This window comes from Trachemys scripta, chromosome 9 (genome assembly GCF_013100865.1).
Source record: "Trachemys scripta elegans isolate TJP31775 chromosome 9, CAS_Tse_1.0, whole genome shotgun sequence".
In the NCBI taxonomy this organism is placed as follows: domain Eukaryota; kingdom Metazoa; phylum Chordata; order Testudines; family Emydidae; genus Trachemys; species Trachemys scripta.
The window spans coordinates 16,860,419-16,921,566 of record NC_048306.1 but is presented as its reverse complement, the minus strand read 5'-3'; the positions used below and the strand labels follow the sequence as shown (position 1 = coordinate 16,921,566).

Sequence of the window (61,148 nt, the reverse complement as noted above, 5' to 3'; positions counted from 1 at the left end):
GGGGGGGGGGGGGGGTGCGAGCACTTCCGGGCTCTAGGCTCCGGGGCATTTCCTTGTTTGTCCGGTTGTCCCGACCGCATGTCGGTCGGGACGCGGGACAAACAAGGAAATATCGGGACGGTCCCGATAAAATCGGGACGTCTGGTCACCCTAAAGCCACTGAATCACCCATGTCCACATGTTTGTTTGACCCCCCTGAAAAAGTATAATAGATTGGTGAGGCATGATTTCCCTTTACAAAAGCTGTGTTGACTCTTCCCCAACAAATTGTGTTCATCCATGTGTCTGATAATTCTGTCCTTTAGTATTGTTTCAACCAATTTGTCAGGTACTGAAGTTAGGCTTACTGGTCTGTAATTGCCGGGATCACCTCAGGAGCCTTTTTAAAAAAACAATAAACCTTCAGATATATTGTTTAACGTTTATATTGTAATAGTGCTTTGAGGCCAATCAGGTCAGGACTCCATTGTGCTAAGAGCTGTACAATATATGGTTAATGGGATCATTGTGCATGGAGGACATACCGCATCAAATATGAATATCTTAGATAACTTTTTTAAAAAGCCTTTTTTAAGCAATTATTTGAAATGACACATGCCTTTTCAAATATACTTTTTCTAATGTTAAGACATCAAAAAGGCCAGTACTTAAACTTTTTTTTGCAGGTAAGCCCTTTTTTTCAGGAGCAAAAGACATATTTTTAAAAAGATTAAATTAATTTGGAAAAAACCTGCCAGATAAGAATTCTTGTATCTTTTTTAAATAACAGATTGAAAGTCCATACAAGTTCCTAAATCTGCAATATTTACTCAGGCAAAAATCTCATTGAAGTTAGTAGAAGTTTTGTGTATATAAGGATTGTCCAGTATTTTTGTGAATATCTGCAAACTGTGTGAAGCATGAAAATGAGCAGTTGCGAGCACAATGTCTTAAACTATTTGCCCTGAATTACAGACTTTTTTTCCTTACATGGCTGAATGTGTCCCATGGAGGGGGAATCTATGAAATTTAATCTTTTTTTTTTTTTTTTTTTTTTTATGGGTATGGTGGAGGCAAGTTAAGCCTTTATCTCAGACCTTGCACTGTTCTCTTGCGGGGGAGGGAAGGAGATCAGCGTCCAGCTGCCAAAAATGTAAACAGTTAGGAATTTTATATTTAGGAATCAGGCTGACAGTTTTGTAAGCCATGGCCTTTCCTAAGGGTAAACAAACCTCCCACCCCCAGGATGAATTGAGGAATTATTTGTGAGGTGATACATGAGAAGTGATAAGGCTAATCCTAGGTTTTTATTTGGTCATATCTGCCCTTCATTGGCTATTTCTTCATGGATTTCTGGCTCTGATTAGGGTGAGATGGTGCATTTTCTTTCAGTGCTTATTTTCTTTTTTGTTTGGCATTTGGAATTTTTTTTGTCAAAGAATTCTGATACTGTTTTTGAAGTCTGCACACTTTTTTCAATTTGGCAACTCTCTTGCTTCAGTAGCTCACTGTATTGATATTAATAAATGTTTAAAATTTGAATTTCAGAAAAATGATCCTCCATTTCAACTCAAACTTCCACCCAAGGCATCTAGACCTGAAAAAGAAATTGATCCAGAATATGAAGAAAAGATGGTAAGTGTAGTTTCATAGCATAACAGATGGCTAACTTTGTGTTTGACTGAGCTTAGTAGAGACAATGGGAGGAAACAAGAAATTGCAGACAGGATGTCAATGGGAGGGAAGGAAAATGGAATCAGGATAACAATATTAATTAAATACAATTCTTGCTCTCGAAGTACATCTCTATGTGCACGGGAATTTTCAAAGCTGGGAGATAGTGAATCATGAAACTGACTTGTTTGCCGAGGATTGAGGTATACATTTTGAAAGCCTAAGTGGGTGCGGTTTAACTTTCCACAAATCCATCCAAGATATTGCCCTCTCTGTACACTTTGGTTACTCCTATGTACGTGGACATGTATGCATCCTTAAGGATTTTTGAAAGAAAGCTGGGATACATGAGATGGCAGCTAGAGTGTGTTGTGACCTAGGGTGACACATGGGCACCGATTACCCACACTGATGTGAACATCCAGAATCTAACAAGGGCACATGGAGGATGGACAAGACAAATGAAATGCTTGGCACGTTTTTAAACTAGGCCCAGAATCTAAAATGCACATGACAAAGGGGAGTTAGGTTTGGGAGAGAGAGAGAAAAGATATTAGCAGCATATATAATATATATTTATTTCTTTTTGATTTTGCGTGGCCTGAGTCCATGCAAGAATTTTGTACTGCTTTCAGAATGCAAAGCAAATAACTTCATAGCTCTGCATTCTTTATACGCAGATTGAGAGTTTTCACTTCTTAAATGGGAGAAAAACAAGAAGCTGGTGTTTGCACACTACGTCTCCGAAAACACCACATAATTCTAAATCTGCGCAGCCTCCACAACATAACACGGCAAACTATGATCCATCAGGTCAGGTTTCGGGAACAGAGAATGCTCTACAGGAAAGGGAGAAACCCATAGCAGAACACACAAGGCCCACTCTTGAATGTCACTCACCGGGTCAGATTTTGGTGGATGCCAGTGACCAATGGCCTGCTACATTTTCATTAATGCTCTTCTAGAGAGTGGTGGAATCTGACGGAAATGCCAGACGAGATAGGAACAGGGACAGAGGTCCATTGCCAGAGAGGCTTGAGGAAATGATTGCTTGGCTGAGTGAATGCTTCATTTTAAGTGCTAAGCACAGGTCAATGGTTAGAAAGAAAATCAAAGTGCTATGGTAATACAAATAACTGATCCCCAAAAGTACCACCTGTGTTTTGCAAGGATATGTGGTCCGGATCCAGGCTTCCCTAAATAGTACCCTTCTGCTGCTTGGAAGCAGAGAGGGAATATGCATCAAATAGCCTGTATTTTCAGCAGTCAGGCAATAAAGCAATAGAACTGTGATATTATTTTCCAGGGTTCACCCCTTAATATCCTCCTAACCCAGGGGTCTCAAACACGCAGCCTGCAGGGTTATTTTCTGCGGCCCGCGAGCCCCTCACAGCCCCCCCGCCCTCCCCCAGTGTTTACCTAGAGCGGCTCTGGCTGGACCTGCACCGGGGGCAGGGCATGCTCCCTGCTTGCTTGCCCAGCCCTGCGCCGCTCCGGGAAGAGGCTGGAATGTGGGGAAGGGGGGGGCAGAGGGGCTGTGTGTTGCTGTTGCTTTTCAGGCAGCGCCCCCAGCAGCTCCCATTGGCCGGGAACGGGGAATCGCGACCAATGGGAGCTGCTGGGGCCAGTGCCTGAAGCAACAGTAACACACAGCCCCTCCGCCCCACCTTACCCATGTTCCAGCCTCTTCTCGGAGCAGCGCAGGGCAAGGCAGGCAGGCAGGGAGCCTGCCCTGCCCCCGGTACGTGCCGGGCCAGATCTTGCCCCCCGAACTCCTCCTGCAGCCGAACCCCCTGCCCTGAGCCCCTTGCCGCACCCTGTACCCTGACCCCCTTCCCTGAACCCCCTGCCTCACCCTGCACCCCTCCTGCATCCCAACCCACTGCCCTGAGCCCCATGCAACACCCCTCCTGCACCCTGACCCCCTGCTGTACCCTGCACCCCTCCTGCATCCCAACCCACTGCCCTGGGTCCCTGCCGCACCCTGACCCGCTGCTGTACCCCTCACCCCTCCTGCACCTCCCTGCCCTAAGCCCCTGCCACACCTCTCCTGCAACCCCTGGGGGCAGGGAGGGAGGGGGAGAGTTGGGGTGGGTATTTCGGGGAAGGGGTTGGAATGGGGGCGGGGCAGGGGCGGGGCCTCATGGAAGGGGTGGAGTGGGGGCAGGACCGAGGGCGGCGGGGGGAAGGTGTCAATAATGTGGCCCTCGGGCCAACGTACTAGTCCTCATGTGGCCCTCATGGTCATTTGAGTTTGAGACCCCTGCTCTAACCTGTAAAATTGTTGCCTATAAATCAGGTGTGGCTGACTATAAATCCGGTGTGGCTGGCTTTGTTCCCAGTCAGCATCGTCATCTGTCAGTTTGATTTAGACCTCCTGACCCTGGACTGCTTTATTTCCCTCTCCTCTGTTGGAGGTGTTATCTGAGTTCATTGGAGGTTCATCTGGCCCCTCAGACAAGGGTACTCCAATGGAGGTGATAGTATGGTGCAGCTTACTTCCCTCTGCCTGTCTGACCAGCTCTTCTGGTTAGTGTTAGGCTGAACATACATAGCCATGGCCCTATCTCTCTTCCTGACCTCCCCTCCCTTGGGGCACCATGTTACAGCTCCCCCAAAGACAATAGGGAGGAAGCCGTCTCAGATCCCTGAACCCAGGCAGGCATTCTGATTGGCTATTATGTAGGCTGCATGAACTGGGGCGGAGTATCCTTGTGCCCTCTTCCCCTGTGTAGGAGGCAGGCAGAATCTAGCCCTTAGTAATATATTGTCTTATCTCTACTTAGGCAACGTTTTCAGGCATGTTAGAAGTTTATAACTGTGTTTACTCACAGGACAGGCAAGGGCAGCAGTAATACAAGTTTATCTACATCATTCCCACAGAGAGTCCCAACCCTGTTCTGGAGAGACCACCTCTAGAGGTTGAGATGGTAATATAATCTCTGTTCAGTTTTTAGCTTGCTCCGGGTGCCAAGTAAGCAGTTTCCCAGCCCAGTTGGGCTATTTCTAACTGACAGTTTCAGATTATTTTTGCAGCTGTGGGTTGTGGTATTTTGGGCTATTTCGCTGCCCTGCTGCTGCTGGCCACGCCCACTGTCAGTGTCTCACTTGCACTATGTCTCACTTGCACTGTCTCACTTGCAGCATGCACAGAAAATACTGCTGCTGTTGCCCCTTAGTCCCTTAGCACCACTGCCCTGCTCCTCTCCGCTGTCATCTGCTCTGCAGTTGTGTTGTGCTGCCCTGTTCTCTGAGACTGTCAACAAAGAGGCCAAAAGTTGTTATAGTTATAACAGGCAGCTGATCCCTTTTGTTACCAGCTCATTTTTCCAAAGCCACCAAGGGTACGTCCGCACAGCCCACAGTAGCAAGCCTCCCAGCCTGGATCCATTGGGTTAGTAGGGCTCTTCCTACTGGTCTAAAAACAGCTGAGATGGGGGTGAATCACTTTGACTGCACGTTGAAGTTGTGGCTTGGGCTGGAGCTCGTGTCCCTGAAGCCTAGGCAGGGTTTTGGTCTTGAAGCCTGAGCTTCACCACAAGCCACGACTTCAAAGCACTAACTGCATGGCTATTTTTAAGAGCGCTCTTGTGAGCCCTACCAACGCAAGTCTGTTGACCCATGCTGGGAGGCTTGTTGCCCCAGGCTGTGTAGGCATATCCCAAATGTCCATGCTAATATCACTGCTGACCTGGGCTGGATTTGAACCAGCAAATAGTCTGTATCACGTTTTTCATCCTCTGAGTTGTCCAGCCTCCCACAAATGTGATGTTTCAATGAATTGGGGAGAGGAGAATGGAAGCATACATTTGGGGTCAGTACATTTATATGCCTTTTGTGTGTCATGTACTGTTTATAAAACACATCTCTTTAGAAAGAAATCATAAAGTGAGTAAGAGAAACTGTCAGAACAAACATCTAAAAACCTTAATTTGATTTTTTTTATTTGTTGGGAACAAATACTTGTGGTTAGTTATAAAGTGGCGTTATTGTTATTTGCACATTGTTCATGCAGTGCAGAATAATATTGTATGTGTATCTTTTTTCTTTAAAAGAGGTTATATAAAAGTAAGCCATATGTATATGAAAACTACTAAAATTGTATAGGCCAGCAATAATAAAGACCTTTATACAAAAACAATTTAGTAGCTATAAATTCAAGGGGGAATAATAACTGACTATAATGGTATCTATACTGAGTTTTTTAGAAAGACTTGTTCTTACGTGATTGTTAAACTGTGCTTGCCATCAAGGTTTGAAGAGTTTGTGTGAAACTTATATTGCCCTCATGTGGCAAAAAGGATGTATCAGCATCTTTTCAGCTTAATCTTTGAATCTTGCTATCTTGCCACGGATAGACTACTGTTGTTTGCATCTAACAGTTACCCAGCTCTTCTTTAGAGGAATCTTCTGTAGTTTATGTATTGCTTAAGAAAGTTATGATACTAATTTATGTTTTTACTTTAGTGTTTGAAACAAACACATATTGAGAGGTTAACTTAAAACAATTTCTTTGTGAAATCCTTTATGTAATATTGCACAAGGTTTTGTAAACACTGTTTAAGAACTGACAGGAAAATAATATGGTGTTTTTAAAGAAGACAGCAACTAACTGTTATAGCTGTTATTTATAGTCTATTAAAGACAGTGTAGCAGGTATGACTCATGGACTTAAGAAACATTTAGAGCCTGAGCCTGCTCCAGTGGAAGTCCAACAGAAAAATTCATTCACTTCAGTGGGAGCAGGACTGTGTATTAGTTGCTTTAGTTTTTGAAACAGCAACATATTACTAGTCAATGTAAACACTTTTCAGGTGGAATCTTGTCCACAATAACTTAAATGGGGAGTGTTGCCGTTGACTTTAGTGGGGCCAGGATTTCATCCCTCACTGTAAATTAATTTTTTTTTTGTCAATCTCCTGTATGTAACGTTTGTATGGAGTTCTCCTGCAAAGTTCACCTGCTCAGATTGCAGGATCAGTACTGCAGTATGTAAGTTGCTTGTTTGAACATAAATGAAATTATTGTTGGTGGGGAAAAGATGCACATTTCTTCTTTTTTGTTTTGTAACTTAGAAAACAGATCGGGCAAAAAGATTTGAATTTCTCCTGAAGCAGACGGAACTTTTTGCACATTTTATTCAGCCTGCAGCACAGAAATCGCCAACATCACCACTGAAAGTCAAATTGGGACGACCACGGATAAAGAAAGATGAAAAACAGAGTTTACTTTCAGCTGGGGAGTATGTTTTCGTATCTCTATTCTTATCTCAAAGTTCAAACCTTTTATTTTTTTCAACCAAAATTATGTATTTTTATTATCTATCTTTAAATTGCAGTTGAAAAATTGTGCCTTAAGTATGCCAGAACTCCTTGAAAAAGTAATGCTGTAGTATTAAACAGGAGAAAGTGTGTGTTTGTGTGTGTGTATGAGAGAGAAACTTTCCTCCTAATTTGGGGGGTTTTTTTATATGAGGCACTTAAATGCTATTTTTTGTATTTTTTTTTTTAAATTGGAATAATTTTTAGTAATCATCCAAGCAAATATTCTTGGAATTGAACATTCAACTGAAAATTTTCTCCTATCCTTCTGAATGGTATATACTGATCAAGTGGCAGATTGTGTGGCCATTGTCAGTGTGTACCTTTATGCCCCTCTGCCTCACTCCCCGCACAGCCACCTGCAGAATTTTTGCTTCCTCCTTACACAGTACAAGCATGGCTGAGGAGGAAAGGGCTGGATGTTAGCTAAATAATTCAGAGCTGGAATGACTATCTGGGAATAATTACTTAACGGTGAACTGGTTCTGTGGAAGAGCAGGTGATAGAATATAGATTAGCTGGATCAATGGTGATTTCTATTATAATTTACTGTTTTTTCTCAAAAATGTAGTCAGGGTATATTCCATTAGCTCTGTTGATGAAAAGATTTAGAATCCAAACTCATGTGCAAACTTTCTCCCTTCTTCAGTTATCGTCACAGACGCACTGAGCAAGAGGAAGATGAAGAGCTGCTGTCTGAGAGTCGAAAAACATCTAATGTGTGTGTTCGATTCGAGGAGTCGCCTTCATGTGAGTATCCATGTTGGAAGTTTTCTGTTTGTTTTGATTGGTTTAAGTAAGATCTCATAAGTAGATCACAATAAAATTAAAAATTTTCTAGTTAGAGGAATCTTACATTTGCAGATGTGAAAGGAGGAACGCTAAGAGATTACCAGGTTAGAGGGTTGAACTGGATGATCTCCTTGTATGAGAATGGTGTTAATGGAATTCTGGCAGATGAAATGGTAAGCAGCAAGCTTTTGGAATTTATGTAGAGTAATCATTCTATTTTGATTTTTTTTTTGTGTGTACATGTGTGACCTGCATTAGTCCAAGGACTTTCTTCATGGATTTAAATTGCATGCTCTGTGCACTATTTTACTCTAACAGGAAGAAATACATGGAATTATAAACTTACTGAAGCAGGATATCACTTTGTAGCCTTTTGACTAGTTATTGCATACATAGTTATAAGCTGGTGCCTATATTTGAGCATAACACATGCATAGTTGACACTGGTTCTTATTCTATATACAGTTAATTATCAGAGGGGTAGCCGTGTTAGTCTGGATCTGTAAAAAGCAACAGAGGGTCCTGTGGCACCTTTAAGACTAACAGATGTATTGGAGCATAAGCTTTCGTGGGTGAATACCCACTTCATCAGATGCTCCAATACATCTGTTAGTCTTAAAGGTGCCACAGGACTCTCTGTTGCTATATACATTTAATATGTCTTAAATGAAAATGGGAATTATTCTCTCATGATGCTTTCCAGAAAGAAAATGCCATACAAAATTTGTTAGCTAACTTAGGATGCTGCTGTTACTGCTAAATAAATAAATATTTTTTTCTTTGCATTTGGCATTTCTGATGCTGTATTTCAATATTGAAAAATTGTTATGCTTGATATATTTTATGTTGTGGAATGGAATTAACTTTTTTATACTAGATCTTTAAAAAAACAAGTCCTCATTGAAGTTGTTGACTGCAAAAGTCTATGTATAATATAGGGCAGGGGCGGGCAAACTTCTTGGCCTGAGGGCCACATCGGGTTTCGGAAATTGTATGGAGAGCCAGGGAGGGGAGGGGTCATGGCCCGGCCCCCACCTCCTATCTGCCCCTCTCCTCCCCCCGCGGACTTCTGCCCTATCCAACCCTCCCCGTTCCCTGATTGGGGGGGGCCCCCCCCCCCCCCCCCCCCCCCGAGACCCCTGCCCCATCCACCCCCCCCCCCTCCCTGACTGCCCGCCTGGGACCCCTACCTCCATTCAATCCCCTATTTCCCCCCTCCCCCCCCGACTGCCTGACCCCTATCCACATCCCTGCCCCCTGACTACCACCCCGAACTCCCCTGCCCTCTATCCACTCCCGCCCCCTTACCGTGCCCCCTTACCGTGCTGTGTGGAGCACCAGTGGCTGGATCCAGGCCACACTGCCGCCACTGCGCAGCACAGAGCACTGGGTCAGGCCCCAGCTCTGCAACTGCACTGCCCCCGGAGCTCACAGCCTCGCTGCCCAGAGCATTGCGCTGGTGGTGGAGTGAGTGAGCTGAGGCTGCAGGGGAGAGGGGACAGCAGGGGAGTGGCTGGGGGCTAGTCTCCTGGGCCAGGAGCTCAGGGGCCGGGCAGGACGGTCCCGCGGGCCATAGTTTGGCCACCCCGATATAGGGCCAAATCTAGCTCATTTTAATCACATGAATTTCCCTATTAGCTGAGTTTCTCCTGTGATTAGGGCAAACAGGATCTGGGCCGTAATATGCTTGTTTTGGTTATTGCTTCATTTTGGATATTGATTACAGAGGCAAACATTTTTCCTGGATAGGTCCTCTTGGAGTTTGCCATCTGTCCCAGTGATCTTCTTTCCCATTAACACGTGCATAAGTTACTAAAGTTAGTGTTACACATGTGCATAGAAGAAAGAACAGATTTCTCTGGTGCTGATCTGACTCCCATTAAAGTCCATGAGTCTTTCCATTGACTTAAATGACAATTGGATTGGGCTGTAGGAGAGGATATGTTATGTTCTAGCTTCAGCAAATGAGGTCCCTTTTTGCTCTTTCCACCCTTTCTGTGTAAATAAAAAAAATCATAATAGATGCAGTTTCATTAATGGTGAAATAACAGTTTTGTGTAATTCAAACAAGAGATGCATAATATTATAGGGACTTGAATTTTTTATTAAACTTTGCTCTGAGCTATCCTGTAATTTAACATTGAAGTCCCTATAATTCATTTATATACAGTGGAACTCTCTTATAATAAAACTATTTTTTTCTTTGCACAAAATGGCTGTATTCAGAATTGTAATTTGGATATTATTATACATTGAAGCAACATGAGTTTTTAATTCATCTCCATTGTAGACTTGCATGTTATGCATTTCACTATAAGCAGTTTCAGCAGCAGCAGCATTAAATAGCTGGAAAATAGTTTTGATGTCCTTAATGTTATGATGGCACTTCATTTCAATTTTTTTCTTTACTAACGTAGGGTCTTGGTAAAACTTTGCAAACAATAGCATTGCTAGGCTATCTGAAGCATTACCGAAACATTCCTGGACCACACATGGTCCTGGTTCCAAAATCAACTTTACACAATTGGATGAACGAATTTAAACGCTGGGTTCCATCTTTACGTGCGGTTTGTCTTATTGGAGACAAGGATGCCAGAGTAAGTGAACAACTGAACGTTATTGTGCTTTGCATGTCAGAAACTGGTGTTCCAGGAAATACAATTGTTTGAAGTAGTTTCCTTGGCTGCAGGAAAAAATACGGTAGCTTTTAACCGTCTTACTATGGGGAGGTATTTAGACACTATGCCAATAGGTGCTATAGGAAATGCTAAAGTAGAATAACAGGGATTTAACTTTGTTCATCAATTTCTTTAATGTACCCCACTTGCCAAACTCCTTCCTCGGTTGGTTTCATCTTTCTCTGGTGACTACTGCACTTTTGTATTCCCTTTATCCCTTCTACTGATTATATTCTTTACTTCTCAGCCTTGTTGTCACCTTCCCTTTGTTTCCTTTCTTTAGTGGTTGCTCTCCCCACCTTTTCTGAGCTTCCATTATTCCTTGAACCTAATTGTAATGGGATGATATTAAGAGGAAAACTTTGGCTAATAAAGATGGAAAGATGTCTTATTTCTGTTTGACTGGTACTCAACACATGTTGATGGGCACAATAGAGATACTTGATTATAGAATCTCTGAAGGGAACTGGTGGAAGAGCCATTATTTGTGTAATTTAAAACCTATACTGGCCAGAGTGAAGTGGGTGAATTATAACAGCAGCAGCTCTGCTATAGTTGAGGTTGAGAGCTTGCTTACCGTTTAAAAGACAAATAAGTGCTCTAAAAGCCACATGCTGACTTAGATGGTCTTGAAATTCACTGCGCTTCATGCGGCGTGGCTTAATGCTCCACATTTGGGACATTTGAGCCAGGGGTTCCCAAGATAGAATCATTCTAAAAACTACCATTTTATAAAATTGTCTGGTTCTTCTAATGTGCACACAGACAAATACCCAGGGTTCAAGCTATGGCTCTTGTCTTCCCGATGTGGATCTCAGCTACTTGGGATTTATTTTAGCTACTGCATGGCAGCCACTCCACTCTGCCTCTGGGCATGGGGGGTGATTATGCTGAAGAAATTATTCAAGATAAGTTTAAAACTACAGGTCAGCATGTTAATAGCTCAAGCCAAGGGGAATGAAATGCCCATGTTCAGCAAGACTCGGGGTCTGTTAACACCTAAAGGGTTTCCAGGCAGTCTGTCCCCACAGTGTCTACTGGTATGTCTGCACTTCAACGTAAGCCTGTGCTAGAGCCCTGGTTCAAGCCTAACTTCCCTTGTGTCTACATTTCAATTGCACTGACCCAGAATCCCAGAACCTGAAAGGATAGAGGTCTGAGCTCAAGTTAAGCAGGGACCCAGGGTCTGAGCCCCTGTTGCTTTGCATATAGGCACAGTCCTGCTTGGTTCAGGTCCTGAGAGTCATCTGGAAGTGTCTCACAATTCCATATGACCACTTTTAGTCCTTTCTATCCCAACAACTTCAGTCCACTCTGTTGAAAATGGAAGTGCCCCCTCCTCTCGCCCCCTTTGAAAACTGCAGCTGCTCAGGTCAGCCTATTTTCTTTTGAGCTCTGATCTGCGAGCACATTCCGAGAGCCTCCTGGGTTTGTAATGGAGAGCGAATCATGACATTATAAAAAAAGATAATATTGTGGGTTTTTTTGGTCACTCTTGATTTTTTTGAACTCCCTCTGCCCATCCCCAGGATGTGTGCATGTGACAGTTGGTATTGCCCACTTGCCCACATGTACTGGATAAATGCAATATTTTAAAGTGCTCTAAAATCTACATGCAGACTCTGATTTTACTTGAGAAGTATTTTCAAAGAAACTAACAGTTAACCAGAGTGAAAATGAAAGACTGGGAAGTAATTGGGATAATGTAAATATTCTGAGCAAGACCCAAGAAAAACAAGTTGCTTGCAGTGTTTTAGCTGTACTGGTCCCAGGGTATGAGAGACACAAGGTGGGTGAGGTAATAGCTTTTAATGGATCAGCTTCTGCTGGTGGAAAAGCTCTGCATCTCGAAAGCTTCTTTTCCACCAACAGAAGTGGGTCTATTAAAGCGAATACTTTTCTGTGAGAGACAAGGTGGGTGAGGTAAGTCCTGGGTCACTTGTTCCAGATACATAGCCCCCTAACTTGAGCTGTTCATAATACTTCCATAGTCTTGTAAGTTTTTTGGCTCAGAGCCTAAGGAATATGGGTAGTTGCAGCTGTGGAGGTGCTGTTGGAGTGGTGCAGGGGATGTGGGGTTTGGCAGCCTGCAGAGTGGAGGCTTTATGTCATTGCTGACACTTGCTCCTTAGGGGTGTGCTCTGGCACAGCTACTGAGGATCCAGGACATCGCCAGATAACGACCCTTCACAACCATTGTGCTTATGACAGAGCTTTGATAAAGAATTGGATTTCTAAAAAAGGAGATTTTGTGTGTGTGGTTTTTAAGGTCCCTCGGTGAATAGAGGATTGTCCTCAAAAAAGGACCCTTGATCTCTGGAAGCTCAGAAGCAGTGACAAAGCAGATCCATAAGGGGGGAACTTAAGCATTTTCTCCTATAGTGACATACTTAAGGGGAAGAGAAGTGGAGCCACCTGGTCCCTCCCCCACAATTCCTCCGGGGTGCTCTACGGCTCCCCTTTCCTCTACTGCATCCCAACTGGCAAATTAACCCAGAAATGATAATCTTCCCTATGCTGCTTCCAGCAGTGGGGAAGGGGCATCAATCTCATCCTTCCCCTAATGCCATTGCCTCTAGAGGAAAAGGGCAGGCCAGAGCTGTGCAGAAAAGAGAGGAGTTTAGATCTGGGTATGGGGTATCTCCCAACCCTTCCCACATTCATACCACCTGTTTCTGTCCCCCCTTCAAAACATGGCCCACAGTGCTTAGACTGGAATGGGGAGCTGAGAATAAGCATGTTGAGTGCATGGCATGGGATCAGTACTGAGATAGAATGGGGAGCTGAGAACAGGCATGCTTGAACATGCTCCCGGCATGCACTGCTAAGACCAGCGTCAGGACTTGGGAGCTCAGACTAGGCAAACTCGGTGCATGGCACAGACCCACGAGCGCTGAAACGGGGGAAAACAGGGATGAGAATACCCACTCTCATGAATTGGAGCAATTCATACCTCTGACACTATTGTTGTCGGTTGTATTCACTTCTATTTGAAGTTCTTATTCAGCTGAGAATGTTTCAGTGAATGAAAGGACTGTTTCATATCTCTCTCAGCCTCCTGTGCTGCAGATGCATGTGGACAGCCCCTTCCCCATACATTAGGCCCAGATGTGGGGTAGGGACTCTGCATCTCCACTTTTTGGCTCTTTCCTACCTCCAGCTGCTGCAGGCACTCTTCACAGCCCCACCACCATGCCACCTCCCCATCAAGCCTCCAAGCTTACCAGGGACCTAGAATGGTGAGCAGGAGGGCAGAGCATTTGTGTGTTTAGGGGTGGGGTCTTGGAATAGGGGAGCTCAGAACAGCATGAGGTGTGGTGTTGGTCAGAGCAATGAATATGATGTAGGACTTGGGGCAGCATCAGAATAGTGCTTGGAGAATCTGAGGAGTTAAGGGGGGATGTGGAGAATTGTAGTAGAGTGTGTGTGTGGGGGGGGGAGTGTTGTAGCAGCACAGGGTAGAGAGGTGGGAAGGAGAGGGTCTGAGCTCATCCTGTGTGTGTGGGGGGGAACTGCATCTGTGCCCTCCTGAATCTATCCCTCCTTTCAAAAAAAAAAAAAAAAAGTCTCCATGGATTCATGCTAATGTCCCTGCACTGTACCTGCATCCTTCCCTAGCTCTTCAACCGGCAGATCCCATGTGAACAGCTGACTCTGAGGGGAAGAGGGCTGCGGAGGAAGAACTGAGCTATGCTGGAGAGGCAAAAAGATGAGATGGTGCAGGGGCAGTAAAGGAGCTATCATGCAGCCAGTGCATTCTGTGGCAGGGTTAATGGTGGCTAAGGAGCCAGACTGGGGTGGGATGGAGGGAGAATTATGGGTGGGCGGAGGCTGCTGCAAAATTAAATGTTCCAAAGTTTCACTAATGCAGTGTTAAGGTTGCCCAGTGGTGCCTGGTGCCCTTCCAGAATACGGAGTGTGACTCAACTTAAATTCTCTGAAAGCCTAGAAATACAAAGATAACGTACATGCCACCCCTGCAGTGCAACTTCTTTGGCAGTGCCCAACATGTCACTAACACACATGCTAGCACTCCTACCTTTACAAATGTCACGGAAAACCTTGGGAGTAGAGCACATGAGCACTGCAGGGCAAAGTTTGCTATGCTTGACATTAGACAGGAGCTGCCTACACTCAAATACTGAGTCTACTCCACACAAACTACCCCATGCTTGTACAATATTACCACCATTTTGCTCTTGGCCTGCAGATTGCTTTTGAGACAGTATCTATATTTTGCATTGCTTTCACCTAATTCTCCTAAATCCTGGAGACCACTGTATGCTACCAGACTGCTGGCAGTCCCCATGACAAGAAGACCCTATGTACCTCTGCAGATACAACCTCCAAAATTCAGTGGGGCATGCTTGGTGTCTCAAGGTACACATGTGCCTCTTGTCATGAACCAGTCACAGCTTTGCATACTAGCTCCAACCAATCGCTCCACCACTAAATGCAGCTGCACCTAACAGTGAATGCAGGTGGAGTGTGTGCAGACAGTGCTGTAATTCAGATCTCTAGAACATAATACAAACATAGCACATTTTTAGTCCTTCCTCATGTCTTTGTATTATAGCTTTTAAGGATACAGGGGACCATTAGATCTTCTAGTCTGACCTTATTAACACAGGCCATAGAATTTCATCCAGCTCTTTCTGTATTGAGTCCAATAACTTGTTTGACTAAAGCAGATCTTCCAGAAAGGCATCCAGTCTTGATCCGAAGACTGCAAGAGAGAGAGAATCCCCATTTGCCTTGGCAATTTGTTAATCTTTGCACCACCATAATGGGACCATGACTATTGCCAGCCCCAAAGTGTGTGTATCGGGGCAGGGGGTATAGTTAAAACTGCAGGTAGCTAAGGTTGCATTGCAGGGTGGCATGTATCTTAACTGTGGGTCCTGGTTTACATTTGTGTTGCCTTACCTCTTTTTATTTCCTGGTTTTCAGGGGTTTAAGTTTAGCTTCCACATTCTAGAAATGCACAAGGCATCACTGGGCAACCTTAGCTCTACATTAACCCAATAGTTGGGCATTTGATATACAGCGTTGTAGAAAACACTCCTTCACATGCCACTGAAGGGATGGACTAGATGACCTAGTAGGCTTTTCCCCTCTTCTATAATATCAAAGCACACTGAATAGTTGCATGTGTCTCATTTAACTATTTCACTGCTGATCACTTAACAGGAAATAATTTCTTTTAAAAATACATAGTTCTGCTTAAGAATAAACATCCACTGAGGTGAATGGGGACAATTTATGCCCTTCATCTTAACTCCAGCTGTTGATCAGTTTATGCCCTGAAACACAAAGATTGAAAGCCTTTGTTGTTTAACTTGAATTAGTGTAACTCCAGGTATTTTTTCATATGTGCTTAATCTTTTATTTTTTTAAATCTTGTTAATCTTTTGTTTCAATAATATTGGCAGACATAAGTGACAGCTCCAAATAAGTTACGCATGTTGTTGTTACTTAATATCTATTAATTAATAGATACTTATTTTACATTAGGCTGCTTTTATCCGTGATGTTATGATGCCTGGAGAGTGGGATGTTTGCGTTACCTCATATGAAATGGTAATTAAGGAGAAATCTGTTTTCAAAAAGTTTAACTGGAGATACTTGGTGATAGATGAAGCCCACAGAATAAAGAATGAAAAATCTAAGGTAAACTTCAATTTCAATTTTTTTCCTAACCTTTGCTTGAGCATTTTGTAGCAAAATATTTTCAGATTTTAAATGTTAGATTATATTTTAGTCATATTCAAATACTTCCTGAAGGTCATTTTTTGAAAATAATAGCTTGATCTTTTGGGGCTTGAATTTCAGAGGTACTGAGCACATGGTGCTCTCAATGACTTCAGTTGAAGTGATGGGTGCTCAGGATTTTTGAAAATCTGGCCCTTTGTGTTTAAGCCACAGATAACAAATGCTGTTCGTTATTTTTCCTAGCTCTCTGAGATTGTACGTGAGTTCAAGACAACAAATCGGTTGCTGCTGACAGGAACTCCTTTACAGAACAACCTTCATGAACTGTGGGCATTACTCAACTTTCTTTTACCTGATGTCTTCAATTCTGCAGATGTAAGCTGGTGCCTGATATATTTTTCCTAGCGTAATTCTGATGATATATTCTGCAGAGAGGATGGATTACCCAGTGGTTAGAGTGGCCTTGGACTTGAGATATGCAGATTCAATCCTTCGTTTCATCATAGGCTTCCTATGTAACCATATGCAAATCTTAGTCATTTTGTGCATCAGTTCCCTAATTCCCAGTGATGTTAAGAAGATAAATACGTTGAAGATTATGAGGTGCTCGGACACTATGGTAATGGGTGCCATATAAATATTTTTAAAAATCATGGATACCATGTGTCTCTTCTACCTATCATTTCAATTCTGGGTAGCACCAGTTGAAATTCTTCCACACAGAAAGTTTTCATATGGTAAAATACAGTTCCCTCCTTATCCTTAGAGGGAACACACTGAATTTTTCATGCCAGCTTAGTAATGTTGAAATCCACATTTTGGTAGTTCACTTTCAAACTGAGGGCTTAATTCTGCAAATGCTCAGCTGTTGGCTAGACTGGGATTTAAAGGCGTGATGTTGGCTAACACATATGAATCAGCACATTTTTAAAACTGCCTTGTCTACACTAGACTTGTAAGACGTTTCAGTTAGCATGTGTTAGCTAACACGTTTAAATCATAGTCTAGACAAGGCTTTAGGGCCTGTTTTCCTAGGATTTTGCTTTTTGAGTAACACTTACACCTGTGCAAAGTGGGTGTAAAATGCTGCTAAATTAAAGTGGATAAACTTAAACTGATTTTAATCTTTGCTTATATCACTGTTGCTTACAAACGTGAGTTAAACCAAGTTGTGACATATAATTTGCACAGTAAACTTTGTTTTTTCACTTAGAATTATCACTCTTTTTCCTTTCACCATCCCTTCCCTTCGCTTTTTTTCCTGTCACTCTACTCGTCTTCCTGTTGCGTTGGTTCAGTTACTCCCATTCTTCTTGCTTCATGTCTCTATCTGATCTCACTTTTTATGGTCCCATTTCCTTCTCTCCCCCTGCTTTTCATTATGCATCCTGACTTGACACACTGTGATAGGCACTCAGATGTTACAGTGGTAGGCCTGGAATAAATTCCTAGATGGAACAGAGTAGGCATTTCTATTAAAAAAAGGTTCTATGTGTTACCAGTGGAGTTATTCAATTGGCTTGAAAGTTTATGGATGCTGTTAAACTTGCCGAGAACAATGGCCTGTGTCTTCTCTCACTAGTGTAACTCCATTGACTTCATTTTTATATCACAGTGAGAGAATGTCAACAATAATGTAATGAGATTTAACACCCTTGTAGGGGAAAAATGCCAAAGGGAACCCCCTCTTCCTCCCCCTCCCCCAGTAGCGCTGAACTTCTAAAAGGGGAACTGCACAAAAATGAGGAAGCTGGTTAAATGAAAATTTAAAAGACCGTCACATGGGCAAAATGCCTGCAAACTGCAAGGAGACTATTTAAAGAACACCATAATAGAGGCTCAAATTAAACATATACCCCAAATAAAAGAAAAAAAAACAAAACAGTAAGAGGACTAAAAAAAATGCCACCATAGCTAAACAGCAGAGTAAAACAGGTGATGAGAGGTAAAAAAGCATTTTTAAAAATTGGAAGTCAAATCCCAATGAGGAAAATAGAAAGGAGCATAAACTCTGGCAAACCAAGTAATGCACATTGGAAAACCTTGTTCCTGACTATATGTACAAAATGATGAGGTCTAAATTAGCTGTTACCACTCAAGACAGATATTGGAGTCTTTGTGGGTATTTCCCTGAAAACATCTGTTCCATGTCCAGCAGCAGTCAAAAAAGCTAACCAAATGTTAGGAACCATTACGAAAGGGATAGATAATAAACAGAAAATATAATACCACTATATAAATCCATAGTATGTCCATACCTTGAATACCACATGCAGTGCTGGTGGACTTATCTTATAAAAGTTATTAAAATTGGAACAAGTGCAGAGAAGGGCAACATAAATTATTAGGGGCATGGAACAGCTTCCATGTGAGGAGATATTTGCTTAGAAAGAGATTTGTGGGGGGCGGGTATGGTAGAGGTCTATAAAACATGAATGACATGAAGAAAGTGAATAGGAAGTGTGTTTGGCCCTTCACGTTACACAAGAACCAAGTGTCACCCAATGAAATTAATATTAGGTTTAAAGTGAACATAAGGAAGTACTTCTTCATTTAACACATAGTCAATCTGTGGAACTTATGGCCATTGGTTATTGTGAAAGCCAAAAACCTAACTGGGTTCAAAAAAGAATTGGATAAGTTCATGGACGATAGGTCCATCAATGGCTATTAGCTAAGCAGGTCAGGGACGCAACCCCAGACTCTGGGTGTCCCAAAAGCTACAACTGCTAGGCGCTAGGACTAGACGACAGGGGATGGATCGCTGAAATTGTCCTTGTTCTGCTGAGAGAGGAGACTGGTCTATATGGACTATTGGTCTGACCGAGTATGGGTGTTTGTATGTTAACGTGTGTGTCTGTTATTGAAAGTAAAGATGAAACTGTACATACTAACAATGATTTGTTTTTTCTACAGGACTTTGACTCATGGTTTGATACTAAAAATTGTCTTGGTGATCAAAAGCTTGTAGAAAGACTTCATGCAGTAAGTAGTAGCAGTGATGGTAATATATTATTGCTATAAAATAACTTTAAAACAAAAATCTAATTCTTGTCTATTATTTCTCCTCAAATTACTATAAAATGTATTGTGGCAAATGTATATAAATGTTTGTATTCTCATTAATTTTAGAATTAGCATATATTGTTTTTACAGTAGTATCTGCCATAATATATATATAATATCTATCAGCATTTCTGTTACTTTTTCCAAATATTTCTTTTATAACATTACTGTCTGCAATAGAAACATCAAAACTTATTAATCCATAAATAAATTAAGAATTGCAAGGAGTTTTGAAACTATTAATTATATTGAATTATATTTTTAACATTTTCTTTAGTGTATTAATAGAGGATGTTAAAAAGAGGAAAAGTTCACAACACGTATTTATTTTTGAAATTCTGTAGTAAGAAATCTTGCTGTTCGGCTCTATTACAGTTATAATGGTACGGCATTTTTATTTTATTGGATCTGAGTAACTAGATGTTTAAAAACCCATGTCTCAGATCATTGAAGGTAGGGTCATCCGCTCAAAGGCTTTGTGCTTCTTCATTGGTTCAGGGCCTTGGTGCCCCATCCTCTTCTCACCCCTCCGATGTTGGAGCTGAGTTACCAAAGACTCACCCTGGTTGCAGTTGGACCAAAAGTCTGTAGGGGAGGATCTGGAGGAGGGGGAAATAATATAACCCGAGGGCTCTCTTGGGAGCCAAAATGAGGAGGACCGTATTCATCTTCCCTCACCTCTGTCCTTGTCCGCATCCCACCCACTCTTCTCCCTGACCTGTCCAGTTCCCGCTCTGTCTCTAAATGTAGACCTTGAACCCAGAAAGAGGCATCTGCAGTGTTTATCTGTGTGGACGATCTAAACTGATATGTTAGGAAGCATAAGTTCCAGTGCAACGCCTGGGCTGTCGTAACTTGTGTATTTATGATTTAGAGTAGTGTATTTTTGGATGTGCCTATCTAGTTGAAAAGAGCAGCCCCTTATTACATTTTATGCACTCCTTAGATACATAATTCCTAATAAAATAGAGCCTCACCCGTCAGCCCTTGAAGGGAGCCAGCAGAATAAATTAGTCACATCAGCATGTCTGTGAATGTTGGAGCGATCACTGTGGGGTAACATTGACTGCATGGGCCAGTCTACTCTTGGCCCTCTTCCTCTCACTACCTAAGCCATGAGAAAAGGCTACTTCAATTGCTGCTCTTTTCTCCTGCCTGTGGCTACATGGATGAATGTGGGGCCAGATTGCCTCTGTGGCTATGGGAGTAAAGAGGAACTATCTAACAACTTGATCCAAAGAGGCCTATAGAAATGACTTTGATGATGCCCTCTCTTCTGCTTAACAGCATTTCTTAAGACCGTTATCACCTGTGCCGTCTATACCTTTTGTGGTGATTAAGTTATCTCTGAAGAGATAGGAGGGGTGGTTCCCACTTTGCTGTTCTGTGGAGAGATAGGGCAGCCATCTGCTCCACATCAGCTGACCTAAATGTCATAGGGAGCATGTAGGTGGCCTCTTTCTGAAGAGGTACCCTTGGGAAACTCTACAGCAGCCTTTCTGAAGTCCTTCCCACTCTCTGCATGAACTTAGCTGGCTGTTGGAACCAGTGGACAGCTTAATTTTTTCACTCAGACGATGGCTGCAGCAGAGCTGGTCTGATGGGGTCACTATGGGAGCAATATGAGTTGCTCAGAATTTGAGCTGAGCAAATGCTGCAGGATCAAGCCAACTAATCTCACATTTGAAGCAGTCTTGTTTTTATAAATAGTTTACACAGACATCTTATTTTGTAGGTTTTGAAGCCTTTTTTGTTACGTCGTATAAAAGCTGAAGTAGAAAAGAGCTTGCCTCCGAAAAAGGAAGTAAAGATTTACCTTGGGCTCAGTAAAATGCAGAGAGAATGGTGAGTTATTTACATTAATGTAAAATTGCTCTAAATTATAACTAATAATCGAGTACTTTATATTAGACTCAATATATTTGTCTTCTATTTTTGTACCCGTCTCTACGATAGGTATGATCAGCATATAAAGGGACTTGGTTAATTAGAAAAGCACATTTCCACCTGAAATATTTGTATCTGCTAGTTAAAAAAAACACAATACTACTGAAACTAAAAGGAACTAGAGAAAAATTGGATTTTTCTCTATTTTGTCAAGTTTTTTTTTTTTTTTAAGAACTTGTGCATTTAATAAAATGTGTTTTAGTCAGTTTCAGTCTTTTGTTGATGCACAGTGGGACTATCTGAATTATGTGCTAACATGCTGACTTGATTCTCCTTCCCTGTTTTTAGGGGGCAGCTTACATGAATGTTTTTCCCCAGTACCTGCCAAAAGTGTATTTATAGTAACAGGAGTAGAACTAAATCTAAAATAGAAGCATGATGCAATTGTGCAGAGGTGTGAAATGGAAAAAGGATTTTGATAATTTTTGTTGTTTGGTTTGTTTTGTTTTTTAAAAAAGAAGTTTTTCATACATCTCTTTTTATGTAGCTTTCAAACATAGTGATGGGAAAACAGGAATTTCTCAAGATCAGACCCAGTGGTCCATGTAATCCCAAAGCTGACAGACAGTGGCCTTAACTGCATGCTTCAGAAGAAATGCAAGAAACCCAATGGCTAATAATTATGGAATAACCTGTTTGTAAGGGAAACTTTTTTTAGTCAGATGTTGACTTGCATACTGGAGCATAAGAATTTGTCTCTTCTAATTTTTGTCAAATCCTGCATAATGTAACGGTGGATGTTTTAATTATCCAGCTTAAAAAACAAACAAACAAAGCACAGTAACCTCAGGACATTTTAGAGACTTACTTTTGTTTTAAATGTGCACAAACTAGATGCTGTAAATGCCTTATTTATTGTCTGTAAAACTTCAGGTATACAAGGATCCTGATGAAAGATATTGACATTCTAAATTCCGCTGGGAAAATGGATAAGATGCGGCTGTTGAATATTTTGATGCAGTTGCGAAAGTGCTGTAACCATCCATACCTATTTGATGGTGCTGAACCTGGACCTCCTTATACTACTGACATGCATCTTGTCAATAACAGTGGTAAAATGGTAGCTCTGGATAAACTGCTAGCAAAACTCAAAGAACAGGGTGAGTGGAAGCTATAGGACAATAGCTATATGAAGAGTATTAATAACAAATAAAATGGCCCAGTTTAAAAATCGTTCCCACCTATAAAGTCTTACTTGTTACAAACTAAAAGGTTTTTGTGGAGTTTCTAAGTGGCAGGCAAGGTGTAGAGGGAGAACTTCATAATGACGAAGAGGGGTAAGGTGGGAGGGAAAAAAAAATGAAGAGTTAAGAAAAAAATAAAAAATAAGGTGGAATAGGAAGCCATTAAGAGGGAAGTTTGGGAGATGAGAAGGGGATATGTCAGGAGAGACCAGACCTCCTGACCACCTGTCAGGTTAATGTTTTAATATGGCTTGTAGGCCAATAGGCTTCCATGGGAGTTGAGGACAAGAACTGGAAAGCCAGGTCCTGTTCAGAGTGCTGGTGTTTGTGGTTGCATGGACTGGCTGGCGCCATAGTAGGTTTGAATAAACGTCTGTATATTAGATTGTTTGTTCAAGCTCCAAACATTTTGTGTCTCTTCCGCCACTGCTTTTACATATATTGACAATGGAATTTTGTGTGCTGTTGTACTGAATGTTTTTGTCACGTGACATTTTTGTGATTAAAAAACATCACTTAACTGATGGAATGTCAGTACAATATGTGGGGTAGAGAATGTAGAATTTAATGGATTTTAAGTTTGGAAGAAGCCCTATTTAAAAAAACCAAACAAACTAAAATTCCCCATAATGCATGCACTGGGGGGGGGGGGGGAACTAGTGATCTCCATCTTTTGAAAAATGGTTCTTGTAGGGGGGGAATCTAGTGTTACTGTCTTTAAGAATGTTCTTTTATTTCTTCAGTTGATATCAGAATACTGTTGTATAAATAGTAAAAATGACCCTTATTGGAAAAAATTGCAGAATAGGTGTTTAAAATTAATTACTGAAAAATAAACTTACAAAAGAAAATAGAACCGTTTGAATAAACTGATGATCAGTTAGGGAGGAATATTATGTAAATGTGGTACTGTATTTCACATTAATTCTCTCTGTGCACTTAACCTATTCCTGTTTGGTTCTGTGATAAGATTTATATTAAAATTACTTTGTTTCCTGTACCAACCTGTCAGGCTCCAGAGTTCTCATTTTTAGTCAGATGACCCGCTTACTGGATATTTTGGAGGATTATTGCATGTGGCGTGGTTATGAGTACTGCCGACTAGATGGACAGACGCCTCATGAAGAAAGAGAGGTGAGAGATGTGTTAGCAAGGATGGCTTCATTATTTAAGCCAGTTATTTAGAGTTGGACAAACTCTGCCATTGGATACCTGCATGCAATTTGAAAGTAAAGTCTCTAGATTTGCCTAAGGACAAACGTACGGTCTGCTACAGTACTACTAACTCTTCTTTGGAAAATCTGAGGCAATATTAATATACCCTGAATATGTTTAACTTTTAGAAATGTAGAAAAGTGGGCTGAAATTGAATAAGTAACCTGAGGTACTTAACAGTAATTGGTTGGGAATGTAGGTCCAAATCCTATAATTTTACAGTGTGCAGTAGGCTATTATGACTGTGCAGAGCCCTGCTGACTTCTGGGGCTCCATCTGTGTGTAGTGGTGTGCTTGTATTGTAAATTGCAAGGTCAGGGCCACAGTGTAGGACTTGTGGGGGCTTTACTTTTTTATGATGAAACATTTCATTATAGTGACTGAGAAATTATTTGGTTTGCCTATGCAAACCTGGCCTTTTAAAGTTGTTGGTATGGTATATGGACACCAAATAAAGTCACTAATAAAATCATTTATTTGAGGATTCTGCTATCTTAATGAGTTTCTATTTTCTTTTAGGAAGCAATAGACACCTTTAATGCTCCCAACAGTAGCAAATTCATTTTTATGCTCAGTACCAGGGCAGGAGGTCTTGGGATTAATCTGGCAACTGCTGATGTGGTTATTCTCTATGATTCAGACTGGAATCCACAAGTGGATCTGCAGGCTATGGTGAGTATCCATATAAAATAATACATATGATAGAACTCAAAGGCTTATGAAGGAATATAGTGGCAGTACTTTTCCAGCGTTACAGCTTTGTTAAAGTAGTAGTGTGGATTAAAGGGAGTGGGGAAAGAAAAGCAGGTTTCGGGTTGAGTTATGCCATTTTCAAGTACCTATTAACAAAAGGGAGGGGGGAACCCTTAAATCCTCGTTCTGATTCGAAAGTGCAGTTTTGGAAAAAATCTTCTCCTGTAAAAATGGCTATTGGCAAAGAGTTTTCCACTTTAGTATTTATAGATAATTCCAAAAAGTGTGCAGTTTGATGAAAAAGTTGTAACCTGAATTATGGAAGAAATGGCAAATTTCTTGCCCCCCCCCCCCCCCCCCAAATATCCATCTAAGAAAAAATACTGAAATTGTGTCTCATAAATTATTACGTTCCTCACCATAGTCCAGCAGTATTGTTTTGTCACACAAACATTGACAATAGTCATTCCAGTAAATGCAGAATTCAATGACTGTAAAAATGCATTGCAATAAACGATGAAAGGCACATACAGTTTTAGGGGCAGATTGGCTTCGAGACACATCAGAAGAGGCGTAGCCAGAATTCTGACTTGGGATCTAGGAAAATCACATGCTGGACCAACATCTCCACCACCTTTTTACAGGGTGCAATGAAGCATTTACCTCTGTTCTAGGACAGCACGTCCTGTTTTTGCCCTTCCTGGGAGCCTAGTATTATAGATGCACTAGGCTAGGGTAGTTCCTCTATTGCCCAATTGGATTGTGCCCAGCTCCTGTATAGGGACACAGAGATCATAATCTTACCATTGGGGTAAAAAGATCAGCTCTGATCTAAAAAAAGTTATCCTCTTTTGTGTGCTACGTTACAGCCAAGGCCTCTAGTTTGTTTCACATGGAAGTTAAAGATCATATAGTGCTACCTATATGTTTTGTTTTGGTGGCCTTAGTGAAAATATCTTTTCACCATGTTGTTGTGAAGCATGTTGACTACTACACTGTGCGGCAGATGTAGGCTAAATTTCTGTGGTGCAATGTGTCCATGGTTTGTGAGGTATTTTGAGATTATTCAGAAAGAAGGCTGCTATATTAGTATTATGCAGGAGAGCATAAGAGCTGGAGATGGAGGCATTAAAAGGAATCAAATGTAAAATATTACAGTACAACATAGACTAACATAATAATTCTATCTTAGGTATTTCTAAGTTCTCTAATCACTCTACTATTTAACCACAAGTAGAAAAACCATGTCTAAATCTTTCTGGCATTGGAGTTGGGATTTGCCGTTTTTCTATTGTATGATACTCTAATTTATTATTTATTACAATCCTTTTCTGCATTTGGGACCTGACCCTAAAAAAATATTGAACAGCTCCAAGTATCAGGGATTTAGTGTAACACAGTCCAGAATTCTTGTACCAATGATTTATGGACCACTAGAAAGCAGATTTGTTTTGTTTTTTAAATCGAACAGAAGAACAAATTCCTTCATATTCGTTTTCTTGTCATATTTGTTTGTAACTTGTATAAATTTTCTATACGAGTCACCACAATATTTGCTAGATTAGATACAATACAATACTCAGTTACACTGATGTAAATCCAGAGTAATTCTGATTTTCAGTTCATTTGCTCTAGATTTATACTGGTGTATCTGAGATCAGTCAATCTTTGTATGTTGGGATTTGTATAAATATTACACTAATAGTGATTTAAAAAAAAATCAGTTCTGTAGACGTAATACTTACTCAATAGTAAATAGGAAACCAAGAAAATAATCTAGAATAATTTGAAGTTAGACAGTTTCTTTTGATGCTTGTGCTAAGGTATTTCAGCCAAATTGCTGCTATGTTGCTATTACCTAAAAGGTTTTTTTTAATTTAATTTTATTTAGGATCGTGCACACCGTATTGGTCAAAAGAAGCCAGTTCGTGTATTCCGACTTATCACTGACAATACTGTTGAAGACAGGATTGTAGAAAGAGCTGAGATAAAACTGAGACTGGACTCCATAGTTATACAGCAAGGTATCAAATACTGTATACACATTTGAGGGCAGAATTTGGTTCATTCACTTTGCACAGGATTAAATAACCATACAAAGTGCAAAGCACTGAAGAATTAGACCCGATGTCTGTAATAGTGGATATTAATTGAACCTAAAATAGCAAGCTTCCGTTTAAAGGCCTGATTCTTTACTTCTTACTCAGATGGAGCTTTCTTTGACATTAATGGGAGTTTTGCCTGAGTAAAGAGTGCAGGACAGAGCACCTACTCCTAAGAAACTGAATTAGTAAAAGCAAAGTAGCTATTGAATGGTGCTTCTCTGAATACGCATGCTATAAGAAAAGGATGTGTTCCATGACAGTTACAGTTCAGTAGGTACTGCATTTATTTACATTTCTGTAATATATTGAACTGTAAAATTGCACTGCAATTTCAGTTTAAGCTCAGTGTCAGACTCCCCTGTCCTTCCTGTGTTGCTAAATGGGAAGCTGGTCCTCACTAGATGGAAAGGGTGTTTTCAGGTTGGGCTTGGCATGGGAAAGATTGACCATTTTGATTTAAAGCCTTCAATATATTTCTAATGCTAGGAAGGCTCATAGATCAGCAGTCTAACAAACTAGCAAAAGATGAAATGCTGCAGATGATCCGGCATGGAGCCACACATGTTTTTGCTTCCAAGGACAGTGAACTGACAGAGGAAGATATTACCACTATTTTAGAAAGAGGTGAAAAGAAGGTGAGAGCATAGTTTCATTTGGAACATAATTGTAAAAGAAAAGAGTTAAGAATCATCAAATCCGTTTAAATTGTAAATCTTGTTTTGTTGCTCGTCTATCAAAAAAAAAAAAATCAGACAGAATTTGTATTTATTGTACTAGCAGCTATCTGCCATTTCTCTATGTAATAGGAAACATCTTTGAAGGGAAAAAGCTGTAGATCTGTTTAGTTGTGCTCTCATTTCCTGCTTCTCAGTAAGTTACCTGAATATGTTACAATCTAATTTTTCATAAGAGGTTTTTTTTTAAGGTCTCCCAAAAGCAGCAGTTATTTTTTTTTTCAAGTCTAAAAAAATTAATAAAATGTTAGTTTTAGCACTGTTTCATTAAATAAGCTTTTAGAAGTGTGTATTGTTAAACTGTTGGTCAGAAATCCTATGACAGTTTTTTTTAATAGATGTAAGATCTTTTTGAAGCAATAGGTAGCTTAGTGGGCTAATGAACTACCTTTTCAGCTCAGAAGAGTTGTACATAAATTTTGTTGAAATTATTTGGTACCAGCATAATCTATAGGAGATGTTGGGCCACATTATAACAGCATACTAAACTTTAGCTTAATACGATGTCTCAGTGCACGAGACCAAAGGACTGGAATAAAAGGTGTGCTTCAGATCCTAATGAAGGAGATATGGGTACTACTAGTCATGAAAGATGGGTACTAATACGCATGAAAGTAAAAAAGAAGGGAGAAAACTTAAGTGAGCGATGCTGATTTATTTTTAGAAACTTAATACAGAATTTAAAACATCTCAGATGTGTTGATAAAGGTAACTTTTTTATGATCTCTGTACCTGATTTTAGACAGCTGAAATGAATGAACGTTTGCAAAAAATGGGAGAGAGCTCTTTAAGGAACTTCACTATGGATACAGAGATGAGTTTATACAACTTTGAAGGTGAAGATTATAGAGAAAAACAAAAGGTAACTTTATTTTCTCATACATGTAACAATGTGTTTACTTTAACTTGTCTTATGATTGTAATTCATCAGATTTTCACAAGCATAAAAACATTTAATTAGGAATGCCATAGCTGTAAATAAGAGGCTAGGAATTCACTTGACAATTTTTACTTTGCTCTTCTAAAATTTCGCTTTATCTGTGGTACTATTTAAAAAGAAAAATTGATCAGGTTCATCTATCAAAAAACTTATTCTTTACAAACATCCATTTCAAAAGACGAAAGCTGCTGTTGTCCAAATCTTGTAGTTCTGACTGAGGCAAAACTTCCATTATGCCTCATTCTTCTTGGAAGTCTTTGGAGTTACACTGATTTTATTCCTGTGTAACTGAGATAAAAATTACACCCATTGTCTTCAAAAGAACACTGGCCAGATTCTCCTTGGCATTAGGGTGGTTTTGCACCACTCCAGTAGTTTATAGGTTTCCTACAACTGCTTAGCTGGCCACGGCCAGCATAAGGGTGTTGTCCAGTAGTGTGTGGAGCCACCGTAGCAGCTCTGATGCCACTTCCCTTCTTGTGGCTGGTGCAGGGGACATGACCAAAGTTTTCCCTGCACCTCCACAATTCCCGTCTGTTAACAGCCTCTTAAGCATCCATTGCAGGTTGGGTATGAGACTAAGGTGGCTTTGCGCCACCTTTGTGCCCCTTACCGAATTTTGTCGAGTGCTCCTTAGCAGGAACCAAAAATAAGGGCCCTTGACTTTTTTAAATTACACTCCAAAGCAAATATCTTTTTATAGCGAGGCACCACGGGAGGAACGTCATATATTTATTCTCACCTTTAAGTTTCCTTGCTTACCAATCCAGACAGTGGGGGTAGGGGAAACCATTTTGGAAATCTTTTCAGCCTTATATTTTCCTCCTGCTAGTATCTTCTATTCTGTGTTGGAATGAGCCAGCTTAACCAGCACTAATAGTGGTATTGATCTTGTAGAACCTGTTTGTATGATTTACGTGTTAATTCAGCATTGTCAAATACTTTTGTTTATACCAACACTGGTGATTACTGAAGAGCTTGGCCATGATACATATGTGGAGATATACACTAACAAATTCTTGAATGCAGCCTGAGGCTCTGATGCTGCAAAAAATATTGGTACAGATAGAACCTTGCCTTCTCACAGAGCTTCATTGATGTTGGTGGAGCTTTGTAAAACTGCAGGAGTCTATCCATGCAGATGTCATTGAAGGTTCAGAGCCTTAAATGGTAATTAATATTTCAGAGCTCTTTGAAGCCGTGTTCATAACTTTTTGAAAATATGGTAGAAAAATGCACCTTGCTAATTAAGGTTCTGTCATGCTCTCAGTTGCATGTGCAGTGGGAATAAATAACATTTTCTTCTGGAAAGTCCCTTAAAAAGCACAGGGAGGGAGCAAAGCTAGCACAACATTGTCACCTCTCTTCTGTGTTAGGTGGTGTATCAGACAATAGTGGATGGAGTTGAGCTGTAGCCTTAGTACATGGCGCTATCCCCTGGATATCTGTGGTGTTTCTGGCAGATTTCCATTCAGTAACTAATATTGCTTAGAATATAGCATGTGCATGAGTAATGCTGCCAGAGGTAAGAGTAGGCCTGGAAGTAGGGCATATGTACAACCCTCCAATTAGATTTTCTAGCATGTCTTGGCAGAGGTAGTGGTGGAATGAAGGGCCATATCCCTTGTCTTCTCCACATGGCTACTTACCTATTCAACCCCCACCTCCATACCCCTTTGAGATCCTCTTTGTATGTTTGTTTAAAATGCTTTAATCAGAATTTGCCTCTTAGTGATGTACCTTGTAGTAGCATGAATTCTGTTGAAACATAAGCTTTAACTAGTGCTCACAATAGAAATACTATTTGTCTATTGGTGGACACTGTCTTAATTAGTTCAACCCAAACTGACTACTATAATTGATTTTTTGTGATTTCAGGAAGATATTTGGAGTTATTTAAACTGTTCTGTTTTGTTTGTGTGTAGATGAGTATGATGGAATGGATAGAGCCTCCAAAACGAGAGCGCAAAGCAAACTATGCAGTGGATGCATATTTTAGAGAAGCCCTGCGTGTTAGTGAACCGAAAGTTCCCAAGGTAAAAGTATATAGATTTTTAATCTGTACCACTCTTTTCAACTTGTAGTAAAATCAATATGTGTTATACAGTGTAAAATGTTGCTACTGTCTGGACTATGGGAACTGAAAGTAATAGAAAATTACGTAATGGTCATATATATGTATTTTTAAAGGCTCCACGACCCCCCAAACAGCCAAATATTCAAGATTTCCAGTTTTTTCCACCACGATTGTTTGAGCTTCTGGAAAAAGAAATTCTTTATTATCGCAAGACTATAGGCTATAAGGTAATAATGACTTTTCTTTATTTCAAATGAATGAAATATATTAGCATCAGTGTATCCAGATTTGTTGTAATAGTGAGAATTGCTAAATTCTTAAGGCAAATGAAAGTACTAAAGTCATGTTAATAGGTAATTTAGAGGCTTTCTAGCAATCTTGACTTGTGTTGTGTTGCTGTAGATTTGTGTTGACTTGCTGTAGATTTGATTACTCATCATTTTCTTGGACCTCCTGTGATGTGGAGTTAACAAGATCCAGGAAATGTAACCAAGAGAACAGTCTCCTGTTTTACAAAATAACAATCCTACTTCATTAATACTAAGAAAAGACTAAAACAGACACCAACAACGTTTGGTTCCCCTTATTGAGCCCTAGCAACTGGATTCATGCCTAATGCAGGCCTTAGGACTTGCATCTCCCCTATTCAGCTGCTGAATTCTCGTCTCTCTTGCACTTGCACTAACTAGTTTTATACTGATGTGACTCCATTGACTCCAGTGGAGTTACTCTTTTATTCACACAGGTATAACTTAGTGCAGAAATCAGGCCAATTGTGACAAAATGAGAGTCACAGGAAAGAGATTTGTCCAGGAAAAGATATAGTTGGAACATGAAATTACAAAGTGATCTAAAAATATAATGCAGGAGAAGTCGGAAGATGGGATTATATGGCAACAAATATGATGTTGAAATGACAAGGGCAAAATGATGTAGTATTACCAAAATTTGGTTTTAATAAAAAATAAAAAAAAAAAAAATGCTGGAAATGTTTGACGGGAGGGGGGTAGCTACTTAGGAGCAAAACGTATGGAGGAAAATGTAGGACTACTGTTAAATAAGGAGTGATCACAATTAGAGGAGGAAAAGGTAATTTCCCAATGCATGTGCTTAACACTTTCAGCAAAAAGAATGAAAAAAGCAAGAGGCTTAGTGATATAAGTATGAACTAGAATATCAACTAGAGGCAGGTAAAAGAACATGTAGGTAACTTAAATATATTTAAATCAGTAGGACTAGATTAAATTCGTCTGAGTTCTAAAGGAAGGAAGTGATACCACAGCCATTGCCAATCATTTTTGAGAACTCATGGAGAACAGGTGAAAGGCAAATGTAGTAGCAGTTCTTAAAGAAAAATGACGCTCCAGGAAAATACAAAGACTTAAAGGAGTTGTGTATATTAACCTTAACACCTTTAATGTAGTAAAATTTGCTCTAACATTCCACTTACGAGGTAAAGAGGGCCTGTAATATTGTATCTCCCCGGTGTGTATGATTTAGAAAAGGGGATACAATGGGATTCTCCTCTACAGTTAAATACAATTAAAAATATATTAGGTGGCATAGATTGTAAAGTCTTTTGGGGCAGCGACCATGTCATCTCATCATTGTTGTGAAGTACCTACCACAGTTATGAACAGGGTAAAATAAATAGCAATAATTAAAGTGTTTTTATTTACTATTGACAGAGGGCAGTTTGCAGAGTTCTAAGCTAAAATGAGCCTAGAAATTTTAGCAAATTAGAAACTTCCTAACCATGTGCTAATTATATAGTCAGCTTCAGTTGCATTGTAGGTAAAAATCAGTGTATCTTTTCACTTTACTAAGCCTGATTGATGTCTCTCAAGATTAGCGGACCTCACAGTTTGAGAGACACTAAGCACCTTGAGCACAATGGTATAACTATAGTGTTGGTTGCTTGAATGGGAGGGAAACGCATTGTCAGCTTTCTCTATTTAATAACAGACCTTACTGGAACAGGTCAGTGAACAGAGGTATAGTCCTTTATCCTGTCTTCAGATTTAGCAGCCTATGTTGGACTCTTCAGAGTAAGGTGGGAAAACTCCCAGCATGCACTGCAATTTGCCACTTGTGCAATACTGTAATATGCCACAGCAAGAAATGTCTTGCTGACTTCAGCTGGTTATTACCTTACCATATGCCCAGAAGTATGAGGATGATAGTTTGTAATTTTGTCATAGCTTGTGCAACTGCTGTTTCTTAGTTATATGTAAGTGCAACTGCATTTTGACTCTTACAATGCTATAGTTGAATAATATCCTATAGAAGTGACTTTTACATATTTATGTACTTTGTGTAATTAAAGAAGAAAAATGGCCTTTTGTCCATTCAACTTGATTGTCTTTAATTTCATAGTTCTACTTTGAATTATAAGAGAGGGCAGGAAGGAGTGGCCCATTTGCTTAGTATGTCATTCTTAATTTAAGATATCTTTATCCTATCTCCTCTTAAGTTTTCTTTCAATTTCTTATTCCTTTGTTCTTTTGATCTAATGAACTCTGATGTGGGAATTCAGTGGGCAGAATTATTAATTTCCTTACAGGCTTTTCTGTGATGCTCAGCACTACAGTGTTTGAATGTTTCATGGATATTCAAGAATTTACCTCCACGATACCTTGCCTAGCATCACATGGGAACTCTGTGGTAAAAGCAGGGATAGAATCCAGTTCTCCAAAGAAGCATTTAATTGCCTTAGCTCATGAGACTGTCCTTTCTCTCCCTGTGATTTTTCTCTGTGCCGCTCCATACCATCCATCTTCTACAACCAAACTTTTCGCAGCCCAGAGCTGCAATTGTAGGGAAAGACCTGCTTAGCCATGAGCTGGAGCATGCCCAGTGTAAATGGAATCTTTGGGGAATTCAGCTACTAAAATCTACAAATGAGCATGTGCAAGTTGCAGTTTTTCAAAGGCTTATCATTTTGGCCAGGTTTTCATGGGGACAGCAGAAAAGCACGTCCTTGACACAAAGCCCACCTGCTGCCAAACTTCAAGTCCCTGGTCCAGCATATGTGGACACTAGAGCTTTTCAAAGACAAGGTCACCAGAATTTCACACAGCTAAAATGTGTATTTTTTAAAATAGCCTTGTTCTGAAAAACTGCTGAATTGTTTTGGTTGAAGTTTTCCCAAAAAAACGTAGCCCGAGGCAGCCCCCTGGCATGGAGGGTTTGAACATGAATGGTTAAGTTCGGCAAAGTTATAAGCAATAGAAAATAGGGTCTTATAATCGGAAGTGTTGGGCAGCCTTAATGTGAGGCAGTACTTGGCTTAGCTGACCACTGAATCGTCATTGAGGGTGCCCTTTTGGTGATATGCCACAGCCTTCTGCCTAGATGTTTGATCAGAGAAAAGAAGGTGTGACCAGGACATCCTTGCACCCAGCTGATCCCTTGTTGCTATAACAGCCTGTAGGGGTAATTAGCAGCTTTCAGGGGTCTGACCATCTGGTCAGCCACAGAATTGAAGGAGCACAAAAATGGCATAAAGCCACCTTTTGCCTCCCCCTTTCTGGACTTGTGCCAAGTGAGCCTTGGCTGGAATTGAGACTTGGGTTCTAAGTCTGTTCTCTTTCAATCAGATCCATATATGGTATTTTAATAATGAGTCTCCTAACTGTTGCTTTACTTCAGATTACATCATATTCAAAGAGATTTTGTCAACCGGATTGATCTCTGATCATAAATGTCCTGGATCTAGGTTTCTAAGGAAATAGTGTGGTACCTTGTGTCCTTGGTTATTAGTAGTGGGCCAAATTCTAACCTGTTAAGCTCAAGCTTGTTCTTTGAAACTCCTGTGTGCTATAGCATGGAACTTGTTCCAATATGTCTAACTTGGGGGTCTTAAGTGAGAAGGGCTTGCTTTATACATGGCTGAGGAAAATACGAAAGCTTCCTGGCTTTTTGAAATATTAATAATCTATTAAGGAGAAAAATAGCAAGTTGATAAATACAGGTGACTTGTTAAGCTTGAATTTTGGTAATGCATCATTGTAGGCAACTAACTTTGCAGCAGTAGAACTAAATTTGTGTGTGATGAACTCACTATCACATTCAATAAACCACTCTGTTTCTGTAAAAAGCTTGCTAAAATCTCAGCCAGGAAGAAGGACAAACTGTGCCCTCTTTCCACTCTTTTACAGACTGTTAGTTATTGCAGAATATTACTACATTTTTCAAATATAAAATAACTCTTCAAAAGTTTTCTTATGAAAGTTACTTTTATATACATCATTAGTTCATTGTATTACTTGGGGACCAAAGTTTTGGGATGCAGATTATGAGTAGCAGCAGAATGTGGCACATACTTTTTTTTAAACTTACCTATTCACTATGGAATAACGATCAGTTTGCTTAAGTTAAACCTGCGAACTGGTTAACTTCCAAAAATAGTGCAATTATTAATGAGAGTAAGAGTAACAAATATGACACTGATAGTAATTTTGTTCTGTTGGAAAAGAAATAAAGAATACATTTTATATTTCATAATTTGAAGTAAAGGGAAATTTAAAATCACTGTTACTTAACTTTGCTTTTGTGACTCTTGAAGTTCAAATGGAGATGTTCAGTAGCTGGCATTTCTACATAGTCCTCTATATTGCAAGCCATAAAATCAGTTGTTTTCTCTTGCAGATTATTTTGATAGTCCTAAATTGTGCCACACTGAACTCCTGTAAAGAAACTGTTTTCATATTAAAGGCCCAAATCACCATTCCTTTACTCCAATATTATGCCAGCATAACTCCATTGAAATCAATGGAGTGTCATTTGTTTACTATCCATATAACAGAGCAGTATATAAGTATATATCATCTCTTTGATATTGTTATGCAGCTGATGCAATGTGCTTGACAACCTGAGATTTTCTTGAAGATGCTTGATGTAAAAATCTTTATTATAAAGATACATTCTCTCAGTTTAAGGCAAAACTAGTATTAAAACTGAGACCTATTTAAAAAACAAATGTCAGAGGGGTGAATTTGTGCTGATCATATTATAGTTCATATTAAATCACAACAAACTATAGAAGTTATGTTTCAACTTAACAACAACAAAAGAGAGAAGATTCTTAACTAAGGCTTAAATTTTATTCTTTATTTATCCCTTTGTGCCTTGCCATCACAGAATATGTGGTATGCAAGATCACTACTTAGCAATGAGGGAAAGGCCCAGAACAAAGTTCTGTGTGCCATAGATCTCCAGCAGTACCCTGTGCAGGAAAGACATGGGTGGAGTGGCTGCAGAGGAGGTGTGAAGGATCTTACTTGTGTCAGGAAGGAGATTTTTTGCTGGCTTCAGACGTACTGAAGCACACTGGAGTGTTGCAGTGAGAAGGGAACAAGCCCCTGAGTCCACATGCGTGGATCCAGTAGGTGGGAACTTTTTAATAGGTCAATAGGGTAGTAGATGCTGTTCCACCACATAGGCATGTTTTAAGAACTTCACCTGCATGCATGTAGAACTCCTTTTTGATACTGATGAGTATGAAGGGAAGAAACTCTTGCTTGCATGTTCAACAGTCACATTCAAGTCAGATTTCAAGTATGTGCTTTGGAATGTAATACACAGTACAGAGGTCACAAAATCCGAAACCTGCTGCAGTCTGGGCAGGGACATAAAAAGATACCTGCCTTGCTCTACCTAAATGCTGTAATCTCCTATCTTTAAATCAGCAAAACGTCTTTTTGTAACTAGGGTGCAGTGTACATGTATTTTGAGTACACCTGTGGTATACACAGTGGGGCAGACACACAGCTGGTTTATATTGTTCCACTGACTTGAATGGAAGTGTGACAATTTACACCAGCTGAGATCTGTTCCTTTCATTGTTTGCAGGTCTGGCCCAAGATGTGCTTGGCACAGGACCTGGCACTGTGCAAAGCAGACCTAATATTTTTCAGGATCAGGCCCTCTTGTGTGAGAGGGTTGAGCAATAACATTTTTTTAAAAACATTTGTCTCTTAGGCAACAATGGTGGAAAAAATAACGTTTAAATTGTTCTATTCACAGTGGAAAGATAATAGTTATAAAAGTCATTGTCTGCTTTAGTTCCTAATCACTGGAGAAATATACCTTTATCATTTTTATGGGATCTAACAGCACTTATCATAGAGAGGAATTGCTTCACCCTTAAGGAACTTAATTAACTTAGATCCTTTGGTTGCTTACCAGTGAGGTTTAACATTACACTTGAATGAAACAAGAGCCTGTAAGCCAAGAAAAAGCAAATGTCGATGAATGACTTATGATTTGAGATACACACCTTGCCTGAAAGGATAATATTTTCAACCTCAACATTTCTGTAAACTGTAAATCCAGCTGAAAAAAAAAAAATGTTCCAGTAGCTATGTGGCATGTTTTAATTTTTTTTTTCCTACCAGTATATCAAGGCGTCAGAAACATTTCCTTTTGTAACAAATGCTCAGTGGTGAGGACTGCATCAATCCTGTCAAATTTAACTTGTGTTTATAGAGTAAATTGTGAAGTGAGATTGATATGAATATGTACAGTACCCTTAATAACACTGTTCTTTTACTCCTTGCTCATCCTGTTATTGCTGATCTCAGGTCCCTAGGAATCCTGACCTCCCAAACGCAGCTCAGGTACAAAAAGAGGAACAAAAGAAGATTGATGAGTCTGCACCTCACACTCCAGAAGAAACTGAAGAAAAAGAAAAGCTGCTCACACAAGTAAAATGATAAAAGTAGCTGAAGTATTTAGTGCCTAGCGTTTCATCAAAAGATGACTATTAAAATATACATGGCAGACTGCAGTGTGTTTATAAAAATGGCAGTTCACATTTTTCATTCACTATTGTATACAGTAAAACAAAACTATTAAAAGGTTATGAAAGTTTAAAAAAAACAACAACACATGCACAAAATGTTTAGGTGTAATGAAAAATATCCCTCCAGTCTAAATGCAGTGATGCTTTACCCTAAAGATAGTTAAATGGAGCTTTGATTTATCCAGCCATCTTGTCAGTTGTATTTGACTAGAAATTCATCAGGTGTGGGAGAGGGAAAGGAGACTAAAGACTCAAGAAAGGAAACCAAATCCACAGAATAGGGAAGAGGAGAGAGGATAAAAGAAACAGGGTAAAGAGTGAGGAGAAAGAGTCCAAACTGATCATCAGATTAAGCAATGTAAGGACATTTTTAGCATGTCATATTTCTTTTAAACAAGTAATACACTTCCAAAGTGTGTGTGCTGTATATCTGTAATTCCAACTTGGGTTTCTGGTGGTATAAATAAAATCAGAATCCTTTGATATTGTAGCTTTTGTGTCCCTATCAGGGGCCAAATCTGCCTTACTCGGTGCCTCTTTAGCCCTGACTGAAGCCAACGTGTCATTAAAATGTGTTTAGTTTTGCTTGATTAAATACCAGGAAAGTGCTTCAGGAATTTGATGCAGAAGTTTCTAGCTTTTAATCTGTTAACTTGATCTATGTGTTAGGTAGTATGCAGTAGTGATGCCATGAGTTAATATCTGAGTTTCAGCACGATATACAATAACTTTAGATACTTTCTAATTTCTGCACAGGACTAAATACCATGAGATTTTTATGTGACCTCTCTTAGAATCAGGGAGATGCCTGTGTTTTGGAAAAGATGGCCTTTGGTTCTCATCCCTAGGATTTCTTGATGTAGTCCTATATTAAGGTCAGAAGGGACCATTCTGGTGATCTAGTTGACTTCCTACACAAGCTATAGGACTTCCATGAATTAATTACTGTTTGAAGTCCAGTAGCTGAGATTGAATTAGAGTATATTTGATAGTAAAGCATCCAATCTTGATTTTATAATGTTCAGTGATGGAGAATCCACCCCAACCCTTGGAAGTTGTTCCAATGGTTAATTACCCTCACTATAAAAAAAAAAAAATATTGCACTTTATTTCTAGTCTGCATTTATCTATCTTCAATTTACAGCCATTGAATCTTGTTATACCTTTGTCTGCTGGATTGAAGATCTGTTGATCAAATTTCTGTTTTCCCCCATTATGTATATACTTCTGACAACCTCAAATGCGCGTGGAAGGGGCTGTGTTTGAGTTAGGAGCTTTAGCTGTCATTTCCCATGGTTATCCCATTCTCAAATTGAATTTGCCTGTGATACATTATGTATTAAATTAAGGCCATCCTGTTTGTCTAATGTGCTCTTGATGAAATCAGTGGAAATATTTGTGTGAATAAAAGAAGCTGGATTTGGCCCATAGAGGTTAACTTATGTTACCCACTTCAGGGTTTTTTTTTTTTTTAAACAAGATACTTTTCCTCTCCCTTCATTACATTTAAGGTAGAAAGTGTAACATTCTTTAAAAAAACTATATAATAGACCAAGATTAGTTATTAACATACTTGAACCATGCTATTATACAGATACTGTCATATATACTATCTCTGAAAATACTTCACTCTGATCTTTGATCACAATCCCACAAACGGTGAGGTGTATTTTCCCTGAGTTTTTTGGGTCCTCAGGTCTCAATGGATTCTCCTATCCAACTGCCATTCTCTTGAATATCTGCAAGTGGTACCGCAACTTATATAGTGGATGCATTCCCAGTCCTGTGGGTTTCCAGTATGTTTCTACCCTACCCACTCTTACCAAAGATTTCTAAAAAAGAAGTTACATAGGACAGGCAAATGTTATCACATGGCCAGATAAAACATGGTCTAAAACCTCATTCATCTTAACCAAACGTCATTGGATAGGTTTGGTTTCTGCAGGTACCTGACACTATCATTGGATGAGACCAATTCCCTGATATCTGAATGCTGATCCTGATGATTTGGCATATTAACAATTAATTATTGAGGAGGAGAACTTGTCTGAAAGAGTAGTAGTTGTATAATCTAGAAACCCTTCCTCTGTAGAGAAATGGACATATTGTACCAAAGGTGCTGCAATCTAATGGACAGAGAAACCATGTTGCTTTAGTTGTTTGCAGTGTGTAGCCGTGTTGGTCCCGGGATATTCGAGAGACAAGGTGGGAGAGGTAATCTTTTATTATTTATCTTTTACCTTTTTTTAGAAAAGATTTGCAAGGCCACAGTTTTTGTTGACCACTCATAACTTCATCAGGTACAGCAGGGTAAAAACATATGCCTCTACTGTTGTAGCCATCAGTACTAGCTTCATTGGTTAAAAAAAGAATCCTGTATTGTGATCATAGGACTATTTTTATACAGATACCATTAAGTTTGTAGGCTGAGCCTGTTCACTTGGAGAATCCGCAATTTTTATTACTTGGGAATGGTATTTCTCTGATTAAACAAGTGCAGTGCAATACAACTGCTCTTCAGGCTTGTGGTTTTTTTGCTTGTTCTTGATTCTTTTAGTATCTGAGGGGTAGCCGTGTTAGTCTGGATCTGTAAAAGCAGCAAAGAGTCCCGTGGCACCTTATAGACCAACAGACGTATTGGAGCATGAGCTTTCGTGGGTGAATATACATCCGACGAAGTGGGTATTCACGCACGAAAACTCATGCTCCAATACATCTGTTAGTCTATAAGGTGCCACAGGACTCTTCGCTGCTTTGATTCTTTCAGTTGCCCCTGTCCTAACAACCAAAGCATCATCTTGGATGATGATCTTGTGCACTGTATCTCATTTAGCTGTTTTGTAGTTTTGGTTCCATTTCTACAATGCATAACTGGCTTGCTGTTTGACAATGCTATGGAGAGTTTCCATTTGATTGCATCATGTCAGAACAGAGATCTTTCCTTGGTACACTTTTGCTTCCATCCAGGTGTGTCTTATTCATAGTTTGTAAGTATTCTAAATAAGTGCTATTACATTTAGTGTTTGCTTGGTTAGGTGACTTTCAAGGGCACCAGGACTGGTGCTCCCCAAACTCCTGTCATTTTATTTGTTTCTTGTGCCTGTTGAAGTGTGAGCTAAATGAAAATCCATTAGGATGTGGATTGAGCTTGTTTCGTTGGAGAAATACCATTTACAGGTAAGAAAAAAAATTGTTTTTACTGATGCATGAGGGGTTATGCACAAAAATAACTCACTAGAGAATTTTATGACTGAGTAATAAACCCTGGATAATAGAAATGTATGGAAATCCTGAAAGACCATTAACCACTCTAATTGTTATGTGACACTGTACTGAAGCATTAACAATTGGAGCAAATGGTACATTCTAAGACAAAAGTTCTAGCAAAATATTTTCACCTGATAGTGACGTCTTTATCTCTCTGCTTTCAGGGTTTTACAAACTGGAACAAAAGAGACTTTAATCAGTTTATTAAAGCTAATGAGAAATATGGACGTGATGATATAGATAATATTGCCCGTGAGGTGGAAGGAAAGTCACCAGAGGAAGTCATAGAGTATTCAGGTTTGTTAAATTCAAGTATATCTTTTAACAGTCATATCTATATAACACTATTTTGTCATATGACTTCTGAAATTACAGGGTTCGGAGCTTGGAAGAATGTGAAAGGTTAAAAGAATGTGTTCCCTCTTAGAAAGCGTGAAGTCCTGGGGGGGATTATGCTGCGATTATGTATTCTTTATTCTGCACTAGCTGATTTTTAGTTCATGACTTGCTTCATCTACATTTGACAGTGTCATTGTACAAGGGGCTGACTTGTTTATTTTTCAGTGTGGGACTCCAGTTTTCTTGGCAGTGATTATAGAGCTGACATTGCCTATTAGGGGTATATGGACATAATAGACAGCCAAATACAGCTCTGATGTAAACAAAGGCTATTCTGTTGAAGCAAATTAAATTGTGCCCATTTACTTCAAGGTTGAATTTGGCCCACAGTCAGGACATTTTCGACGTTGGTGTAAGCGAAGTAGGTGCACATGTCAGAACTGGATGAAATAAACCAAAAAGAACAGATTATTTAATTTACACTATTAGTAGAATTACTCAACCCATACAATACATATGAATCAAACCAAACTATGATGCAAATATTCAATGAGCAAAGACACCCATATTATGAAATCTCAAAATAATCTGAGGGCCAGATCCATCCCTCGTGTAAGTCTCTTGAAGTCACTGGGTTACACCAGGGATGAATTTAACATGTAAACTTTCACATCTCGGTCCAGTCCAATACTAATATAGATGGATGTGATTTCTTTTTTATTTTATTCCAGGATTTTTGCTGGTTTTACATCCTGATCCTGCAAAGCAACATGCTTTATTTTGTGTAAAGTTAAGCACATGCACAATTCTTTGCGGGATTGGAGCTGTAACTTGAAGTAGCTTTCTGGACTTGTATAATAGACATTGATAAAAATAAATATTTGTGGTATTAACAGCAGAACCAGAGTGAATATGCAGTAGCAATAAGCAAACTGAGCACTTTGAGGAAAATATAAATGTAGGTCAATGGCTCTGTGAAATTTTCCTCGAAATGGCAATACGACATAAATTGATGTACTAAATCAGGCCCTCTGCTTGTGGCGAAGTACACAATAGTTTTTCAGAGTGGTAGCTGTGTTAGTTTGTATCAGCAAAAACAACGAGGAGTCCTTGTGGCACTTTAGAGACTAACAAATTTATTTGGGCATAAGCTTTCGTAGGCTAAAACCCACTTCATCAGATGCATGGACTGGAACATACAGTAGTGAGGTATAAATACACAGCATATGAGAAGATGGGAGCTGCCTTACTAAGTGGAGGACAATAGTTTTTTACTTTATTTCCTTGAGCATCCCGCTATTCTATTGCACCAGGCAACCTCTCCTAACATCTTATGTTTGAGTGTTCTTCCCATAGTCAAAGAAGGCTGGACTCGAGTCTCTCCAGAGCTTATTTAAATTGTTTTTGGGTCTGCGGATGTCAGTTGGAGGACTCCAGGAATGAGTTGGTTTGCTTAGACCCTGCTGACCTAAGACAGAGCACAAGTGAAAGACCAAAAATTGGTTCCTTCACATGGCAGAATGTTGCACTGTCACTAGACTACAAGCCTTGTCTTGTCTCCACTATTATTGATGTAATATGTACTCCCTTTAAATATACTGAGTTGTGCAGGATTTTATCCACACAGACCTCATTAAAGTAAATAAACTGAAGTCAGTGTAATTTGAGTTATTTGTAGCTCACCTCTAAAGATACTGATAAACACGAATGTGTCTTAATTTGTTTTTCACATAGCCTAGTGAAATATTGTTTGGTAAATCTTCAAATATGAACAGAAAATTGGCATTGTTTAATATTACACTGTTTTGCTATAGAATTCTTCAATCAAACAAGGACATAATAAAAATATTATTTTACAGATTTAATGTTTTGTTCCTTTAGCTGTTTTTTGGGAACGTTGCAATGAACTGCAGGACATTGAGAGGATTATGGCTCAGATTGAACGAGGAGAGGCAAGAATCCAACGAAGGATCAGTATCAAGAAAGCTCTGGATGCCAAGGTAACAGTTGCAATTTTTGTTCTTTTAATTAGTCTTACCATTAATTTTCTAGTACTAAATTCTGCCTCCCGTTATAGTTGGATGAGGTGTCTTTCAGGTCCCTTTAGAAAGAAAGCAGTTGGGAAGCGTTGATATTTACCACACCAAAGTTGGCTACTTTTCAGTGGGAGAGGAAGTGATCCCTGTGTATAGTTTGAATAGTGGTTTACATTTATAAACCCTTTTCATTGAAAAGCAGAATAAAAATATAAAATATCGTTTGTTGTCATAAACAACTCATACTGCTTGTAACAATGAAGTGGTAAAGCCTTAATTTAGTGTTATACGTCCACCAATAAAAAGTCTTATTTTTGTTTTGCATTCAGATTGCAAGGTATAAAGCCCCTTTTCATCAGCTGCGTATTCAGTATGGAACAAACAAAGGCAAAAACTACACAGAAGAAGAAGATAGATTCTTGATATGCATGTTACACAAGATGGGCTTTGACAAAGAAAATGTCTATGAAGAACTAAGGCAGTGTGTGCGCAATGCTCCCCAGTTCAGATTTGACTGGTTTATCAAATCGAGAACTGCTATGGTATGTTCAAGCATCAATTACATGAGGCTTAGATTTTTGAAGATAATGTTTTATGTTTCTTTAAGCAAATTTATGTGGAATTTGGACTTGTACCAGAACACTGGAGTGAGGGAAACAATTAGGTATGAGAGTGGTCATTTTGGTCTATGTTCTCACCACCAGTTCCTAGCATAAGATGTGGTGGCCTTTTTCTCAGCACAGCTAAACAATGCTTTACAATGAAATCGAAACAGATTACAAAACCTGGCAAGTCTGAGTCTCATGTAAGCCAAAGAGATTAATGCAAAGATAGACTGCCCTTACAAATCGGTTGTTTGCTCACTCCACACTAAAAATAAATAATCCAAACAGCGTGTCTGTAACTGGTCTTGAATTGAATCACTTTTCAGAATTAGCTGACAGGCTATCAAAAGATGAACAGAATTTGATAAAATATAAAGTAACATTTTAATTTTCTTTTACAATACTTTCTCTCTTGTATTTATATTTCAGGACTAAAATGAGAAGTCTAGTAGCTGAGTGTTTCTACAAAAACCAGTTATTGTGGCAGGTGACTTAGTGTATGTTATAGTAGGTAAAACTTAAAATTAAAGAAGGATTCTCTTGTATAATGTAGTCATTTTAAAAAAGTCATGACACTTTACCTAGATCATATTACAGTAGACTATTTTATGAACAGTTGGATCATAAATAAGACACAGCACCAATTTGACTAAGGTATCAGTCAAATTAATACCTTGCATTTCAGCTGCATTCTTTCTTCAGTCTGGAGAACATAGCCATTCTAATGGAATTTATCCACTGACTAACTAGTAGCAATGCTAGGGGAAGACATGCTGAGTACAAATATTAAAATACCCATCAACCTCAGAGTAGGACAGTATAATCTTCTTGTGCAACTGTAGTCTCAGTCCTGCAGTCTTCACTTGGGCACAACTGGCAATGACTTCAGTGAGAGGTTTACCTGAGTAAATATTGCAGGACAGAGCCCAATATAAAGAGAAAACATAACATTATTTTAGTGAAAGTGTTTGTTACAAAGATGAGGACACAACTTTTAAAATAATTTTCATATTTTAGTTGTTTGCAAAAAGAGCTTGGGAAGTTTGGACACAACAGTTCCTTTGTAACAGGCCATATTGTCCTTGGCACTAGTGTAGTTGTTAGGAGGGAGGGAGGAAGAAGTAAGGGATCACTGGTATCTATCCCCTCACAAAGGCTCCTTGAATTGAACCCTCCCCCTGCCCAAAAAAGGGGGAGGGGGGACAGGGAGCAGAGCTCCTTGATAACAGAGAAAGGAGCACATCACACAGTCTATGCCTGGCCACCATACCCTGTTGTCCAAAGCAGATCAGTGACTAGATGCTACAAGATGTCCAGATGAGATTGGTACCGTTCCATATGCAAACCTGGATATTTCTTTCTTTCTTTTTCTTTTTTTTTTTTTTTTAACCTTTTGTTCTAGTGATCGCAAACCTAGCCTCCCATGTTCATGCAGCACCATCAGGGTTTATTTATTTATAAAATACCCATCCAGGGCTTTGAACACGGCTTTGAGTAGTACGTTTCAATAGGAAAAAGGCCATAAATGCCCTCTGACTACTCCCACAGCTGCTGATAATTACACAGCAAAGATGGTCTGCTTGAGATACCAACTACCAGCAACATTTTCTATCTCTGTATTCCTCATCCCCTCAACCATCCCCCTCACCCCTTGATTACCTTCCATATCTGCCCTTACTGCTGGAAGCTACCATTTTTACTAACTTAAATTTCCTTTTCAGGTAGTGTTGGATTTTAAAACTATAAACATACAGGGTCACATATATGGTATCTAATTTAGTCAGCTAAATTATTTCTACATGCCTGTTAATCTCCTGTGGGTAAATTTATCAGGGTAAAGCATAGGCCAGAATGGCACAAGTTTTATTATATAGTAGTTGTTCTCCTGGCCACACAAGGGGGTGGAAATGTGGTGAGTGGTTAGAAATTGAGGGACCCAAAATGCAGTGAATATTTTGGTTTAAGTAGTCTTTTTCAAACTTAGTCTATTAAAATTAGTTTATTTATTAAGCTGATTATTCTACTATTATAATACTTACAGTAATGCATGAGTATACAGGCTATAAAGGAGTAGTAACAATACATATTGAACACAGATAAAATCAGAGGTAATGTTTGGGCTGCAAGCCCCCTTCCAGTTACAGACCATTCATAACCTTCTAATATTTCTAAACTAAACCTTCTTAGAGGTAATTATTAGTTTTAATGTTTATTATTTTCATTTTTCTTAATCTCTCAAAACTCTATCAGACTCATGATGAAATACTTAGGGTTTCATTAGTGATGTAGTTTCTGTTTGCATATGAAAATCCTGATTTTTGTTGAAGTGGTGGTGGTGATTATTTTATTTTGCATTTTATAGCCAAAACTTGTGTTAAATAGAGTAGGCAAGGCAGTTTAATTCTGAAAAGGACTTGTTATATATTGGTCCAAGAAAAACTTCACTGTATCTTACCAGCCACTAGATGTCTCTTGAATTCCATCTAAACGGCCTAATTTTCCTCCATCTTCTTTCCTATTCATTTCCTTCTGAAGATTTCTCTTCAGAAAACAAATATAAATTCTGCTGCATTTCTTTATTCCCTAAGCAAATGGCCTACCCAGGTTAAGCTCACAAACAGAGTGAGAGCTTCTATAAAACAATAGTTTTTCTTAACTGCATAAAGACTTATTTAAGTGTTCAGGATTAGTAATTATTATCTTCCTCTTTATTTTATTTGTGTGCATGCTTCAGGAATGGAAAATACCATGACCTACTGAATCATAGTTATTCTCACCAAGCCACAATTTGTGCCTGTTCTGTGAATCTTTTTTTCTGCATTTCTCCAGAGGAAGAGCTCTCTGGCAGTCCAAGACCTTTGGACTGACAGAGAGCCTGTTTTCTGTAAATATAGGAGATAGTCCAGACTTGTCCCCACAACTTTTGGCTTGACTATGTCCTTTTACTCTCATGATAGATTCTCTATCTTCAGTGATGCAAACAGTGATGATTCAGTGCTCCTCCTTTCTCTGTTGCAATCCTAGTTTTTGTAGCTATGACAAGAGCGAACAAAATTCTTTTTGCTCTTTCTAACCTGGACAAGAAATATCAAATGACCTTGAAAGAAATGACCAAGGGGCGGTAGAGCCTTTCCCTCAAGAATTGACTCTCTGTAAGAAAAATACAGTATATGGATTATTCCATCTTAGAGCGCATGAGGTTGAAGACAAAATTCATGATGGAGATTCTAGCTTATAGTAGAAGCATCTAATATCCTGGCAGAAGCTTATCTGCATGGGCCAATCAGATTCTCCCATCAACAATTTCTAAGGCCACATCTACACTACAAACTTTGGTCAATGCAAGTTACATAGGCATAAAGCTGTTGCAATTAGTATATCTCTTTTGCACCTGCATACTTGGCTCCTTGTATTGGCACTGCATGTACTCACCAGGAGTGCTGTACTGATGCACAGTACAATGTAGTGCACCATGAGTAAGTATACCAATTTTCAACTTGCCATCGTCCAGCGCATTGTCTTTTGCGAAGTTTTGGCAACATACGGTGGGGGAGAAATGAGTCACGCAGGGGGTGACTGGGAGCAAGGGGTTAACTTCCCCAAGTGCAACCATGTCCATCCCATAATGTCATCTATATACCATAATTTTCTTGCCTTTTAAAAAAATTCCGTATGGCCGTCTTTGCTGTCAGAAACGTGGAGCCTGTACAGCTCGGCACTATTGTCATAAACGTTGCAAACACAGGACGCACGCTCCTCCAGTATTTGAAGAGGCATAAGAAGAACTGAATCAGTGGGGAACCTGAGGATTTCTTGGAGGACAGATTGCTGTGGGACATAGTGAGAGTCAATTCAAGGTTGGTTGGTGGGATTCACTGAGCAGCTGCAGATGGAGTGCTGCTTCTGGGCCCAAGAAACGAGCGCTGACTGGTGGGCTTGTATTGTGATGCAGGCTTGGGATGACTAGCAGTAGCTGCAGAACTTTCAGATGTGCAAGGCTACATTCCTGGATCTATCTGTCTGAGCTCACCCCATCCCTCCAGCGCAGGGACACCAGGATGAGAGCTGCACTGCCAGTGGAGAAGCCAGTAACGATTGCACAGTGGAAACTTGCAATGCCAGATTGCTACTGGTCAGTGGAAAATCAAATTGGAGTTAGATATTCCACTGCTGGGGCCATTGCCATGCAAGTGTGTCTCCTGCTATGCAGGACTGTGACTCAGCAATGTGCAGGATGTAGTGGTTGGATTTGCAGCAATGGGGTTCCTGAATTGTGGTGGAGCAATAGATGGCATACATATCCCTATTTTGGTATTAGACAACCTTGCCCCACATAGTGCATCAACAGAAAGGGCTACTTTTTCTATGGTTATGCAGGCGTTGATACACTGGGGACACTTCACCAACATTGGTATTGGCTGGTCAGGGAAGATACCTGACACTTGCATCTTTAAGAACGGAGGAATATTCAGAAAACTACAAGCAGAGACTTTCTTTCATGACTCATGAATTACTATTGGTGATGTTGAAGTGCCAGTAGTGAACCTGGGGGCACTCCTTGCTCCCCTGGCTCATGAAGCTATACACCAGACACCTAACAGCACCAAGGAAAGATTCAGCTACCCTCTCACCAGAGGCAGAATGACAATTAAATGTGCTTTTTGGTAGATGCTGGTGGTGTTTACTCACAAGATTGGATCTCAGTGGGGGGAAAAATCCCAATAGTTGTAGCTGCCTGTTATAATATCCCTGAAGCAAAAGGGAACAAGCTGCTGCAGGAGTGGAGATGGAGTGGCTGTCTACTGAGTTTGAAAAGCCAGACACAAGGGCTATTAGAAGCACTAACACAGAGCTATCTGTCTCAGGTAGGCTTTGAAAGAGCTCTTTAACAGTGAGCCACAGTAATGTGTTCTGATGGACTGTGCTCTACCTGGCCCAGCTATTTTGGGGCCTATTAGGAATTTGTGTGGTGCTATGCATGAATAGAACACTGTCAATGCACCTATTAATTTTGTGGCGTTTGCTACACACTTATGCTTATTATGCTGTCATTGATCCTATGAGTTGTCACACTATATATTAAGGAGTCAGTGGGTGCTTTCAAAACTGCTAGGCACCCTGCAGCATCTTTGTGAATTAATAAAGATGAATGATTTTCCAAATAGTAGAATTTTATTCGGTAACAAAATGAGGGCAAAGAAAAATCTGTGCAGTTTAAAAACTTAATAAATGACTGGAACAGAACTTAACAAGGGGAAAGAACTCTTATGTACATTTTACATACAGTGACCTGTGAAAGCCACAGGTTCGGTATGTGTATTACTTCTGGGGGAATTCTGTGCCAAAAAGTTGTAAAATTCTGTGCACGGTATTTTAAAATTCTGCATATTTTATTTGTCAAAATAACACAATATAATCACACCAATTTTAATTATTTTGGTAATTTATTTCAAAATACCCTGTCAGCAAGTAGGTCTGTAACCACACCGACAACAAAAAAGATTCAGGAAATGTGTTTTGACAAATACATTCTTTACTAGGCACCTTAATACAGAACTTTAAGTAATTAATTTAAACTACAGTGCAGAAACTTATTTCCTGCACCCCTCAGAAGTAGTGCAAAGGCTTGGGGGGGACTCGGGTAATGGAGGAGCTGAGGGAAGGGAAGTAATTGCTGGGAAGGAGACTGGATGTGAACTTGGAGGGTTGTTGGGTGGGAAAGGTATGGAACAGGCGTGTGTTTTGGGTTTTTTTGGGGGGGGGGGGGGGGGGAGTTGGTTAGGGAGCCTCCCCTATGCAGACACTGGCTGCCCCCTAGCCTTTCTCATTTAGTCAGGCACATCTGCCCCATCCCCATGTGTCCCTGCACCACCCTGTCCTCATGTGGCTCTGTGCCCCCACTCAGCCACTCTCCTGCCCCCGTTCCCATGTGTTCCTGTGCCCCCACTTGGCCCCCTGCCTCCAGTAGCCGAGAGGGCAGCAACTTATACCCTTCATTCTGTCCTTCCCACAGGACCTGTTGGGTGGGTGTGAAGCAGTGGAGGCAGCCGAGTCCCTTTTCTTCTCTTGAATAGGTGGAAGAAGATGCACACATGGAAGGGTACCTTCCCTGCACAGATTGGGTGGGAGGGAACAAGCCCCCAACCCCAGTATTTTGAATCCGTGGTAGGGCCTGATGCTACTGGCCAACCTGCCACTGATTACAGTGGTGTTAGGTTGGGAAAATACTGCTGAATGCTGTTTTTAAAGTCTCCCTCTCTCTCCTTTAGCATTTTAACTTGACCGTCTCAACAGAAACCCACCTCCTTGGAGCCAGGGGACGATTATACATAACTTAGAGCATCTATGAGATTGCTATAAATAACAGGATTCTGGAGCCGTAAAGGTGGCATAAGCAACACCCCCAATTGTGCTGAGGGTTTGTTTTATGGATAGAAGTGAGAGGCAGCTCACCCTCCCTTATGTGCACATCTGGAAACTCTGGGAGGGATTTATGCCTATTTGAGTGTAAATGTTCTAGAAGCTCCCTCTGGGGAGCGTATCCCAATGTTGAACATTTACTCACAGTTACACCAATGGCACAACGTAGCCCAAAGATAGCACGTAACAAAGAACTGGTGGTCAGAAGATTTTTCTTCTGATTGTATGAATTCTGGTGGGTTTTTTTTACATATCTTTCTAGTCAAATATTTAATTTTCCCCTCTTGTAACCTTTATATATGAACAGTTTATACTAAATAAATGTTTGTGTTTGATACCCACAAAGTAGAAGTGATTAAATGGTAACAATTTAACGTTGGCAGCTCAGTAGAATGTAACTCTTTCCATTGCAGTATCAAAGAGGGTAGAAGTCCAAATGAAGTGATTCCCCCTTGGGATTATGAACATTGCTTTGAAGTATCTCACTTCAATGCAGTTCTTAGCAGGAGCTTGATTCAATGTCTGACGTTGAGGTTGTATCGTCTGTTAAAGTCAGGTTGAGGCACACAAATGTGGTATGCAATTCCTTTGCCCTTTGTCGTTCACTTGACCCTGACTTTCATAGAGAAGTTATTCAGACCTTCTGTCACTCAGACTTAGGCAGTCTTAGTGTCTAGGATTTTAAGTGCACAGGAAATGTAATGTGGAGTCTTTAATCTCTTTGAATAAGTCTCCCAAGTTTACTGATATTTTCTGTGCTTGTTGTATTGCAGCTTTATGACTACTGATTGATATAGAAAGGGGGGTATTGCTTATATTCATAGTGACCCATCTACTTCAAAAAGTTCAAAAAGTAGTGCTCAGTCCAAGCATAATGACATGTACTGAAGTTGGCATAGTCTTTTTAAGTTTCCTATTGTCTGTACATGTTTAAAAGATTATTTAGCTGCCTTTTCTAGGTAGACTGAAGAAACTGCAAAAGAGGCTATGTGACAGAAAAAGTACTATAAGTGGTCCAAACCCCTTCCCAAATGCTTATCTTCATGTATTTCCTACTTGATAATTGAGTTTGTTCAATAAAAGCCATGTGCACAGGTCTGCAGACTCCAGTTAGTTCTGCCATATGAGAGCAGTAAGGCAATGTAGTATCATGGCATACTTTTAAAAATAACTCAAAATACCTACATAGATACTGCATTGCAGAAAGATTTCCAGATTGGTAGATCTATTTTGTGTACATTATTTCTAAGATGAGGCTTCAGTTCTTTTCCCATTTTTCTTGTTTTGTATTTAAAAATTGTGAATGAATGTAATGCCCTCAAAATGAGGGATTCATCATGCTGGTTTGAGGCAGGCATAGCATGGGTAGGACTGTGCATAATTACCCATAGCTTAAATCCCCACTCCCCAGATATACCATACCATACCATACCATACCATTGCAATTCCACTCCTGTGCCAGTCATGTAAAATCTAGCAGTTTAGTGATAGGAACATCCAGAGATTTGACTAATAAACCCCCATGTCCCTTGAGAGCTGGGTTGTTTTCCTATGTTTAGAATAATTAGCACAATAATCTGCAGCTTCTTTTCAATTGTATAAACCACTGGAGGTAATTTGCATTGCTGTATATGAGGACTTTGAGAAAGTACTAGTTTCTGCAGGAGGTAATGAGATTCCTCTCCCCCACCCCACCAAATGATTGATAAACAGATGAATAAGCAGTAACTACTTTCGGTGCACACAGAATCCAGTCACTGCTCCTCTGTGAGGAACGAAAGCTGACCAGCAGCACTCTTCTTAGGAGAATCTTTTTGCTTCAGAAGATACCACCAAGTACAGAGAACCTTCCCCCACCAGAAGAATAGGAGGGTTGTTACAAATTGCTCTGTCTGAAATGGCTATCTATTGGACACAGAAGGCCTTGGGAAGTGCTGGGAGCCAGGATGCTGCTGCAGAGGCTAACATGGGGGGTTTCCCTCCCTTTTTCATAAATCAGCAGGCTTCCACAAACTTCTGACAGTATCCACAGGAAAAAGGTAAAACCCTCAGTGTTGGCTGCTTCACATTCTGATACCACAGATATACTCAAATGTTGTTGGCCTCTCTTCTGCCATCTGACCGTATCCATTGTTGCCTTGCATCTGGAGCTGGCAAGCTACCTCAACAAGATCTTCAGTGAAGCCATTTCCTCTGCAGTTGCTATTAGCCTCGGCCCCATTCTGCTCAGCCTAACCACAGAAGTCAGTTCCCCTGTAGACACAGGAAGGCCAAAAACAGTTCTTCACCATGGGAAATGCCCTGTTCTTATGTTAAGAAACTTGACGGGCTGCTTTCTCCCTTTCCATGGAGTGGCTGCCTTCAGGAACTCTGTTCTGAACATTGGGTTATCAGTCTCCCATTCAGGGAGGCAGCTTTCCTGCTGGTGATATGAAAAAAACCCCACAGTAAATATTAAAACTAAAAGTAAAGTCAGCAAGACTCTTTTAGGCTTTGTCAGAAGATCATATATAATTTTTTTAAATCTAATTCTTGTGGGTCTATGTATTACATTAATTACTAATTGGGCCGGGAAGATCTTTGGGAGGCCTGTATTCCAGAACATGCAAACCTCTGATTGTCCCTTACCCCACTTATTCATTGGGGTCAGAATGACCTCTTTCACCCCAACTTTTTTTTTTTGAGTGGGAAATCGAGACATCAGAGAATAGATTATTTCCATTGTTAGTATAGAATTTCTCTCTCCTCTGTGAAGCTTAAGAAATGTTTTCACCTTATCTGTCGGATTCTTCCCCGTCCCCCACAAATGCAATAAACAAGAGCATCCAGCTCCTCCGAGAAAGTGTAGACAGGTATTTTTTGTCTATTTTTAGTGCCAAAGCGTTCAAGAGGCTTCAGGGCAGTCTTACATCTCAAATGGCTAAACTGCTTTTAGAAGAACAAACAATTCCATTTAGAATAGCTTGAGTCTGAGTAACAGCTGTAAAAAAGGGAGCTTTATTTTTAGCATCCATAGGTCTTGTAGACACATCTCCATATCCCCATGCCTCATATCTTTTTTTTTTGTTTGATAGTTCTGATCAACAGCCAGTGCGTTTTTGTACAGAGACCATCCTTTCAGTCTTGCCACAGCTCTGTGAATTTAAAGATTCTAACCAAAGTAGCAGCTACCATCCATAAGGATTCAAGGGGTTCATGGTGTGTTATATTTAGATAATTGGCTGGTAAAATCCAAATCTCTGATGAAAGCCCAGATTGAGGCTGAGTGCGCTCTCTGGGTTTACTGTTGCAGTAAACTGACTTTACTGTCTCAAATCTTCACATGAGTGCTGTAGATCTATCTGGGAGCTCAGTTCAGTACTGGAGAAGGCTATGTGCGTTGTCTACAGAAAGCTTTAGAAAATTTGCAGTAACAATTAGAATGTTCTTTGACATACAGGAGACTAAATCAGATAAATCTTTAGCTATTTGGCTTAATTGCTCCTTTTGCTAAATTTAGTACATTAGTCCTAGCTTAGTGAATCTTTGCTTTTTCTCTCCACTTTCACACTGAAACCAAAACTTGGCTTTGCAGGAGAACCTAGCTTTCCATTGCAGGGAATGTCAGAAAATCTCTGGTGTGAGTCCTCCACTCTTCCTCTAGGAAGTTTCACTAACAGATCACAATTTGACCTTTTAACCCAGTATCTTTTGTATGGGGAACCCTCATGAACCAGATGTTTGCGCAGGTCAAGGGACCAAAGAGAAATTAACACTTTGATCTGTAAAATGGGGATAATAATGCTTGCTTTTCCCCACGCTTTGGCTATTTAGACTGTAATCTCTTGCCACAACAGCCCCCTCCTTACTTCACTTAACGAGCTGGCTTTCCTGTCTCTTACCATATCACCTCACCTTCAAAAACCTACATACATAATTCCCTTATTCCTGCATCTTTCAGCTGATGTCATGTTTTTCATAAGTTTGGAACAGTGTCTTGCTTCCTATCTTGGAAGCCCCCAATCAAATCTTCTGTCTTAACCTTTCTTGGACCCATTTCTGTTATGAATCCTTCATTCCTTTCTCCTCTTACCAGAAATCTCTTCGCTGTTATAAATGACGTCCTGTTTCTTGTCTCCTGTTTACCTTCTCTGTTTTAAACTGTAAGCCCTTAAGAGCAGGGGACACGGTGTCATATAAACTTATTACATAAACTTTTTAATAATAATCAATTAGTACTTCTGCTCAGATATTCTACCACTGCTTAATGTCAGTTAATATTTTTCATGTCCTAACCCCTTGTGCTAATGCTTACAGAGCACTGTACTGCTGATATGGGAACATATAGCAAGAAACTGCCACATTCATGTATGTGAGACGCATAGGGACACATTACTTCTTGGGTATCTATAGAAATACTGTTCAAATCACAACCATGACCAGCACCTTTTGCTGTATCTAGATGCTTTTAAATGAACAATAAAGGGTGAGGGTATCAAAACTGCTCACTCCCATTTAGGCACTTAAATGAAGTGGCCAGATATTCAAGAATGCTCAGGACCCAGCAACTCCCATAATTGATGGGACCTGAGCACTTCGGATAATCTGGTTCATATTGTTGGAATCGAGCACCTTTGAAAATGCCTCAGGATGGTTTGAAATCCTTAGTGACTTTCAGTGTATATAGTGATGCAGTCTCTGCTGCAGAATTTAATGTTTGATTATTACCCTTCTTAGGAATTCCAAAGACGCTGCAATACTCTCATATCATTGATAGAAAAAGAAAATATGGAAATTGAGGAAAAAGAGAGAGCTGAAAAGAAGAAAAGAGGAACAAAAGTTCCAGCGGTAAATTTATCAGCATTTACTTACCTCTTAATGGGGCATGATTCAACATTTTTATTGATTTGTCTAGTTAAAATGAAGTGCAAAGTAAGGTAATTGTAACCTCCCTTTCTTCAAAACGAAAGTGTTAGTTGGCCAAGAAAGAGATTACATGCATACCATAGGTGTCCATCTCTGTCTCCCTGGAGATGTGGGTAATAACTCTCTTGAAGATCAGAACTTCAACTCTTTGATTCCCTTTAAAGGGTTTCCATATAAGTAGCATAGAGATACCTGTCTTCTGAGTGTGATGAATTCCTTGAGAAAATATTCCCCTTCCCGACACCCTAACAAGATGTAAGTAGATAGTGTTACATAAACTTTAACCTTACATTGTTATCCAGCCTCTAAAACAGCGTTTTTCAAACTTTGGGTCTCGACCCAGTTCTCGCTCGCAGCATGTCAGGCACTGGTTCGCTCTGGTCAGCACCGCCGATCGGGATGTTAAAAGTCCCATCAGCATTACTGACCAGCTAAGGCAGGCTAGTGCCTATCTGTTTCGACACTGCGCTGCGGCCAGGAAGCAGCCAGCAGCGGGTCCGTCTTGTAGGCGGGGGGGGGCCACAGGGCTCTGCACGCTACCCCCGCCCCGAGCACAGACTCCACACTCCCATGGGGGAGGGGTGGCGGTGCCTGTGGGCAAGAGTCATGCAAAGCCGCTTGCATGCCTCTGCCAAGAAGCCAGATATGCTGCTGGCCACTTCCAGGGCGCGGCGCGGTCCGCGGTGCCAGGACAGGCGGGAAGCCTGCCTCTGCACCACTGACCGGGAGCTGCTGGAGGTAAGTCTGCGCCCCAACCCCATGCCCTAATCCCTTGCCACAGCCCTGAGCCCCCCCAAACCTGGAACCCCTTCCTGCACCCCAACCCCTCAGCCCCACCCCACAGTGTGCATCCCCAGCCCAGAGCCCCCCCAAACCCAGAGCCCCTCATTTCTGGCACCACCACCACAACCCTGTGCCCCAGTCCTGAACCCCTTCCACACCCCAGACCCCTTATCCCCGCTCCGTTGGGTCATGGGCATCAACAGTTTTCTTCAACTGGGTCCCCAGAGAAAATGTTTGAAAACCACTGCTCTAAAATACTAGTTACGGGAGGAAGATACTTGATAAGTAATGAATTAACTAGTTCTTCAGATGAATTAAATAGAACAAGCAAAGCCACATACACAAACCAGGGGCCTAATCCTGCTACCTTTGTTCATGATGTGTAATACTGAACCAATAAAACTCTTTGTGGAGTAAGGTACTGCTGATCATGAAAGTGTGTGGCAGAATCAGGCCCTTGTGCTTATTTTAACTTTAACTTTTTTTCAGGGGGTTCTCTTTTGCCCTCTGTTGTGCACTATGAATATGAATGGTTGAAATATACATTGCATAGTAAATTAGAACCTCTGTCTTCAGATTGAATAGTCATGTCCTTCATATTTTCCAACATTTGAAAAACTGTTTGTTTTTCTTTAGTCACAGAAAAGAAAAGCAGATTCAGCAACAGAGAGCTCTGGGAAGAAGGATGCTAAGAAAGTGAAGTCGTAAAGTGGAGAAACTGAATGCTAAATATAAAACTGCCAGTTTTTCTTTCTATCTACAAATGTTAATTGCCAGCTTCTGTGTTCATGGTACTCTCAGAAAAATCTCATGGTTTAATTTTTGCAAATTTTGTATATTATACAATGCCTTTCTTTACTTAAATAATGTGTAGCTTTATATTTTATGCATTCCAGTACGTTAGTGCTGTGGTTTTCAACCTGTGGTCCGCAGCCCCTTGGGGTCTCCAGACTAAGGGGTCTTTGAAAGTTTGTCTTTACCATAGAACAGTGGTTTTCAATCTGTGGTCCCCGGAGCTCGGGGAGCAGACTTCCAAAGGGGTCCGCACCTCCATTCGAAATTTTTTCGGGGTCCGCAAATGAAAAAAGGTTGAAAACCACTGCTTTAGTGTATCGTATTTTGTGAATTACATGTCTTCAGCAAAATTCACTCAGTCCTTGTTCTTTGAAGCTCGTGCTGAGCTTTTAGCTTTTATATGTTTTATATGCTGCTGCTTTAAAAGAGAACCTAGATTCTATAGCTGTATTGTTGTTTCATACTTTAAATTTATATGGCTGTGGGAAATTAAAGTGATTTGAGGAGAAATATACTCTTACCCTTTTTGTTTGTGTGTTTTGCGTTGTGTAACAGCTCCACCTGCTTTGTAGTATGTGAACATTAGCGTAACAACTGGTCAGCCAGATACTTGTTTCTAAAGTATTAGGATAGGATCAAGATATGGAGCAGGAAAAATTATAAAAACTAGCATTTATGCTTGCTGTCAACATTACATTTAAATTGTTGTCTGAAATATTCAGGAGGGAAGACATGGCAGAAAAATATTGGTAAAAAATATTTTTCTGTGTGCTCAGGCCCTGATTCAGCAAGGTACTTAAGAGCATGCATAACTTTAAGCATGTGAGTAATCCCACAGATTCCTGTGGGACTACAAGCATGCTTATGTGCGTTGCTGGATCAAGGTCTATTGCAGTAATTCTTTTCCACTAAGCTGTACTGGTTACTACATTAAGGACTTGTTCAGGAATGAAGTAACTCAGCTGCATGTTGGTGGGCTGGTTTGCTGTCCAGCTGCAGAATCAAGCTGACAAATCCTGTTTATGATAAAGCAGTTGCTTGCGCCCTCTACCCTAGTTTCAACACATCAGGCACTAGGAAACAACAGGGGTAACACTCCTCTTCAGCGTTTCCATTTGGATGAATGGGCAAGAGTCCTGAACACACTTTCTGTGGTGTATATGCCTGGCCTTTTTCAAGATGGCTCTCAGTCTCTGGTCATATTGGATTCCTTTGTCATTCCTAGATTAGCAGAGAGCAATGGGAGTTAGGCACCTAAAGATCTTTGAGGCTCTGGGCCTACTGCCTTTCTTTAATTTCCCAAAGGCTGTCACTGTTTGGTTTCTAATATGGACTCAGTGTAGTGAGAGATGCCCGTATAACTTTGTCTTGATTAAGGCAATGTACTTTACTCAGTGCTACTTTAGAAGAGGACTACTAAGTGTAGAATGCAGCAGCTTCACTCTTGCGTGGGTGGAGCCAATAGACATCTGAACTGATTGGTTTTGTTTATGGGTAAAATTCAGGGTTTGTAAAGTTCTGTGATACAGGACACAGTTGTGTAAAGATACTGATTCTCCACCCATATGCCTTTGTGGAATTTACCATCAACTGGGTTGCCCTTGCTGTCAGTTCATCTCTCCAAGGCTGATGACAAGGACTTCTCAGCAAAGGCACAGCACCTCTCTCTGCCACAACCTGAGTTTGAGACAATTCAGGATAAAATGTGTGTTGTTTTTTGGTTAAGCTTTTGGAAGTTTATTGGTTTCATTCATGTTTGGGAGCAGGACATGAGTCAATTACTGAGTCTTGTATGTTGTAAGATTTGCACTTTTTAAATCTATTTATTGATGTAAAATGCCCAGATCATCACCTCATTATTATGATGAGGCGTTAATACCAAAGACAGCTTTGTGATGGTTGTCAATCTATATTTGTAATGTAACCCAAATGGGCCCCATGAGATAAGGGCTCTAAGACAAGGAGAATAGCTTTTCAAATAAACTTCGCTTTATGCTAGACAGCTAGAGCAACTAACATCCTACTTCCACCAGCTTTTTTCCCCAGGCCAGGAATGAACAAGGTGGGCTGAAAAATGGTTATGTAACAACATACAAATAATCTTGAGGCATCACTATGAACAGTCTTAGGGAGCAAGACACCTCCTTTACATTAGCTCTCCAGCTCCCATGTCACAACTTTATTGCCTCAAGCTATAAAAACAAGTAGACAACGGGGAGGGAGGGGAAGGAAATGATCTGAAGAATCAATTGAATCTTTGGTGAATTAAGTGGCTAATTAATGTTTTTAGTCTTGCAAGGAGAAAGATATACTTTTTCTTCATTTTATTGCATAGAGTCATAGACTTTAAGGTCAGAAGGGACCATTATGATCATCTAGTCTGACCTCCTGCACAACGCAGACCTCAGAATCTCACCCACCCACTCCTGCAACAAACCCTTAACCTATGTCTGAGCCACTGAAATTCTCAAATCATGGTTTAACGACTTCAAGGTGCAGAGAATCCTCCAGCAAGTGACCCGTGCCCCATGCTGCAGAGGAAGGCGAAAAACCCCCAGGGCCTCTGCCAATCTGCCCTGGAGGAAAATTCCTTCCCGACCCCAAATATGGCGATCAGCTAAACCCTGAGCATGTGGGCAAGACTCACCAGCCAGACACGCAGGAAAGAATTCTCTGTAGTAACTCAGATCCCACCCCATCTAACATCCCATCACAGGCCATTAGGCATATTTACCGCTAATAATCAAAGATCAATTCATTGCCAAAATTAGGCTATCACATATACCATCCCCTCCATAAACTTATCAAGCTTAGTCTTGAAGCCAGATATGTCTTTTGCCCCCACTGCTCCCCTTGGAAGGCTGTTCCAGAACTGCACTCCTCTGATGGTTAGAAACCTTCGTCTAATTTCAAGTCTAAACTTCCTGATGGCCAGTTTATATCCATTTGTTCTTGTGTCCGCATTGGTACTGAGTTCAAATAATTCCTCTCCCTCCCTGGTATTTATCCCTCTGATATATTTATAGAGAGCAATCCTATCTCCCCTCAGCCTTCTTTTGCTTAGGCTAAACAAGCCAAGCTCTTTGAGTCTCCTTTCATAATACAGGTTTTCCATTGCTCTGATCATCCTAGTAGCCCTTCCCTGTACCTGTTCCAGTTTGAATTCAGCCTTCTTAAACATGGGAGACCAGAACTGCACACACTATTCCAGATGAGGTCTCACCAGTGTCTTGTATAAAGGTACTAACACCTCCTTATCTCTACTGGAAATACCTCGCCTAATGCATCCCAAGACGGCATTTGGTTTTTTCACAGCCATATCACATTGATGACTCATAGTCCTCCTGTGATCAACCAATACTCTGAGGTCCTTCTCCTCTTCTGTTGCTTCTAACTGATGAGTCCCTAGTTTATAACAAAAAATTTTGTTTTTAATCCCTAAATACATGTCCTTGCACTTTTTACTATTAAATTTCATCCTGTTACTATTACTCCAGTTTACAAGGTCATCCAGATCTTCCTGTATGATATCCCAGTCCTTCTCTGTATTGGCAATATCTCCCAGCTTTGTGTCTTCTACAAACTTTATTAGCGCACTCCCACTTTTTGTGCCAAGGTCAGTAATAAAAAGATTTAAATAAGATTGGTCCCAAAACCGATCCCTGAGGAACTCCACAAGTAACCTCCCTCCAGCCTAACAGTTCACCTTTCAGTATGACCCATTGTAGTCTCCCCTTTAACCAGTTCCTTATCCACCTTTCAATTTTCATATTTTCAGATTTGTTACCTTCTCAAAGAAGGAGATCAGGTTGGTTTGGCACGATCTACCTTTTGTAAAACCATGTTGTATTTTGTCCCAATTACCGTGGACCTCAATGTCCTTAACTACTTTCTCCTTCAAAATTTTTTCCAAGACCTTGCATACTACAGATGTCAAACTGACAGGCCTGTCGTTACCCGGATCACTTTTTCCCCCCCTTTCTTAAAAATAGGAACTATGTTAGCAATTCTCCAGTCATACGGTACAACTCCTGAGTTTACAGATTCATTAAAAATATTTGCTAATGGGCTTGCATTTTCATGTGCCAGTTCCTTTAATATTCTTGGATGAAGATTATCTGGGCCCCCCGATTTAGTCCCATTAAGCTGTTCGAGTTTGGCTTCTACCTTGGATGTGTTAATATCTACCTCCATATCCTCATTCCCATTTGTCATCCTGCCATTATCCCTAAGCTCCTCATTAAAGACTGAGGCAAAGTATTTGTTTAGATATTGGGCCATACCTAGATTATCCTTAACCTCCACTCCATCCTCAGTGTTTAGTGGTTCCACTTCTTCTTTCTTTGTTTTCTTCTTATTTATATGGCTATATAACCTTTTACTATTGGTTTTAATTCCCTTTGCAAGGTCCAACTCTACATGGCTTTTGGTCTTTCTCGCTTTATCCCTACATATTCTGACTTCAAGACGGTAGCTTTCCTTGCTGATCCCTTCCATCTTCCACTCCTTATAGGCTTTCTGCTTTTTCTTAATCATCTCTCTGAGATGCTTGCTCATCCAGCTTGGTCTACAACTCCTGCCTATGAATTTTTTTCCCCTTTCTTGGGATGCAGGCTTCTGATAGTTTCTGCAACTTTGACTTGAAATAATTCCAGGTCTCCTCCGCCTTTAGTTCCACAAGTTCTTCAGTCCAATTTCCTTAATTTTTTCTTAAATTAACCCTTTCGAAATCAAAAACCCTAGTCACAGATCTATTTTTGTTTATCCTTCCATTTAGTTTGAACTGAATTAGCTCATGATCGCTCGAACCAAGGTTGTCCCCTACAACCATTTCTTGTATGAGGTCTTCACTACTCACCAAAACCGAATCTAAAATGGCATCTCCTCTTGTTGGTTCAACAACTACTTGGTGAAGGAATCCATCAGCTATCGCATCCAGGAAAATCTGAGCCCTATTATTATTACTAGCACTTGTCCTCCAGTCTATAGCTGGGAAGTTAGTCTCCCATGATCATACAATTCCCATTAGTATTTACTTCATTAAAAACGTTAAAGAGATTTCTATCCATATGCAAA

The 61,148-nt window shown here is 40.2% G+C and overlaps 1 protein-coding gene across 1 annotated transcript; it reads left to right on the top strand.

Annotated features, from left to right (window-relative positions):
- Window positions 1–1,527: 1,527 nt before the first annotated feature.
- Window positions 1,528–56,592, top strand: SMARCA1 (SWI/SNF related, matrix associated, actin dependent regulator of chromatin, subfamily a, member 1; the record flags this gene model as incomplete). The annotated part of the gene is given in 23 exon segments (XM_034781109.1): window positions 1,528–1,614; window positions 6,729–6,895; window positions 7,624–7,724; window positions 7,839–7,939; window positions 10,184–10,363; window positions 15,959–16,114; window positions 16,400–16,531; window positions 19,073–19,141; window positions 20,958–21,067; window positions 22,043–22,269; window positions 23,366–23,487; window positions 24,088–24,240; window positions 26,153–26,285; window positions 26,853–27,001; window positions 27,843–27,962; window positions 29,966–30,076; window positions 30,231–30,344; window positions 36,702–36,824; window positions 40,354–40,486; window positions 42,410–42,528; window positions 42,894–43,106; window positions 54,306–54,416; window positions 55,914–56,592. Coding segments are annotated over 23 exon segments (3,003 nt in total), but the record flags the coding sequence as incomplete, so codon positions are not given.
- Between the last annotated feature and the right edge of the window lie 4,556 nt (window positions 56,593–61,148).